General features: G+C 38.4%; 1 long non-coding RNA gene across 1 annotated transcript; it reads right to left on the reverse strand.

The window, feature by feature from the left end:
* Nucleotides 1–11,927: 11,927 nt before the first annotated feature.
* LOC127047868 (uncharacterized) lies at nucleotides 11,928–59,898 on the reverse strand. Its single transcript, XR_007773493.1, has 5 exons — nucleotides 59,821–59,898; nucleotides 26,273–26,356; nucleotides 23,896–23,996; nucleotides 22,498–22,612; nucleotides 11,928–14,934 (listed from the first exon to the last, which is right to left on the reverse strand). It is a non-coding gene; the product is annotated as an uncharacterized LOC127047868 (long non-coding RNA).
* Between the last annotated feature and the right edge of the window lie 12,191 nt (nucleotides 59,899–72,089).

Here is a 72,089-nt window from a genome sequence, read left to right on the forward strand (position 1 = left end):
ATGGTAATCACGTTTTACCAATAGAACCTTGATACATTAGTCAATAAGGAAGTACTATCTAATAAGGCAATTATATAATATACCAAAATTATAAATTTTATATTGATTCTCCTTTCCCATGAGTTAATGCAATAGGAAGTAAATTCATATTAAACCTTTAATCTTCAACCCCAATGAAAGAGAAAAAAGAGAAAAGGAGTTAACAAACATCAACTTGTTTAGAGCAACCATATCAGATTTCAGGGAGCAATATATACATTCCATTTGGTCAGATCATTACTGAGATGTCTTCTCTTCAGAGGGAGTAATTTGCATCTTTTGAAGTATTTTTCTGCTCCTGAGGGAACTTAAAGATACCATCTTCTCACCACTGTTAATATGGAGTGTTGCTGGGTATTTAATAAAATATTTAATGTCCATCTTCCTGGCCAATTGTTTTTCTTGATTAAACGTTGCCCTCAGGAACTTCACAACACTTTAGGTCAATTTCCTGGAGCTGGCTTGGGGGCAAGGACCTGGCGAGCCTGTACTGTATCAAAACAAAAATCTGCCAGCAAATCCAACAACTTAGTTAGCAGTTTAAGACAAATTCAGAAGGTTTACCTTTCTGTATGCCCACAATCCTGATGTTACATCAAAGTGAGCAGTTTTCTAATCAATTTGTTTGATTTTAAAGTCTTGATATCATTACAGTGCTTCATAACGTAATTTATTCTCTTTAAAATCATCTTTCACTTCAAAAATTCTGTGTTCTGCTTCACCCATCCATCTGGATAGGTGTTGTAGTACACTCTGAATCTCGGTCATAGTGGTCTGTAGGGTGGAATTTATTTAATATTTAATTTCACCAGTATCCTCAGCCACTTGTTGCAGTACAGCCATCAGCTGCATTACATCAGGCTCAGGAGGGGAGGAAGATCTCTGTTTTTACAGTACTTTTGGATTTGGAGAGGAAGATGCAGAGCTAGAGGGCGTTTCGGAGGTTTCAGTAGTCAGATGCAATATTTCTTGGTGTTTGATGGTGGGGTTTAAGAGACAATGTTTGGGGATTCCCCATGGGTTGCTTCAGAGCTCAAGCAACCTGTATCCACCTTGGTCTCAGCACCCTATGGTGTCCTTGATCTGGCTTCTTGATATTAAACAACTATATTTGTCTTTTCCTAGCACTTTATCATACATCAAGTACTTCAAGATGTATTACACACTAAGAAGATAATTAAAAAAGTAGCAACAATAAATGAGAAATTGCAGGTTCAGCTACACACGCAATAATGATTTATTCTGCTTCTCCTCCGAGTTGTTTCCTAAAGAGTGTATAGTATTTGTATGTAGATTGAGTCCTCTGTCTAAACCTATTTGTTTTATAGAATCATAGAAGTATAGGACTGGAAGGGACCTCAAGAGGTCATCTAAGCGAGGCCCCTACACTCAAGGCAGGACTAGGTGTTATCCAGACCATTCCTGACATGTGTGTGTCTAATCTGTTCTTAAAAACCTCCAATGACAGAGATTCCACAGCCTTCTTAGGCAAATTATTAATCATCCTGACAGCTAGGAAGTTTGTCCTAATATCCAACCAAAGCCTCTCTTGCTGCAATTTAAGCCCATTGCTTCTTGTCCCATCCTCAGAGGTTAAGAACAATTTTTCACCCTCCTCCTTGTAACAATCTTTTATGTACTTGAAAACTGTTACTATGTCTCCCCTCAGTCTTCTCTTTTATGAGCTAAATGAACCCATTTTTTTCAATCTTTCCTCAAGACATTTAATCATTTTTGTTGCTGTCCTCTGGACTTTCTCCAATTTGTACATATCTTTCCTGAAATGTGGTGCCCAGAACTGGACACATTACTCCAGCAGAGGCCTTTCCTCTTGTCAGAGGAAAAGGGGTAACTCAGTCTCCATCCCCGGCTGCTGTCTAACAATGTAGGCTGCAACACAAAGTGCCAATATGACATATCATTCAACAGCAAAAATTGTTCTTAAATTGCCATTTGACACAACATTTTTGGGATTTAAAATTTGTTTTAGTTAATAAAAATTAAAACAATTAACATGTTTAATCATATCCAAGATATATTTTATAATTGTTAGTTGGAGATAGAATCAAGTACTTCATGGATTTGATGGTATTTTGCTATTTGTTCACTTTTTTCATCAATTACTTCTTTCTAAATATCAATCTCCTTGTCAGTCAATTATTACTCTGAAGCAGAACTGCCCATTTTAGAAGTTATCACATGTTTAGTTTATTGTGTGATTGCTTTTCTAATTTGGCCAGAACATTTAATCCGGTGTGTCACTGTGTATCATTGGGCTCAGGGATTGATATCAAGAATTAAGCATTATATTTATTGATTTTTAGTAATAATGCATAACATACAAATAGGTCTTTAATGTTCAAAAGGGAAAATTGGATGTAGTAACTCTGCACTGTTTACAGTGGTTGCTCTTAATGAGCACCGCTGTTGAAGTACTGTATTCAGTAGTTTAAACAATAGCAATCCCATTTCAAGAGGTTGTCACTGGTGTGTGAGAACAACAGTGCTGGAAATGAGTGTTATAACAAATTCACATGCAGTGGTGATCAATAATCCAGCTCTGTTACGAGGAAGCGCAAGCTGCAAAGTAGCACAAGGTACATATCACAGTGAGAGTGCATTATGAACTCCAATACGTTTCTGGGCATTAAATAGATATTGGGATTCAACATGCATTCCTTGTGTTCCTAAAATAACCATCAATCCAACTGCCCTCCCCATCCCTGCAGTTTCACAAGAGAAGAGGCTTTGTCTGAGATAACAGCAGGGAACTAAAACCCTTGGACCCTGTAAGGTTTGCACGCACACACACACACACACACCCCTTGTTGGCACTCAGTCTCTTTGTAAGGTTGAAGAGGGGAGCTTTGTGGCTGAATGACTGGACAGAAGGGTGCAGCATAAGCCGCTCGGCTTCTACACACACTAAAGGGGGGCTTATAAGTCCTGCCCCCTGCCCAAACATTCTGTGCAGAGAAATTCAGCAGGGGAGGGGAGGGGAAATTTATATCAACATATAGAATATTATATGCAATTATATTATATTTTGCAAAGTCAGAGCAGGGGGCAGAGTGGGAGTTATAATGGATCATATAGCTATATGAAAAGTCAGAGGGCATACCAAAGTCTAGGGGGAAACTGCCTGACTTGCCCCATTACAAATGATGCCCCTGCTCCCCATTGCCCTCTCCTTACTATCCCCCTCAGAAGTAAAGCAGTATGGGTTCAGGGGTCTTGCTGTGGGCATCTTGTTAGTTGTGTTTTGGGGCATGGGGAGGAATTTTTTTTTTCTTTCACTGCTAGTTTGGCCAGGGTGGGACAGGTTTTTTCTCTGTCCTCTCAGAAGCCCAGGAACCTGGTGAGTAGGTTAGGTTGTAAAGCACATTTTGTCACAACTTGGCCAGTGAACCAGTGTTTCTTCACCCTTTATAAATATGTCAGCTCTTTCCAAGTGTTTGCCTCTCTAAAATGTCTCTCCTTTAGAGCTTCATTCTGGAATGCTATTTTTTTCTTTGTACTAGTAGGTGGTTTATTTTAATAGCAAATTTTTAGTGAGACTTGTGTGTAGTTTTTTTACATGAACTAGATACATAGCTTTGTGCTGAATGACCAAATAGAAAAGGCAGGAGGGGCTTTCAGCATAATTTTTAGTACTACGCCCTATCCTACAACAAGTAAAAAATGACTATTTTTAAGTTAGTATTAAAAAATGCAGAGTCCACTTCATTAAAACCAAAAATCCTCAAGCCCTGTCCACAACATTCAAAAGATTCAGGCAGGACAGCTCAACACATAGCTTTCACAAATACATGGGGGAATTTTTATGACACTTACCTACCTAAAAATAATCTCAATGTACAATAGCTTTAGCAATGCTAGCCCCACTGTAACTACCTCAGTGGAGTATTTTTTGGATAGATTTGCCGTCCTCTGAGAAACATCTGCTTCAGCTTCGTCAGTTAACACTCGGGCAATGAGTCAAGGGAGCATCGCTTGGTTCCTCATTCTGAAAGCCAATAATGCCCAACATCTGTCTTCAGAGGATGGAACATCTCCTGCACAATACTTCTAATCACTAGTTGCTCTTATAGAGAGTGGTAAATGGTGGGGAAAGAAAAAAAAGACATGGATAAGAAACAAACAAACTGCAATGAGCCAGTGATCTAGAATTCTTAATCAGGGAATATTTGGAGGAGAGAAAACAGACAAATTGAGACAGATGGATTTTCACTATATTTTTCAAAATAAATGTGTGAGGAGAGTACAAAAGGAAATAAAAGATGAAACATGAACAATTATTTGACTGAAATTGAAACATATTTGAAATAATAGAGAGAAAATTATTTCTCTGAAGCAGAACTGTCCATTTTAGAAGTTATCTAGTTTACTACTGTGGTCTAGTAGTAAAAGAACAGGACTGGGATTAGGACAACCGAATTCTATTCATTTCTCTGCCACTGATTTGCTCCATGATTTTGGGCAAGTCACTTAGTTTCTCTGTGCTGCAAGGTAAAGGTGTTATTAGCCTTAATATCTGTAACACTGTGAAAGGTACTACGTAAATACAACTGTTTGTTTTTGCATGCAATGTAGATGCTATATTGAAAAGAGAATACTTCAGTAATTCTGGACAAGAAAATTTTAAGATTATTTGATTTGCCATATCGATACTATTTGTATTTTACAATATAAATTAGAAATACTGTACTTATTTTCCAGTTTAATAAGCAAGTTGGACATTTCTAAGAATTTTGCTTCATGTTGTTAATACCACATTTCTACTTATGCTGCAGTCTATGTGATACAATTCTTCTGTTCCATGCTTAAATTAATTCTTTTTTTTTGCTCTTTTTGAATAAAAAGTTAAAATGCTTAACTGCAGCTTTTCTGAACTACCTGAAACTCTTAACTTTCTTTCTATATGATCATCTAGTAATCTCCTAGTTCTGTTCCCTTTGAATAGGTTTTGTTTTATTTAATATTGTCCCAAATTCCTCTGTGTGTTTTATGAGGCCCAATTCAGCAGCTCTAGTCCCATTATGAGGAAGGGATTAAACACACACAGTTTGCTTTTACAGCTAGCAGGAAATTTATCTGTCTCCCTGAAATGTTGAATACTACCCAGGGGGTTGCTTCCATTGTGGGTCATGGGTTGTCTCAAATGTCTTTTTATAAATCAATCAGCTCTGCCTTTGATTCTATTTAACTTTAACATCAGTATTGCAAATATAATAATCTAAACTTGTTTGCAAATACTGTATGTGAGCAAATATCCCTGGAAATTAGTATCACTCACCCCTGTTTGGCCTTTATTCCTTTGCCTCCATACATATACTCCAAATGTCCTTTTTTCCTTCTATTTCCCATACGTGGCAGGGCAGATCTCAACTGTCCTGTTTTCCATTCACATTACCGCAATTCTAGAGAGAGAACTCAATTTTCTTAAAAGGCAATTGCTATAGCATTCCCTTTTTTCCATGAGGGAAACCTTTTCCTTGCTAATTCTTGCACTGTTTCTACTTCTTTGTTGCTGGGCAACATGTGTTTTTATTTAATAACATGTAAGTGATATTTTTAAACATATAGGCTACTAAGCAGCTCAAGGGGACAGCAGAATGAGGGGATTGGAGCAAAAAGTCAGTTTTAAACTCTCCCTGTTCTGCCAAGGTGCCAGGCTCCAGGAGTAGCCCTCCAGACCTTTAACTCTCTTGCATTCTGGAAGCAGAGCTTTTCAGAAAAATTCACCAAAATTAGAGGAGGGGAATGTAGGATTCCTCCCTTCCTAATTATTTCTAATAGAAAGTAAGTTGGAAGTGACTGTTTTGTAACAAACTGCTTCTGAAAGAGAAGTCAGACTTGTAAAGAAATGAGGGGAGAGATGTCCAAATAATCTAGCAGATTCTTTAAACTGAGTGAAAAACCAAAACAATATAGATAAAATATTAAGGAATATTACATGCTTTTCTTCTCTTAGCCTTTTACTGAGTTCTACTTTCTGTAGGGGAAAGATATATTGAATATAACTTCTGAAGTATGGTTTTGTTTTTTAAAAAAACTTAAGATTAAAGAGCCACCCTCTAATAGCAATAAACTCCATTGGTCTGTTTATGAGGCTATGCCTACACAACAGGTGCTACAACGTCATATCTACAACACCATATTCATACCAGTATAATCCTGTGGGTGTAGAGGTTCACCTAGCTACATCTACACTGGAGATTAGGTCAGCACAGCTATGGCACTCAGAGGTGTGGATTTTCCACATCCCTGAGCACCAGAGTTGTATCAACCTAAATTTTAAGTGCAGATTATGCCTTAGTAAGACACTGGTAAACTTTGCTCTTTTGCCTTTCAGCATGCTTGATGCATGCACACATAGTCTACTAATGCACAATCTGCTGTGGCTTATTACTATGTTGTGGCCAGATTTTCAGGAGTATTCAATAGAAAGTCCCATTGTTCTCTGTGGGAAGTGAGCATTTTTGAAAATCTGGCCTCTTGTGACCACAGGCACAATACTTTACATGTGTTAGAGGGGCAGTGTGTTCTAAATATTTGAACAAGTGTTGCAAAGGAGGAAGTCCTACATTCTAATACCAAAATGGACCTGTCCTCTGCTCAGTATAAAGCCTTGAGCAAGTTGCTTCTTAATGCTTAAGTTTCCTCACCTGTAAAATGGGGATAGTATTTACCCTACAACGATATTTATTAATGCTATTAAAATGATACAGTACATAAAATTATTATTAGAGCTGTACAGAAAACAGTTTTCCCATCCTATCAAAAGGTTTAAGATTTTTTAAAAAATCCCATTCAACATAGGGATGGAACAGATTTTTTTAAAAAACAAACAAACAGAAAGTAAGAGAGGAGGGACATACATCTTGGAATAGCCAACAGCCTGGTGGTCAAGTTACTCACATGGGATATGGGAGACTAGGTTCAAGTCCCTGCTGTGTCTCCCATATCCCAGGTGAGTAATCTAACCACCAGCTATTCAGGGAACTCCCTCTCTAAATTCCATTCCAGACCTCAAAAAAACTTCCTGATCAAAGTTTCATTGTCACAAATAGTTTAAATTTTGACAAATCTGCATTTTCCAACAAAAAAAACCCTTGTCAAAAAATTCTGAATCTTTGGACAAATTCTGTCCTTCTGTGCATAAGTAAAGTCAAATGGGAGGTGCATGTGGGCAAAATCCACAAATCTTACTGTCCCATACTCTTATTTTCTACCTCTTGTTTTATTTGCGTACATCACTGTGACTGTACAGTGCAAGGGATGACAGGGATGATGAATCATAGGAAAAAAGTAGTAATTTACTAAACAATCACCTCCCAGGCTTTCTCATATAAAGTCTATGAAATGTACTTGCCTGACTGGAACATTTTTTCATGAATAAATATTAATCTCCCTTACAAGTGTAGTACATTCTAAACAGTCTAATTATGCATTTGTATTGCTCATGCAATTTTGAACTAATTGGACTGCATCTAGATTAATCTCTTTCATACTTAAACTTCAATAATTGTTCTTTTAACAATCAATACTCATTTAATTAATAGGAAAACAATTGGCCTATTAAATTAAAGTTACTTCCCCACGTTTTGCTGAATATATGCATTGTGTTGCCATTTCCCTTCCAGCAAAGAAGTTCAATTTAGAGATGACAGGATCTAATCCTGTAGGCCATTTTTCAGGCATTGAAGTCAATGTGAGTTCTCATGCATAGGAAATGCAAGACTGAGCCCCGTACAGCTGTTATACATCTGATACCCTTTCTTTAAACACATTATCAGATAAGTAAAGTTTTTGTAATAGATAATAGCAAATAAAGCATATACTATGGATCCAGTAGGACTCTGTAGATATTCTGTATGTGGAGCACATATTCTAAAACCAGTCACTTAAGTATTAACATCCACATTAAAGCTCCTACTTTAAACAAACATCTAGGACACTTTCCTCTGCAAACACTGGGAAAGTGGGAAATAAACAGTTCATGAGATGCCTTTAGCATTTGTTCCTCCATTCTCACTGAAAATACTGCCACTAGGAGCTCATGGATACATTGTTGCTATAGCCTTTGCTGCTTCGAGATACTAGTTAATACAGCAGAGAGTTCTGTGGCACCTTATAGACTAACAGATGCATTGAAGCAAGAGCTGGTATTCACCCACGAAAGCTCATGGTCCAATACATTAGTCTATAAGGTGCCACTGGACTCTTCGCTGCATTTACAGATGCAGACTAACATGGCTACTCCTCTGATACTAGTTAATACAGAAACTCTTTTGTCTACTGCTGATAGGAATGGAGTCATAACCATTCCAGAGTGTTGAAAGTGCAAAAGAAACACGCATGCAGTGCAAATGAAGGCAATTCTGTAATTTGGGTGTCAACTTCACTTGCATTGTAGGAAAATTGGACCAAAAGCCCCCACCTTTTTTTTTTATAATCCTTTAAGATGCATTCTATTTTTACCTTGTTGATATGCAGAACATCTCAAAATCTCTGTATCATTTAATTTTGCTTATATAGTGTATACAGTCAAATTAAGCCTTTTGCTAATGAATAGATAATGAACTGATTTTATGAATAAAATGATTTTATTAATTAGTAACAACTAACCAATCTGGTAGCCCCTTTAATGAGCTTAGCTGCAATACAAAGCTTCAGCATTTTGGAGGAATGAATAGGCAATTAGAGGAACACTACCAACTGACCTGGCTAGGTTATTAAAGAATTTCAGGCATAAACTAAACTAAATTCCAATTAACCTACCTTTGGACTGAGAAACTGCTTAGCAGATCTGTGAATCAGGCAGTGAAAAGTTAATTGGGGGAGAAAACTCAATGTGTAGAAGTTGTTAAAAATATTACAAATTCACAATTCTTATAACTTACTACTTCCATTAGGGTATACACATCTTTGAAGAAGACCCCTGTTCACAAATGAGTGAATGGAAAGATGACCTCAGTGCTTCATGGGAGTCTGTTCAAAATATGATTGTTCAACCAATACGTTTCCATCTGAATTTGAGTAACATTTTCAAAAGTGCCTAAGTAACATAAGATTCTAAGCCCTATTGACTTTCAACCAGACTTAGGCTTCTAAGTGCATAAATCACATTGGAATTGGGACTTGGGCATAGGTGTATTTTATGAGAATGGAATTGGGCTAGATGTTCAAGGGGCTAGATCTGCTGCGGCAAACCGGTGTAGTTCCATTAATTTCGGTGGAGCTATCCCAATTTACATCAGCTGTGGATCCAATGGAATTATTTTTAAAATAATGTCTACACCATAGCTTAACTGTCAAAACATATGCCTTAAAATGTACTAACATTTAAATTTGAACAGATGGACAGAGCTTCTTTTATCTGGAATAAAAGAAAAGCTTAAATTAAAATGTTCAAAACTGCAGGCATCAGTAAGTAAGCGACGTTTTAAGCTGTTGTCTAGATTTATCTCAAAAGGTATTCATGCTCCTGGATTCCAGAGGCAAATCATCTCATCTGGGTTTCAATGAAATAGCACCTTTCTATTTCACATAAGCATGGTGCTTATTTGGTGCTATCAGCTGAGGATTTTTAAAACCCAGTTATCCAGAACTGTAAGAACATTTGGTCTGTGGTTTTACAAGATTGAACCTGGAAGAAAAGCAAACAAAACAAAATCAGGGTACAGTACTAGGCAAGGATCTGCAGTAATTCATAGATTAGAACTGAAAGTGTCAGCAATAATTGCTAAACTTTTTTTCTTTCTTTACTTCAGTAGCTATCAAAAAGGAATTATATACATCTTGGCTCTCTATTTGCAGAGTTATTTTGACTCCCTGAAGTTCTTCAGGAGGCCAAATGCCTTTTAGGAGTTGACATCTAAGGATAGAACTGGCCTGCCTTGTGCATAGCATTTTTTTTAGAATGTGGTCTAAATATTAAGATAATGTTTACAAAGGGGAAGACCTCAAAAATGAGTTGCAGTTAAACTGTGAGGGTAGCAGGAATGACTTTCCATGATCTCCATTCACAAAATATACATAAGTCAAGCCATGAGTCTCCTCAGTCCTGAGTGTCGATGACCATTGGTTGGAGGACTTTGATCCCATGGACAACCAAGTCCATGGGCCTTTTCTTACAAGGGGCTGAACACACTTACACCAGTCTCAAAATGGACTTGATTCAGACAGGTTTTTTTTTTTTTTTTGTGGAGAGAATGGAAGGAGGTGGCAATGATCCAAACCAAACTATTGATTGCATCAAAAGGGAGGCAAGTAAAGCATGAGCACCTTTGTTCCCCCTGCTCCGGCTAAGGTATCCAAGATACTAAGGATAGTCATGGAAGATGGAAACCAAATACTACTCTTAAATTCCCCACTCCTTCGACACCTGCACATGCCCCCTTTCCCATTGTTGCTTTTTTTGTTTTCATAATTTGTCTTAAAGATTGAAAATAGGGATGGATCAGAATGGGCTGCAAGGCCATTAGAGAGAACTTCCAAGGTGTCAGCAGAATCTTTTCAGAAATCCACTTAAAATGATGGTCTATTCTGCTGTGGAGAACATAGTGTATCTACTAACAGATCATGTTCATCCAAAAGAAAATATTTTTTCTTTTGTTTGGCATTAGTAAGTTTTAATTATATTAATTAGGACATGAAGGTGGAAAAATAAAATTGCTCTAGTGGGAATTACCATTTTTCATTACATATGTAAAAACAGCACTTAAAATATCAGATTTCACTGTTATATCTCCATATGTCAAGACTTATATAAATTTCAAGTCATTATTAATTATTATAATTATTTGTGCTCGGGTTTAGATTTTAACAAAGAAAAAGACTAGTAATATGAAATACAGTGGAATTGATTGAACTCTGTGGTGCATACTTGGGTCTGCAAGGTCAGCTGCAAAGAGGGAAATTCAGCCACAGGATAGGCAAGTGTAAGTACTGACTCTGCCTTCTCCCTGGATTCCTCCAGTTAAGAGAAACTTAAGTTTATGACTTGGGCTCCATGGTAATGTGGAATGTGTTGTCTCACTCAAGAGTCAATTAGTGAACCAAAGGTACACCAGGTACAACTGAACAAGAAATGATAATATGAGATTTCAAAACAAATTCTCATCTGAAATCAGAATGAAAACTTTAATCTCAGTCATTTTACAAAAAAAGAATTCAGTTTGGGTCACTGAAATTAAACAGTTTGCTTTGATTTGATTTAATTATCTTAAACTCTAAACAAAGTATTTTTGAACCAGACAAGTAGATTTATTTTAAAAATAATTTTAAAACTTTGAAAAAAAGAATCAAGAAAAGTTTTGATTTAAGCAAATCAGATTTTTCTGATACAAAATGCTTTGTTAAAAATTCCTGACTAGTTCCAGTTGCAGTGATTTGTGCTGGGTTTCTCCAAGAAGTCTTTCCAGAACATAGCAGAACTGAATCCACTCCAATCTTCATTGTCCCTTTGACAAGTCCAAAATATATCCCTGTGACCAGGGTCCAGGTGGCCACACTGAGATTGCTCAAATCAGGGCAAACTGCAAAGAATGGGGCAGACAAACCCCCAAAATCATAGTTATTCTAATACTTAGATCCACCAAGCTAGCAACAAAACAGCTTCTCCAATACCTTACTGGTTACCCAGGAGCCAAAACACAGTTCCCTTAAAGCAACCCAGCCTGGCACTTCTACCCATTCAAATATGATGAGGATTACTGGAAACCATGTTCATTATATAAAATGGTTCTACCAGTCCCAAAGTACTGCACACATTACCTCACAGGTTAATGAATATTTCAGATCTTACTTAAATACATGCTTGCAGCCAATTTTTAATAACTAAACTAAAGTTTATTTACAAAGAAAAGAGAGAGAGAGAGTATTGTTTCAAAGATCACTATACATACAGCAATGAATACAGTTTTGAGGCCAGTATCATAGTAGAGGTGGTAAGCTTTAGTGTTGCAAAGAGTTCTTGGAACAGGCTTGAAGAGGTTTATGCCATCACTGGTTCAGTCTCTGGTTGCTCCCAAATGTTTGGAAGATCCTCAGTCCCTTGGTTAGAATGCTCCCACTAGTATAAATCCATAATCCAGAGATTAGAGCAGGAAAGAGGCAAAATGGAGATGTCTCCAGGGCCTTTCATAGCTTCTGCCCTGTGGAGGGAAACCCATTGTTCTAGTTTGTGGAAAATTAGAAATTACAAGATGGAGTTTGGAGTCACATGGACAAGTGTTGGCCACCGCTTCCCGTAGCTCCCATTGGCCAGCGCCAGTGAACTGCGGCCACTGGGAGCTGCAGGCGGTAGCTGTGGATGGTCAGTTTTCAATAAACTGTCTCGTGGCCTGCCAGCGCAGTACCCTGATGGGCCACAGGTTGCCCACCACTGCTTTAAGGGGCTTGCAAATGTCATAACAATCTCATCATGTGTCAATGAAAGTCTGTTGAGACCACACATTACAATGTCATGATGAAATGAAACAATGTCAATGCAAGTCTACAGAGTCCTACTCCTACTATATAACATTAATGTGACAAAATTAACTTTAATACAATTCTGTGGGAGCTACATTCAAAACACAATATACTGCTATTCCAAGACTGTCCAAACCATGTTAATATAAAAATTTGCAAACTTGCAATGATTATCACAAATTTTTTTAACTAGGCTATTATTCCTTTCTGTGTCATCACATACATTTGTCCTCCACTGAATTCTAGAAGATAAGACGTATTACATACAGACTGGAAAACTGTACTAATGATATTTTCTATGCTTTTGTATTTTAATATAATCTACTTGTAGAGAAACAGAAAATTTCATATTAGGATGATGTAGATATTTTCAGTATTTTCACTCAAAATTTATTTTCTGTACTCTTATAGTAAGGTCATTACTGTCAATTTTTACATTCATCATGCTTAGAAAGACAGTTGCATTGCTTTATTTGGACCCCACGCTGCAAATTTCAGATCCATGTTTGAATCCAAACTTCATTCATGTTTGCAACAGACTTTTCTCTTCTATATACTTTCATATCCTTCCACTGAAATTTCTTTCATGTTAATGGAGTTACAGGAAGAATGGTTTGGTGTATTGTTTCAAAGTCTGTAGCTTTTGAAAAGCTTTCCCTTTTCAAACTCATGACTTTTAAATTGACTTCAGTGCCATCCATGTGAAGGTCACATAAGCCTAATATTATAACAGGATGTGTGTCAGTGATCAGTCCTCTGAGTTCCCTACTGCTCAGCCTCTAGACTCACATATATCAGAAAGACCACTATACTGGACATTGAGCTCGGTGATATGGTCTCAGGGTCAATCAGTCAAGTGCGATTTGTACAAAGAAGTACTAGTCAACTGGGCAGGAGGCATTAGCAAATATTTGTTTTCTGTTTATTGTGACAAATCATAGGAATACAATTTAGAAAAAATATCTATCATAGTAAAGTAAATTAGCTATCAATACAAGCTTTAAATAAAAAAAGGGGGGAAAGAGTCCTTTCATTAGTGCATTATATATCAAATCCTAAAATCAACTCATCACAACTTAGTGGGTTAATTTTTTAATAAGAACAGACAAACATAAATCTTACAAAAATTATATGAAATATATCTGTGAATAGGATTACAAATGGAAGTCAGAGTGAGACTGTAAAATAAGAAATTGGGGTGAAATTCACCTACATGTAGAGAATTGTATGCTATTTAAACCCATTTAAAACTCTCAACAGGTGACTAAAGTGTTGTGTATGTCTTGTGCCAGACTCTTCAATAAGGATGAATTTCATTCTCATAGGTAAGGGGGGAATGCCATTATTTGAAATGATGGGTATAATAGGTTCTCTCTTATAGTTCTCATTCTACCCTGTTCTGCTCATTCCCTCTGAAGCCTCTGGCACTGGCCACTGTCAGAACAAAGAATACTGGGCTAGACAGACCATTGGTCTGACCTAGAATGGCTATTCTTATGCCATAAAAGCACTGGGTATGAAACTTCAAAATGGAAGGGGAAGAAAGGCAGATTAGAAAGACAGCATAAAGTCAGAGTGGGACAAACTCTGATACTCCTCAGGTTGTGTAGCACCTGATTCCACAACTGATCCCATTGACTTAAATGAGTGGCTCACCCACCACACCTATATAGTCCTCACTCAGGAAGGAGAATGGTAATGTTGACCTTGCTGTGTTCTCTTTACAGGATGCAGGAGTACATCTGAGCCCAGAGCCCTGGCTGGGAGGTTATGAATAGCCTTAATTAAAGAGCTACACCAGCAGGCTAGGAAGATGGTACACTTTGGCCTGGCAGAGTGATGAGCTGGGGACCCACTCTTTCCTAGCTCAATGAAGTCCCTGAGTGATGACTGAGAGCTCTCGAGCTCTCTCTCCCAGTACTCACAATACTGGGGCCTGCAACAGAGCACAGGGTTGGGAAAGCCCCTTCCACTTGGCCCACCTGAAAAGCAGCAGTGACAGCAGCAACCAGAGTTGTGACTGAAGACACACATACGGTAGGGTATTTGTCTGAGAGAGAAGGACAACATTAAACACGGTTTTATTTCTTACTATTTCTGTCAGAAGAGCAGAGCAAATGCACCCATTGGTGGGTGAGCTGGAATCTGTTCTGGTTTTCACACCACCAACAGAATTGTGAAACTTAGCTGTGACTGCAGTCTTTATTTCTGTTGAGAATACCTGATCCAGAAACAAAACACTTTCAGATCCCAGGTGAGTTTACAGGATTGACAGTTAGAACAAGGTTTTCATTGTCAAAGCAGATTTGGGAGTCACTGAGAAACAGTAAACATGGAACTTCATGACACACTTTTTCCAGAGTAGCTTTTCCAGAGTAGAACTTCATTAAATCGTCTAGTCCGCACTTCCACAGTCTGAAAGTATAAAGAAACAAGGGGTTGATGAAAACTAGACAATCATGTGAAGCTAAGACTAACAGGTAACAGAAAAGAGCTCCATGTAGTTCTAAAGCTTGTAATTTTCATTAACAGAAGTTGGTCCAATAAGCTATTATTACCTCAACTTCTTTGTCTCTCAGGGCTCAGGAACCCTGTGAAGTGGGAGGGTGCCAGAGCACGGGCTCCAGACTGAACCTGGAAGTTTCATAGCAAAGAAAAATCTGCAAGCTGGCCTGTGCCAGCAGGCTTGGGCTCGGGGGCTGTTTCATTGTTGTGTAGACTTCCAGGCCCAGTCTGGAGCCTGGCCTCTGGCACCCTCCCATCTCACAGGGCCCCCAAAACCAGAAATCTACACAGCAATGAAACAGCCCCACGAGCCCGCAGCCCCAACCCAAGTCAGCTAGCATAGGCCAGCCATGAGTTTTCCTTTGCTGTGTAGACAAATCTTGTCTACCCTTACCCAAATCTTGATACTGGTTTACTTTGTTTATTTGTCTATACCCAATTATTGCCTGGTTCTGCATTCATAATTACAGAATGTTTCAAAAAATGTTTCATGCAAATTGACTGTGGGGTTAGGTTTTACTCTCTAAATGCTGTGCACTGCAGCTATTTGCTGCTCACTTTTTAGTGTTCACACTTTAATCAACTGCAGTAGTAGGGACGAGTCTTGCACAGACACGAGTATTTTTTCCTTCTACTGAATTCAATGGGACTACTCATATGAGCAGAGTTAATCATGTCAGTGTTTCTATAATTGGTCTCTTATATTATATACAAGAGTAAATACTTTACAATCTGAGCATATTTTTAGGTGTTTTCTTCAAAGCTCAATAAAATGTCTAAAGAAAAAAAAAACTTAAATATCAAGTGTTCCCAAAATCTTGATTTCTATTAATTGCAAAGGTTATGGAAGTTGGCTTTAGAAGAATAAGGTAATTCTATTTGTAGAAAAGATTTACATCACTGTATTTTATCAGCAAGGTTTCCAAGCAGGTTTCTCCTGAGAAATATTGTGCATATTAAGCAGATTGTCTCTGTTATAAATAGATATTTGTTCTAGACATTGCTAGCTGAACTATAAATTATCATGTTAAATGTGCTCACATAGGTCAAAAATTTTAAGTGGTAATTGTGTTCATATTTAAATTGAAACATTGATGAGTTCAATTATTTTTCCCTAAGGAAGAAGGAATTAGCATCTAAGAATTACTGGAAGAGTACAAAGTCCGAGTGAAATAGATTTTTCAAAAGTCAGGGAACAAATTACAAGAATTTGAGTTGTTAGGATGAACAAAGACCTGCACACTTTATAACACAAACAATTACAGCTAACAGTAAAAGATTTCAGTGTGTTCAAATTAGTTGTCAGGATACACATTTCAGACAAAAATGACATTTGCAAAAACAATATATACAAAACATTAAAATCTACTGAAGTCTTTAGATTTGTACATTATTGAACCAATGCACTTAAAGAAGAGTTATTGTCTTGTAAAGAGACTATCACAATCCAGGATAGAAACAGAGCTCTACATTTTGAAGAAAATGAGTATGTTGATTACATTTCTAATGAATACTCATCTGTAAATATTCCTCCAGATAAAGATTCCTAGAAATCAAATAGATCTTAACTTGATGTTACATCAGGTTTAACCAATAATGAGCATATAGCCAGCTCTGCTTACTCTTGTTTCCAGAAAATTTCCTTTCATAGAATATCAGGGTTGGAAGGGACCTCAGGAGATCATCTAGTCCAACCCCCTGCTCAAAGCAGAACTTTCCTATAAGCTATGTCAGGTGCTCCTCTTTGTATTGTATCTCAAACAGCTAATCAATTAATAACAGTTAAAGCACTTTTGAAAGATATGAACCAAAGAAGTAGGCAACTATGGACCTTTATTAAGCTATAGAAAATTGGGAACTGGGTGCCCAAGCACATACAGGCAGCACACATAGCAATGCCTACAGTTAAGGCTGTCCAACTCTTTACATTATAAGATCCAGTTTTCAGTTCCTTATATTTTTGCTTAGAAATTTTCCAAGTCAGGTGTCTGCTACAGGATGGTGAAGTATTTATGTTTTTGTTTTAATTCTGTAAAAACAGTTCAGCTTCTCTCAGAAATGATGACTAAGTGCAAAGAAGTGGAGACACAGAAGTAGTCTTCGTACCTACTGGATGCTTTACTGACTGGATTTTACCCCCCATTTCTAGACTCGGGTAAGCTGTTCAGCCATTTAATGGTTCTAATATAATAATGACATAGATGAGCATTATCCATGTATTGGTGATAACGCAGGACATATCATTTCACTACTTCCCCATCAACTTTGCATACCTGTTGAACAGTAGAGGAGACACAGGAGAGCCCTGTGGTACCCTGCATGGCAAGGCCCTCACCACTACCCTTTGGATTCACCCCGCAATCATAATTGTCTCAATCCCAGTGAGGAACACTGCCATGACAGCAGTATGATCAACGTTATCCAGGCCAGCTAACAATTCTCAGGAAACCTGATTGTAACCTCTTGGGGGGCCAGGACTGTCTTCATTCCATGTTTGGCAAAGCACTGGCCACATTAACTAAAAAAAAAAAAAAAAAAAAAGACAATTTTTTTTCTCCGTCACTTGTGGTTACTGACTCAGAAAGCCAGTCCATGTTCTAAACCATAATATCTGATTGACCAGTGTTAATGAAATCAGGTATAGCCCAAGTGCCCCTGCCGGTTGAACAATCACTTCCTTAACTGAAGGTGGCATCTTGCCCTGCTATGGGGAGGCACTGGAAGATTAACTGTCTCTCCACGAGATTTTGCCAGCTAGGAGAGGTATGCCTTTAATTTGAGTACGGTAGCCTGAAGTTCACCCAGCATCTACAGAATTTCAGTGAGTGATACTGGATATAACTCAAGCAGAGAAAATCCCACATTTCCCATTTTTAAGAACTGGCTCTACTGCCAAAGAGATTGACTCTGCCTAATCTGCACTATAAGAAATTATTCATTCTGTCATCTTTTGATAGTTTTTTCTTTTATAAATATTATTTATTTTGCTTAGTTAAGTATTGATGGTGTGTTCTTCACTCTAGAAGGAAAAGAGCTGAGAATCTGATCAGAGACAAGACAAAATGGAAGACATAACCTAGAGTGTTAATTTGGACATTTTTTCCCTTATACTGTATTTTGTGAGTTAGAAGAGTGTTTGAGGGATATGGGTTAGAGTCTGTGTATCTTTCAGAGAAGTCAGTCTGTAGGTGATAGTAAATGAGAAAAGGATTGACATTAGGTGCACTAGTACTAAAATGGTCATTATCTGTATCAGGCCTGCACAACTCGTAAGGCCTGATATAGGAGCCACATTACTCTAAAGAAAACAGCTGAGGGCCGAAAGCTCCCGGCCCTGCAGAAACACCCCCCCGAGCACCTCCCAGCCCCGCAAAAACACCCCACTCCAGCGACGCCCAGCCCTGTGGAAACAAACCCTCCTTCCCCAGCACCGCCCCACCAAAACAGCTGTGGGCCAAAAAGAAAGGTTGGGGGTGGGGAGGTGATATTTTATTTTAAATCAGCCAGGGGTTCCCAGCTGAAGAGGTGGCTGGGAGCCCTCAGGGGCAAATTAAAGGGCTCAGGGCTCCGGCAGCTGGGGGAACTCGGCAGGGACGGCTCTAGGTTTTTGCTGCCCCAAGCAAAAAAAATTTGGCTGTCCCCCGTCCCAGCCCTAGGCTCCCCCCTGTACCTCCCTGCTGCCCCAGTCCTGGGCTCTCCCCCCACCCACCCACACACACCCCCTGCCGCACTAGCACTGGGCTTCCCCCTTTCCTCCCCACCAGTGCCCTCCCCCCACCCTGCTGCTGCCCCAGCCCTGGGCTCGCCCCCCCCCCCCCACACCTCCTGCTACCCCAGCCCTGGGTCACTGGTAACTCACTCCCAGGGCGGATCATTCAGCAGGAATTTTGGATGTGCACAAAACACAGACAGGATTGGTTCCCATATGGTTACAGAGTTGCAGTAAGGTGGATCAATTTTCAGCTTGTGTGATTGGAGGATATCTGGATGCATATTATCAAACTGTCCTCCATAAATGAGGAAAAGTTGAGGTGCATTTATTATTCTTTTGTTCCACTCTTTCTTTCTATGGGGAATTTGCCAATGCAATATCACTGTCTTCCTTTTAAACAAACAAAAAGGCAAGGGCCATGAAAATAGCAATTCCAGTCCTAATAAGCATTTCTTGCTCAATTTTATCCTACTTTTTCTACAGCAAGTTACAGTGGATCAATATATTTGATTTGGGAGAAATGAAGTAACAACTGCCCAAATTGAGCTTGAGCACTCCTGAATTTTGAGGTGTTCAAATCTGGAAGGCAGGTGCTGGGAAGGGGGCGGGACGTTGTGGGCTCAGCGGGGGAGCATGGCAGCAACATGTCTGGACCTGCATGGAGCCAGACACGCTGGTCTGAGTGGCATGGTAAGGGGGCTGGGGGTTGAAGAAGGGGTAGGGGGTTCCAGGGGGCGGTCAAGGGACAGGGAGCAGGGGGGGTTGGATGGGGCGGAGGTTCAGGGGGGCAGTCAGGGGACAGGCAGCAGTTTGATAGGCATGGGAGTCCCAGGGGTTTATCAGAGCACAGGTAGGGGGCAGCTGGGGACAAGGAGAAGGGAGGCTTAGATAGGGGCTGGGGGTTCCAAAAGGCAGTTATGGGCAGGAGTCTCGGGAGGGGGCAATCGGGGGACAAGAAGCAGCGGCATTTAGATAGGGGTGGGGGTCCTGGGGGGCAGTTGGGGCAGGGGTCCGGGGAGGGGGCAATCAGCGGCTGTGGGCTGGGATTTAAAGGGCTCTGGGCTCCCCGTTGCTGCAGGCAGCCCAGATCCCTTTGACTCCTGGCCGCGGCTGGGATTTAAAGGGCTCTGGGCTGCCCGCAGAATGCCATGTGCGGGGGATTTAGAATCCCCCCGCAGGCCGCACAGTGAGGCTCCATCTGTGTTGTGCAGGCCTGATCTACATAAATGCAGGAAAGAAAAAGGCAACTTTTTCATTTTTAATTAGGGTCTACTCCTGTACCATGGGTGTTAATGTGGTTTTTCCATTAACATTAATGGGAGTGTTAGAAAGCCCATGGAAAATGATCATTTCATAGGAACAATGTCTTTAGGCCAGAATATTTTCTTTGAAATAGTCCTTTTTAATTAATGCACATTCCACTCTAATTAAATGATAAAAAATTAATGTAACTTTTTGAATATTTGTTTATATTTTGACTATATTTCAGCAAAGTTTTCAGTTTATCATACATATAAATTATTTTGACCTCAGCAGAAACATAAAATCTCAATGCTCCAACCTTTAAATGCCTTCCAAATTTCAGTTTAAAGAACCAGAACCTAAAGCCAAGTGTTATGAAATTACAGTAATTTAAAACGACAGAAAGCCAACATATCTATTTTTGATGCTTTTTTAATACCTGCCTTTTCCTAGAAGTCAGTGCCAGCAGACCATCTATAAGTGTCTAGTCATAAGAATATTACTTATCTGTTCAAAATGATTATTTTACCATTCAGTTGCAAACATAACTATTCATTGTTTGTTTGTAGGATTTTTGCATTTTAATTGTAACAGACTTGTTTAGATCTTGTATACAGAGAACGTTTTTTTTTCCATATAAAATTCAACCTTACACTTTTCCCCACTTGTCCTATAATAATCTGAGTCTGAGGAATGTGAAATAATGGCATTCATACATCTTTAACTGAGAAAGACAAATGCCTGATGGAATTCTTTGCTTTCTTTGACTATAATGTAGCAGCTTGTTAAAATAATTCAGTGTTGTAGAATGATAGCATTCACTTGTTACAAATATAGGGTGGTCTAACGGGTTATTTTCCAGGCATCACTCATTTTAATGAGAAGGGATTGAATGAATAAACCCATTTATTTATTTATTTATTACTTTAGAGCCTGCAACTAAGAATCCTTTAGAAATATTCTGGGTGGATTTATTATTTTGTATTTGCATTTACCTGCACTCCATAGCATTGCCATAGCAAAACTAGAGCTTTCAATTATGAACAAAATATTACAGAGGGGGGGGAGTTATTGTTTGTATTTCATTCTTCCTCATGTTTTTGGTAGCAAAACAAAAACGAAGTGGGGGAGGGGAAAGTGAGTGGTTTCTAATAAAATAGATTTAGACTAAAACCATAAAGGGTCTAATTTATATTGATTTTTTGGAGGGGGAGGATTAACGTTTTGGAGATTGGAAACAAATGCAAGCTATTATGCAGAATTATGGTTATAGAGGACAATCAGGCAGAATCTAGTCTATTCAGTACTGTTCATATTAATGACAAATTCTGCACAAACATAAATTAAAATGCTGATGAATCAAGCCACTGAAAAAGAATACTACTATACTACCTAGATCAGTTTGCATCAGAGAAACAGATCAAAGTGAGAGACAAAGAAAACAAAGTGGAAACATATGGCTGTTTTTGTGTTGCTTTTTTTAAATCTGGCTATAACAGAGTACAATTTTCAAAATCAGCAACATATTATCTGTCCCAAATTCACAAATTCCTTGGATTACATTGCAAAGTTACTGGAATTAAATACAAATACTAACTAGTTGTCACAGACTACTTTTTTTTAATATTCCATGAGCCTTGATAATATTTTTATTTCTAAAATAATGAAAAACACAGAAACCAACACTAAAAGTATTTAAAGAAGGTATTTTTATCACCATCCAGGGCTTTTTTTTTTTTTTAAGCAAATAATCCCAAATTAACTAGTTGGATCCCAAGAAAGTAACCAGCCATATCCCCGCATATACGCTCGCATACACAAACATTGCAATAAAAAGTGTTTGCCATGGAGTAGTGTCACATGACTTGGACCAGAGTATGTCCAAAATTTAAAATTTACCAACCAAAAACACAACGCTTTCCCTCCTCAGCACAACTCATTGTATATATAACGTTTTTAGAAATACAAACCTGTGAACTGTGTGTCTGTGCCAGGAGGCCATAGGTAGAACAAAATCAAAAAGTGTGAAAAGTTGAAATAATGAAAAATACAAAGGAAAAAGAATCACTATTCAAAAGTCATACTCCCACTGAAATCCATAAGTGCTAAATCAGCCAGATATTTATTCTTCATTTCAGTAATTTAGTGTAGTAATTTATTAATAATAATCTCTCCTGAACCTATCAACATGTAGAGGGTAGATTTTTCTGACCCTCCAGTGGGTGCTGTTGTGTATTTAACACTTCCCAAAGTCAGGCTGCTTATATGCACCTAACTATGGATTTAGGAGTCTAACTTAAGACATCCACTTTGAAAAAAAAAAAAAAAACAGGCTTGATCTAGAGGACTGTGATGGTAGAGGTAATGTTACTGGGATCAATAAAGAGGTCACTGCATGAAAGTGAATGGTCTGTGCTATATAGATCAAACTAGGTGATCTAATGGGGCTTCTGGCCTTAAACTCTATGAAATACGTGAACCTGTATGAAATGACAAGAGCTAGGGTAATTTAAACTTACTTTCGCAGTAAGAAGATATCGGAGGTGTTATAGGGTACCATCTTTCCGGAACGGTCCATTTGTCACAGTAGGACCTAAGTGAGTGGCTGGCATACTGCTGGATTTTGCTGACCACCTTAAAAGAGAGAAAAAGAGGACAGAATATCTGTTATCTGGAGTACAATGTGATTTGGTCTATTGCTTTAGCCTTATAAAAAAATAATGGAACACTTGCTGATTAATGGCATGATCCTACAAGGAGCTGAGAACTCTGGCCTTAGTCTGACAAAGCACTTAATCGCACAATTCACTTAAAGCTTGTGAGTAGTTCCATTAGATATTATGCAGTTGCTTATAAGTCAGATTTTCAGAAGAATTTGGGGCCAGATATTCAAAAGTGCTCACACCTACAAAGGCCAGATATTTATAGGGTTCTGCAACTATCATCTCTCATTGTGACACTCATGACCAGATTTTCAAAAATCTTACCACCCAATGAGTTGATTTTTTTAAGTAACCACCTTAAGTCTTTAAATGACAATTGTGCACTTTTGAAAATCTTGTCAAGTATCAGAGGGGTAGACGTGTTAGTCTGGATCTGTAAAAGCAGAAAAGAATCTTGTGGCACCTTATAGATTAGACTAGACTGTCTGTTAGTCTATAAGGTGCCACAGGATTCTTTGCTGCTTTTTTTGAAAATCTTGTTCCACATGTTTTTTTGGATCGTGGACAGAGTATTCCTCTAACATTTGGATATAGCAAAAATGTAATTTTTACTATATGTTTGTATTCTTTTATTTTCCCCTTCATCTTTTACATAATTATGATCCCAGAACACTTTCAAGGACTGCTGTGCTTTATTTGTGTTGCATATTGATGTAAATAGCCAAATATACATAAGTAATTCACATTGCAACTAATCAGAAAAAGAACTAACTTGTTCCGATATATATGTGGGCAAAGTTAACCTCAGTGAGGTAGTTATGCTTCTATTGTAATGGATACTGTATATGATTCCTAAATAACAGAAGAACATACATAATTGTGCATTTCTCTATTAAGCTTGTTCATGACTGCATCTTTTCAATAGCACGACTACAGTTGTTTAAAAAGAAAACCTTGATTACATCGACTGTACTGCTTAATCTCAAATTATGTCTACCTTACAATGAACTAAAGTTAATACATTTAGCATTTTACGGAAGTTGAAACAGCATCAGATCAATTTTGTCCCCTCTGATTTCAATCTCTGACTGCAGAATTATTACAAACTGCCTTGAGACATAACTTTCTTTTTAATAACATGCAGAAAATGCAAACCTTCAACTGTAGTTATTGTTCAGTATTATGTAGTGGAAGAGAAGTGGCATATAGTTATTAAATTGTCAGAACGTTAAAAATGCATAAATCATAACGAACCTTGTAACACATTGTGCACCAGCCAAGGTTTATAATTTTTCAGGAGAAATTCCAGGAGACGGCAAAACAACTTGAGTGTGAAAGATGCAAATGACAACTGTCTGCACACACAAACATATACAAAGGAACAAAAATAAAGAAAACTAAACCAGAGATAATGTGATCTAATATTATTTGCAATACCAACCATAACTCATAGAGGAAGCAAAGTGGAGAAGGAGTTACTCTTATTCCTGGTGCAGTAAATAACATTTTCTTTACTTAATAAATGCATCTGAGCTCTTCAAGACACGGGCTGTTTTTTCAGTTGTCTTTGTGCAGTGCCTAGCATAATGGGGTCTTGATCATGTCTGGAGCAATTGGGCAATATTGAAATATAAACATTGTTAGTAAAAAAGAGAGCATGCTTATATAATAAGTATTTGAAAAAACTTAACTGCAAGCAAAACAATATTACAAGAAAAACTGAGCAGTCAAAGAAGACCTTGCACAATATATATGGAATATGTATATACTGTACATGTGTATATATATATATATATTTTTTTTACACAGAGGCAACACAGACAGTGAATAGAGCACTGGACTGGGGGTCAAGAAACTGGGTTTTGTTCTTGGCTTTACCACTAGCCTGTTATATGACTCTTGACAAATGTCCTCCCAATTTTTGCCTGTCTTGTCTATTTAGATCGTAAACTCCTTGGAAGAAGGTCCATCTTTTACTACACGCTTGTACAGTTCTTATCACAATGGGGTCCTGATTTCAGCTGAGACAGCTAGGTGCTACTGTCATATAAATATAGAAGAGAAATGCCTTATATTTAATCAGTTTTTGTATCAAACATGTCACACAAATAAGTTTTAAATGTGTATCTTTCAAAGAAACAGTTAATTACACAGACAGACACTCAAGGCACTGAAGAGACTTCAGATGTCCTATAGTAGTAATATATTTCTACATCATTTAAGAACTGTCAGTGCCCACTGATCCTTCAGTCAAATCTCTCATCCTACTCACATGGTACATGTATTTTTCTCTCTGTCGACTGTCTAACAGCTTCAGTCTCATAGTAGCTTTCTACCTTTTCTGTGCCCCTATCAATATGACACTTCTCCACAGCTGTTGATAGGTAGCAAGTATGATCCAGGCCAAGGAATTAAATGTCAATAGCTTCTTCTCACCATGAGACTGGTGCTGTTTGACAATTAGTCTGTCTTTTATGTACATTTGTTTTAATATCTAGGATAATTTCTGACAAGTTGTGCTTGCAAAATTGACAGAGAGTCAAAGTGAGATTCTGAAATGTGTTAATCTATGTGTGTATGGCTTACAACTGTTTTATGGGTGCAAATTCTGTTAAAATAGACAGCAGAATAAAGGCAAAATTTTATATTGCATGTCAAGATCAAATTCCAGGATAATGATATTAGAGAGTCAAGATGGGAGAGGTAATATATTTTATTGGACCAAGGCTACAACTGCACTGCATAGTTAAGGATAGATATTTAATATCAGCACTATTGAACATATAATGTGACCCAAAAAGGACAGATGGAAAGGTATCAGCAAGGAATGAGAATTATTTTCTGTGTTTTGTTTTCTTAGATCAATTATATTTAGCATCAAACTGTTCCATGGTTATTTGCTTGATAGAGACTTCTCTCTAGAAAATGAACTAACATCAGTTTTGTATTTACTTAGGAGCTAAAATCAATGTTGTCCCCAAAGTAATACCCTGGCTATCATTTCCTGAAAAATGCAATTTACTCAACCACAAAAACTTCAGTAACCCATCTTGTTTATGTAGGTGAAATGCAGATGTACTGGCAATGCATTTCTCCAGCTCTTAGGGAGAGTATGGAATGGCAGTTAAACCACTTCCTCCCTCCACCACTGCTGCTACTTTAGCCTATAGATTATAACAGTTGCCATGTTTTTCTTGGCAGCACTTATGCAAAGACTTCTGACTACTGGATCCACAAAATAACCACCTCTCACCCCAGCCTGATCCTAGTCGTATCCTTGCATCAGCCTACACGAAGCAGATACAATTAGTTTCAGAAACATTCAAAGGGTACGGAAGTTATTATCTGGGGTGGTTACACTACTATCCTCCTTTCCCTCATACAGAAACATACAGTCCTTCTGCATCAGAGTACAATTTACCCAATTGCACAGCAGTTTTAAAAGGTGGCATATTTTGCCATCATAGCTAGGTTTGGCAAAACCTTGCTATATGCTCTAAGCAGCAAAAACTGCTTTGTCTACTAAGGTTAGCATTTGATAGGCTGTAAACTAGAGATTCCTAGAGATCAAGGGGTAATATTAACTTTGTTCCATATGATTTTTTTTTAACCAGAATCATTTGTTGCTTACCTGATCACTGCATTTATGTCCTAATAATCATTTGATAGCGCAGGAAGAATTCATATTCATTGAGCACCACTAAAGTAGAGAGACCTTAGAAAAGGAAATAAGGTTAATAATAAAGCTATCAATAATAAAATGAAATAAATTATTCAAAGTAAAAGCATTTAAAGAAAAAAGTCCTGCTTTTGTTATCTAAAAAGTTACTGTGAAATATTTTGTTATGTTGTTGCAAAGGAATTTCAGCTACTTCAACATTGCTATATAACATTGTTGAAACCTGAGATTTCTTGAAGTATTCAATTAGAACAAGATTTTCACTCGTTTTGCCTCAGTGTAGAGTCCTTCACTGTCTCAGAGGAAAAAAACCTAGAATACATTTTAAAAGCTTCCTGCTTATTATTTTAATAAATATTAAGATGAATATTGGCATAATGTTGTCAAAAGGCATACATCACATTACAGCTTTACTGAGTTCAGTAATATCAGGCACTTTCTGAAGAAGGGGGAAAACAGTATACCAATTTTAAATATCTTAGAAATTAAACTTGCCTTTTATAGCTCTTCTAAATTAAAGAAAGTTTGAACTTATTACAGTAAAATATTGAACAAATTTGTATCATTAATTGATAGACATAAGCATACTCTACAATTTTTAACATTTAGTCAAGAAAGCAAGATAAAAAATTCAAACAATGAAGCTACTGGCATCAGCACTTGTAAGTATTTAATCATATTCAGGTTTGTGGCATTGTTTCATGCACTTTATAATTATTCATGATAGGTGAGTTTCAAAAGTTTCTGAAGGTTAGTTCACTTATTCTATTTAACCTTTATCCCTTTTCAGCCTCCCCAGAATCTCTTCCCCATTTCCTTCCCCAAAATGTTCCTGTTATAGTTGCTGTTGCCAGAAACTCCAGGGGACTCTGTAGTTCCCTTCCTTGATCTCCTTTGTCCCCTACACACACTCTAATAACATGAACAGTCTAAAAAGAAGCTTTATGAATCCTTCCAAAAGAAGGTCAGTTCAAGGGATGTTCTGTTTTCAAGGGATTCTCTGTCTGATGCACAGTGAACTACAAGTGCTTTTTTTTTTTTGTCTATACAGCAAAACATTCTGAGAAATGAACACTGAAGAATTAGAAAGTTAAAACAGGTAAAGTTTCATGAGGGGAATTTTTCTATTATGAAGCTGTCAGTAGAAAGAAAGAGAGAGATAGAAAAAGAAAAATAAATAAAGAAAGAAAGAACATAAGAAAATAACCCCTTTATGCATTCTTGATGCTGCACCATTAAATATATCATCACTCACTGTGAGGCTTCTGTTAGTCATGTCTCAAGGGAATGGCTCACAATTCTGAAGGAAGACTAAGAAAGAAGCTCCAAAGGTTATTTGAAGGGATCAGTGATATAAAGCAGTCACAAGACCCTTACCCCAAGACCCTTAACTAACCAACCAATCATGACTGTTGCTTTGTCTGAAGTTCACCCACTGAAAATAGCTATCAACAATAGTGCATAAGAAGTTATTGCACACATGAAGACTCTTTGAATATGGATAGAAGCTCACTGGGGATACAAAGTGAATCTTATCCATTCACTCTTTCCCTCAGTTAATAAAATAAATAAATGCAAATAAAATTATTTACTGGGACAAACAGGAGATAGGCATGCCCTGTCCTGCTCTTGGGTGGAGGATCAGAGAAGAGAAAAGAAAAGAGAATGTGAGCAACGGGAACTGAAGAAGGAGAGGACCGGGGGGACTGTAATGGGAAGCAAGGAAGGAGAAGAGGGATTGAGGGGACCATATGTGAAGGTGATCAGAAGGAGGGTATTTAGGGTTGAGATTATGAAGAAGTTAATTGTGAACGGGGTTATGCTTGATAGAAATTATTTTTCCCTCCCTGGGCAATTCAGTAATAGGAACATTGTTATGCTAGATCAAACCTGTCCAAACTCTCCAGTCTTACAGGGGCCTATACCAGATACTTCAGAAAAAGTACTATAGACAGTTCTATGGAATCAACCGCTCATAAAAAAAATCATTCAAAATCTGTTTGTTAATGGTTGGTTTATTCCCTGAAACATAAGGGTTTATATTCCCTAAATATTAAAAAAGCTATATAAAGTTCTCCTTACCAATATACATTTTAATCCTTTTAAAAAATCCTACAAACTCTCGATTTCTTATGGCAGTGAGCTCCACATGTTAAATAAGTACTTTCTTTTATTAATTTTTGACATTGTTGACTTTCAATGTCATTGGATGTTCCTTTGTTTCTGCATGATGAGAAAAGGTAAACATGAGCACCTGATTTACCTTTGCTGTACCTTTCATTAATTTGAACCTCTCTGACATAACTGGGTTGATTGCTGAACAGAGTGATTATTGCACAGTTCAATAATTTCACTTTAGGGAAGTTTCCCTGATGTGCATTCTAAATTTTCATGTACTTATTTTCATTCCATTTCCCCAAGTTTATATCCCCTTCCCCAGCTCATTTATAACACAAAATAAATCCTTTCTTCCTTATTCAAACATATGTAGACTCTTACATTTGTTGGCCTTGTCTAGACGGAGATTGTTATTGGAAGCTTTCAGAGCCTCCAAATTTTCTCAGGATCACCATCAAACACGGATGTTTTAGCATCATGTTTCTGATTCACAGACACAAAGACAAACAGTATGATAATTTTACTCAACTGACAAATAGTTTCCTTGGAGAAGAATTTTTATATGAGCTCTTACTTTTGCAACTGTCAATTTAAAGAAATAGAATGTTACCTTAATTAGACATAAACCAACTTTGAATGTCCTTTGTCATATATTACAAGTTTCTAGATGTAACAATATTAAAAACAACACTAAAAAGGTTTAGTGTGTACACAGGGACATTTCCCTCCCTTCCCCCTCAAACATATTTGCCAGTTACATAGTCCATACTACAATTCATCCAGGAAATAAGTGCCTTTGCATTGCACAGTGTCCATTGTTTATATTGGTGAGACTCAGATGAATACATATTTAAATGAGGAAATTTGCTAGGAGGATGGGATAACATTCTGTGTTTGCCAGTAAAGAACACCAGCAATAGCGGGAACTTATGGATATCTGTATTTGATGCAAAAGCAATTCTTATACTTTAGATTGTTGTAATTGCAAGAGCTGGTGACTGAAAAGCTTGTGTTTTGGGTGCAGTTTGCATCACCTGTATCTGCAGGATTACCTTGGCCCAATATTTGTATTTGAATACTGTAAATAGCTGGATCTGAGATGAAATAGAAAAGCTCATAACTCAAATATATAGTAATGACACCAAATTACCTATATTATATATAAGGTAGTGGATACTGAGTGCACGAGACTGTGACACTAACAGGCCAGCTGACATCAAAACCATAGACTAATTCACAATTGTGGGTGAATATCAAAAAATGTCAATGTTATTGTCTCCACTTACCTATAACCTGTTGTTCACTACCACATTCCATTATGTATACCTGGTAATTAGATAACAAAAAATTAAAGTGTGTGTTAGTGTTAAGATTTGAATATACTGAATGTGTAAACTTCATGAAAACTAATGAAGGATTTCTTCTGGCTATCACATTATGTTTACACTACATTAACCCATCATAGGAGATTGGAGCCTTGGAAATGTAAAAGATTGTTAACGTCAAAGCATGGGTCATTGTGTTCAACAATGGAAAATCATAGACTATGTTTATATTTAATCAACAAAGGAAGAGCCCATGCTGTGAATGAAAAACATTTGCCGAATTGCCTTCCGTGGAAAGATACTATAAGAATGGATCTAGGGAACGATCCTGTAGCTCTGAACTGTTTTGGATTCTACCAAGGTGGAATACTGAACAAGTGGATGGAGATCCCCAAAATTACTGGAGGAACGTTTTTGGAAATTTAGCAGATTTCTACAACTCTGTTAATATTTTGGACTTACAAAATTTGACTAATCTGTTAATGTATTTTACCTGCTTTACCCCCTCAATGACTCTCATTACTTTTTCTTAACTAATAAACCTTTAGTTAATTTACTAGAGAAATTGGCTGCCGGCATTGTCTTTGGTGAGAGATCAAAAGTATTAATTGATCAGGGTTAAATGACCGACCCTTTGGGGTTGGGAGTAATGTCATGTGATGTGGTATTTGATACAGTGGCCAGTATCACAAAATCCAGTTTGTCTAAGTGGCAAGTAGGCTGGAGAGCTTAAGGGGACTGTTTGTGACTTCATGGTAAGACCGGGAGTTCACATATGTTACTGGGTTGGTGAAATCTAATTACAGAATATGCCACCAGTTTGGGACGTCTGCCCTGTTTTCCGACAGTCTGATTTGAAATTGGCACTCTCAGTTGAGAGCAACTTCAGATACCATGACAGAGACTACTTCTCTCTGCACTCTGGTGAGTCCACTTCAGTCAGTAGTGGCACTTGAGCTGATTTAGCCCAGGATATACCTCAGAAGGTCAAGGGACAAAACATTCCCATCAAGTCATAGACCAAGCTGAGTGCCAGTCTTGCTATAGTTAGGGCATGGTACAGGATTACTCTCTTAATGGACACGTTTTCCTGACAGCTGTGTGGTCACCACACCACCATGTATAATTGCTCTGTTCTGGTAAGAGGTGCTGAGATAAGAGTGTGGGAGTACGTTTTCTGCAGTCATGTACATTAAACTTTAGGAAAATAATACCCAGTAACTATGGTGTGAGTGCTTTAAAAACGTGTAATAATAATAACATAATAAATACAGTACAGTGGACATATTGCAATTTGCATCATTATTTTGATGAGATGACTGATGCGTGTAACAGCCTCCGCCTCTGTCTGGTATTTCACAGCAGTGATGTGACCTTTGAAAGGAAGGCTGACAGCTTTATTGAGAGTGAATGTCTTACCACATATGTAATTTTTTCTTCCATATGGTGGTAAATACACCATCGTTCAGCACATTAAAATTAGAAAAGAATCCATGATTATCTTACTACGGCAGTCTTCCAACTTCAGGAAACTTAAGAAAAAATATTTAAGTAATTTACATTAAAATATATTAAAGGAAATAACAGTTTATAATATGAATTTGTAATATACTATTTAATCTGTAGAATAAAGAATGACAGTGCACAATTTGGGACGGTGCTTTGACATTTCAGTGCATCATCAATTTTATACTGAAAAGGGGGTGAGTGGAAGCAAAACCTACAGTATATTTCTTCTTCCCTTCCAGTGGCCATCACTGTTGTTCTTTAGGTTTAGGGTAGGGGGGTGTTTGTTTTGTGGTTTTTTAAGAAACAGATTGCAAGGGTCAAAGCAGGAGAATATCTGTAGTTGACAGAATTTGAAATATGTAATATCCAGTAGCAGTTTCTTTCTAAGTCACTATAATTATTGCTGTTCTGAGGACAGTAGGTATTTTATTTAATAATACTCTTCTTCCTCATAACTTATACATAATAAGCATGTGAATAACTCTCAGGTGAACCAAAACTGATGTTATGCTATACTGGAATCTCACAAATCTTTGCTTGCCTCAACCTTATCATCATGCCAGCATGCAACTGTACATTAAGCTTCTTTATAGGAAGAGTCCACACTAGGTCATGAATAAAGAAGTGGATGCAATGGGACAAACTGTGCAAATTGTTTGTTTTACTTATTTATTAGAAGTAGAACAGGTATGACTATTTCAACAGATAATAAGGGTTCCTTTCTACTGGTATTTTAAACTATTGAACAGTACACTTAAGTCAGTATAGACAGAAGAAAAGGTGTTGAGAAAGCTAAACATTAAAATATTCTTTATTGCACAGATTGATTATAAAAAAGATATTAGTAATAAGTCAACTGCCACAGAAAAAAATTAATTGCGTAAGTCCAGCTTCAAAACATTGGGTCAGACCAATGGTTCCCAAACTTGTTCCGCTGCTTGTGCAGGGAAAACCTGGTGGGCCGCACCGGTTTATTTACCTGCTGCGTCCACAGGTTCGGATGATCCTAGGTCCCAGTGGCCACGGTTCACTGCTCCAGGCCCATGGGAGCTTCTGGAAGCGGTGCAGGCCAAGGGACGTACTGGCCGCCGCTTTCAGCAGCTCCCATTGGCCTGGAGCAGCAAACAGCGGCCACTGGGAATTGGGATTGGCCGAACCTGTGGATGAGGCAGGTAAACAAACCATCCTGGCCTGACAGAGGCTTTCCCTGCAAATGTAGCAGAACAAGTTTGGGAACCACTGGGTTAGACAGACGAACTATAAATCCAAATTCTCTGTCCAAACATATTTTAAATACTACCTCCTCTACAGCAATTACCTTTCATAGAGTTCATATACCACTACCTTTAGGTATTATAACTTGTAATGTTATTTGGCATTTCTTGTGCATGCTTAACTGTGATGTCACGCTCCATATTCTTCATAGAAATATTGTTATGATATGAATATGGAATAACTAAGAAATGTTTTATGCAAGATAGGTCATGTGAGAGATCATTGGAAAGGTTATTTACTGAATGTGATTATTCAGTTTGTATGCATGTATCATTTCTGTATCTATAATTAGGAATATTGAGTATGTAACAATTACAAGTGTGTGTGTACTTGGGAAACACCCACCAGACAGCAGTCTATCAGCCTTGATGGGCCACTAGGAAGAAACAATAAGACTTTGAAGATACTAATCTCTCTCTTTGCTGAGAAGCTGGGACATTGCTTTGGCACTACAAAGTCACCTGGTACTAAACAACATCTTGGACTTCTAGTGATTTTCCACTAAAAGGAAGGAGAGGTCAAGATTGGGAAACAAAAAGTTCCTGCCTAATGTAAATTCTGTTTAAGGCTGGGGAGTAAGTTGATCTAGGTTCACTCTTCACTGAATCCCCACCCAGGATGGCAGCTGGAAAGATCTGAGAAATAAAGACACGGTGGGGGTAGAGGTGTGGTGGGGGAAGGGGTACAGGCTGGAAAAGGGATCTGGCCTGCGAATACGATGTCTGAAGATTTAAATTGCAAGCCGGGTAGCTAGCCTTCAAGAATTTCCACATCCTGCCCAAAGGCAACATTTAGGGTGAGAAATTACTTTTTGAAACACATTTCTTTAAGATTTTAAGCTTAGGGTATGTCTACACTACAGCATAATTTCAAATTAACTAAAACCAGTTTTATAATACCGATATTATAAAGTCGATTTTATGCATCCACACTAGGGCACATTAATTGGGTGGTGTGTGTCCATGGTCCTAGGCTAGCGTCGATTTCTGGAGCGGTACACTGTGGGTAGCTACTGTAAAAGAATGAGGCCAATAATGTCGATTTGCATCCACACTAACCCTAAATCGATATAGTAATATCGATTTTAGCGTTACTCCTCTAATTGGGGAGGAGTACAGAAATCGATTTTAAGAGCCCTTAAAATCGATTTAAAGTGCATTGTAGTGTGAACGGGTACAGCGTTAAATCGATTTAACTGCGTAGTGTGGACCAGGCCTGAGTATGCATTTTGTTTTATTTGCTTAGTAATCTGCTTTGTTCAATTTGCTATCCTTTCTAATCACTTAAAATCTGCCTTTTGTAGTTAAACTTGTTTTTGTTTATTATAAAACTCAGTTTGTGCAATCTATAACTGGGGGGGGGGGGTGGCAAGAAGTTGTGCATATCTTCCTCCACATTGAGGGAGGGGGCAAATTTATGAGCTTTTGTTGTATAGATTTCTCTATAGTGCAAGACAATATTATTTTGGGTGTACTTTCCAGAGGGGAGCTGAACTTGAGTGCTGGGAAATTCTGTAATTGAATTTTCCCATAGAGAGCTGTTTGCAGACTCTGAATCTACAGCTGGTGTGTCCCTGCCTGTATACGTGTGCGCCAGAAGCCAGAGAGCCTGATTCAGCAAAACAGGGAGCGGGAACCCAGGCTAGTGGAGCAGGCAGGCTCCGTGAAACCCTAGTACATCAGATGGCATCCCTGACAGGGGGTGGGGTCCAACCCATCACTTTCACATTTTTAGGATCTTCTAGTAATTGCTGTTTATTATTTAACTCCCCATTACCTTTTAAGAAGCATTTTTTCTTGGTTTCCTCTGCTTATCTTGGACCAGATTATGTCATACTTATTTATATTGAGTAGTATACTAAACTGTGAGCATTCTTAATGATTTATAGGCCTATTCATAGACTAAGAGGCTACGTAACATGACTGAGAGTGGCAAAATCTGGTTCTTTAGCATCTTTGACATAGTGTAATGCCTTACAGAAACAGCTTCTCATTTAAAAATAAATTAGAGATACTAGTCATGACTGTCATTTTAAAGGTTAGCTCCTTCATATTTTTATTTATAATCTTCCACTATATTTTTCATGGTTTCACTTAAACTTCTGCAGTTCAAATGATCTCTGGTTCCAACCATTTACTCTGATTCTAAACTTTCCTCACTGGTTTCTCTAAAATTCCAGATTGATTTGAAAGCTGACATACTTTAAATTTCTCAATAATAAAATACCCTCACTAATCATGTTCTATAATAGCTTTCTATTCACATTCACACAGTACAATCTTGCAATCTTTACTCAACCCCATCGGTGCTCAGGTAAGTCATCCATTGATTCAAATGAGACTTTTGCCTAAGTAAGGTCTGAATAAGTAATACGGGATGGGTCTTCAAAGTGAAGTCTGTGGACTGCTTTGTATGTTGGCAATATAATTTTAAAAACTATCAGAGCCAGAGCTCTCAGTAATTATACTTCAGAGCTTTGATATCAGCTTCAGTTGGAAATTTGTAAAGCTGAAAGTCTTTGCAGTGTAGCTGAAGTACAGTCAAGTGACTCTCTGAAAATGAACATTGCAGAATTACGATGGCTTTTCTAACTGCCAACCTCTCAAACTCAACTTGAGATCTGAACATTGAGTGCTATTCTTTTAGCCTGTTTTATCATTACCAGGATAGATTCTGAAGCCAGGAAGTTTTATTTTAATCTGATGACACAAGGGACAGAATACCCAACTCACTGTGCCACAGGTTCACTTGCTCTACCGTGCTATTATTAAAATTTTAGTTGTGTCCATAAAGAAGCAGATGAATTCAGAACACACAGTTTGAACAAGATGATATTTTACATAGTTGTTTTTATGGATATGGTCATGCTTTAAATCAAAATAAAAGAAGTACTTCTCTGTATATCATGCTGCTTGTAACTGGAGCACTCAAACTGTGAAGCATTATGAATATTATTTTGAAGCACTCTAAAATGCACTCAGTATAGAAGAGTTGCAGTATGCTACATGAGTAGTACAGTCTATTGGTCTGAACTGGAGTAGCTGAAATTCAGCAAAAAAAGCCCATTAAATGGCAGCATGCGTTGAAGAGCAGAACTTTGATTCTGTATTGTTATTTCAAGTTTCTCTCCTATGCCATCTTAATCTTGTTTCCAGATTCACAAATTAATGTGGAAATCTTGCTAGCATGTAGACTTCCAGCCACCAAAGATTTCACAGAAGAATGATTCAGATGCTGTATGATTAAGTTCACAAGGTTCATTGTCTTTGGAAATATTGGTGTTCACATGAAAAATGCCTCTGATTTGACAGCACCAAGATCTTATCAAAACTCCTCACCATACGAGGTCTCACAGACAATCCTCTCAATCAAAATCCATTGCCTGCCAAACCCTGGACTGGCTCCTCCGGCTGGACTTGGGCATAAGAAACACAAACTATCTGTTGTCCTGATCAAACAACTTTCTCCTTTATGGAAAAATCTAAACTCTCCACACTCCAAGTTTAGAACAAGCCATGACAATAGACCACTCCTGAAAACTCCTGGACCCTTTGAAATTCCAAAGCTTACTTAGAGAAAACTCTACTCTAGTCTACTCAATCAAGATGCCAATTAATGGAAGTATTCATGAGGCACTACAACCACTTCCCAACTATTGTTCCACTGCAATGCCTTTTCTACTACACTACCTCCATACATTGTCATTGTTCTTGGACAATTTGGAACAAAATAAAAGGAGAATGGAAGAAAATCCAAGCAAATAACCCAAACACTTGTTTGATTCAACACAAGGAACTTCTAGAAACCTATGCCTATTTCTTTGCAACAAAGAACAAGAAAAGTTACTTCATGTAGAACTTCTATAGGCTATACATTGTTTTTGTAATCCCAGAGTACCTCCACTCAACCTCTGAATTCAGTGTCTCATGCTGCAAAGAATGGGTATATAACATCATAGAGGAGCCCACTCATACTCTGGATGGCTTCATGAGCCACTAACAAATCAGTTACAGGAGCAGACAAACAATGCATTCCTTGCAATAATTCGGATGATTCTTACATAAAAAATACTGTTTAAAATGTGTATTAAAAGCAATGTTTAGACATGTAATTTCAATGTGTTCGCTCTTTGTATAAAACACAACTGAAGAGAAGGAGGAAGAAAGTGGGTCCCTACTCAAGTTCCTCCAACAAACCCGAAGTAGCTACACGTTTTTGCTAAAACAATCAGCAGTGAAATAGTTAATGAGAATAAAATGGTCATGCCTGAGTTTTCTGAGTTGGCAACCCATTAGATGAAAGGTGGTGTTCTGTACCTCTTTGGAGTTTTCATTTCAGGCAATGGATTTTATCCTGCAAACTTTTAATCGGAGTTCCATTGGAGTCACTGGGACTACTCACATGAATAAGGGCAATTAGCATCTTTGCAGGACTGGGGCATAGATTTTATTTATTTATGTGAGCTTACATTCTGAAATATTTATGCATTATTTCTTCCTTGCCCTAACTCCCATGGAATATCTTTTGAAAGCAGTCCACACAGCTTGGACACTCACATTTTTAGCATTATTTCCCCCTCTCCAAGTTAATTTATGCAGTGTGGTCCAGGATGTCATAAACCATCTCTAGGTCAGTGGCCAGCAAGACAGACCATGGAATTTAGCCCCAAATCCAAGGCCAGGTCTATAGGAGGAAATCAGCAAACACCCACCACTTGAAAAGTGCAATTCTGAGAAAACTATATGTGTGAATCTCTCTTGTATGAGATGCTCCTGTTTGTGCTACAATCTATTCCATGCATATTATAATAAAGTGGCAATAGCAAGTTTTATTCAATAAATATAAAACATGTTACACTCCAAAGGGAACAGAGAAGGTAGCAGAAATGACAATATATTCAGTATGTAATAGCCTTAATTGTCCCTAACTTTTCTTCTATATATTATTCTACCCCTTCACACATTATGGAAGATCTTGATGCTGCAACATGTTGCACACAGCTGTGTACATGATGGCCAGTGGAAGTCAGTGGAGATTCACATCTGCTACATGTAATAACACTAATAAATGTTCCCTTTGTGATTTATAATAGGTAGATATTTTGTTTATTAGTATGAAGAGAAGGACTTACAGTTTGTACTTTTAAATTTAGCTTGACAAAACAGAATCAGCTACCCTTCTTTGAATAAATAGATGAAGAATCTGAATTTAGATTTACTTTGTTAAAGAGCAAAATAAGAAAAACTAACACCCTTAGTCAATAATCTTTGGGTCAACATGTGAATTGTATTTCCCATGGTTGCTAATAAACATACTCATAACAGCCCAATATGTCCCTAGGTAGGCTATGCTGTCATTCTTAACTGCTAAGTAATATAAACTGCCTTATGGCAGCAAACTTTGCCTGACTCTATACCATTGAAGATTTGTTTCTCATCTGTCAGATATGAAGAGACTAACATTAGAACCATTTCATTTTAAAGATTAAAAACAAAGTAAAACTTGGTGGGTCAATTGGAAAGTATGGAGAACTACATGTATTAAAACCTTGGCAGATCTAGTTCATGAGGGATCATATGAATCTTTTCAAAACATCATGCAGCAATGCTCTGGGAAGAAATGAATTAAAATCAGTGAGACAGGATACTGTCATCAAATCTGACTTAAGCAGGATTAAAAATGGTTACGGTGTAAATGTTTACACTTCTTAATAAGATCCATATGGACTTTTCTGTAAAGGATTACTATAGTATGACAATTGTTGGAGATGCCATCCAAGAAGCAGGTATATTGGGCCAAAGTCAGATGTAGCATAAGCAGGCAGACATTCTAAATTAATCTTATTTTGCTCAGATATAGTTAGGTGGGACTAAAACAGATGGAAGCTTTGTTTTACCATGAATAGAGTATAGACAATTGGCAGCATTAACTTTTATTTTAAATCAAATCTGAACATAACTTCACAATGTCTCAGACCACATTGTGTACCTGGGCATGTGAGAATTAAATATGGAGGAGAGAAGCAGCTGAACCACACAATCTTTAAATGATGGGGTGAGATTTGGGAACAAAGACCACTTGCCTGGGAAGCCATCTGGAAAACACTGTGCACAACAGAGGCAGGAGAAATTGGAATGGATGGTGGTTCTAGGGTGAAACAAAGGAGGAAATTTGATAGGGGATTAGCAAGCCAAGGTTTGATAAGGGGCTGTTGTGAAGAGGCAGATTTCTAAGTCTCCTGAACTGAACTTGATCCCTGTGGTGTAAGTAACAATGTAATTTTTGTTTTCTCCCCTTTTGTTGTACTTCATCTTTAAACATCTAAACAGTGTACTGATCTGTACTGGAAAGCTGACATCTTGTAAAGCAGAGCGATGCAGCATGCTACAGAAGTGATACACATGCTTTCGCATGAAGAATTTATTGACTTCTTTTTCTGTTCACCTTAATCTGAAATAATAATTCATGATGAAAGTGTAGAGTTCCTTTTTCTGCAAGAAAATAACATAATACAACGATCCCGAACCTTAAAGAATGGCTTGTGTTCCTTCAGGAGAATAAATTAGATTCAGATATTATAATTGCTAGGTATAATTGACTTAAGCTAAATTATACACAACTTTGTATAGCTGTAAATAAACCCACCACGTGGTCCATTTTAATAATATCATCAGTAGTTAAAAGTTAAAAATGAAAAATAATTTCTTGCTGATTTTTTTTATAGTTGAGACACTGTAGGAAAGTTATCTAAAATATTGTTGGTTTCAAAAACTCAAACTATTTTATAAAAAAATTGACTAGTTTCATGTCTGTAGATTTTTTAGAGCCATGATTGTTCTCCATAAAGATAAGGCTCAAAATATCCATTAGTTTAAACCCATTAGAGTGTTACTATTCTGCTCTCTCCCTCTCACCTACTTGATGATAAAATTGATAAAAATCAGGCTGTGTAGCTAAAATACAGGCAATGTGCTTAATAAAAGTTCACTTTTATACAGACCAGTTCAGCTGAACTCCAAAAATGTCAGAGGAGGGCTTCTACTTTGAAATTGACTAATTTGGCACAAAATGACTTTTCCATGAAAAAAAAAATCAAGATTGTGTGCTTTTACATAAATGAATGGATATAGTAGGCTGTATAACATAGTCACATGTGAAAGCTCTGCACATTTGTACTCATTTAATTTCATATAATGTTCTTCCTATTTTTAGGAAGTTGAAACTTATGCACACATTGGTCATTGCTTCCTTCTCCTCTTCCCAGCATCTAACAATAAATCACTAAGGTGGACATAGAATCAAACTATAGGGCTGGAAGGGACCTTGAGAAGTCACCGAGTCCAACCTCCTGTACTGAGGCAGGAGTAAGTAAACATATACTATCCCTGACTAGTGTTTGTCTAACGTGTTCTTAAAAACCTCCAATGACGAGGATTCTACAACCTCCATCGGAAGCCTATTCCAGAGCCTAACTACTCTTATAATAACAAAGTTTTTCTCTAATAGCTAACCTAAATCTCTCTTGCTGCACATTAAGCCCATTACATCTTATTTCACATTCCATGGACATGGAGAACAACTGATCACAGTCCTCTTTAAAACAGACCTTAACATATTTGAAAATTGTTACCAAGTCCCTCTTCAGTCTTCTTTTCTCAAGACTAAACATTCCAGGTTTTTTTTTAAAAAAAACTTTCCTCATAGATTATGTTTTCTAAACCTTTTATCATTTTTGCTGTTCTCCTGTGGACTCCCTCCAGTTTGTCCACATCCTTCTGAAAGCATGGTACCCAAAACAGGACACAATACTCCTGCTACGTGTCAAACAAAATGAGACAATTACCTCCCCTTTCTTACATACAACACTCATGTTAATACCCCCAGAATTATAGCAGTCTTTTTTGCAACTGCATCACATTGTCGACTCGTATTCAATTTGTGATTCACTATAACCTCCAGGGGTTAAATTTCAGCAATATTACCACCTAGCCAGTTATTCCCCACTTTGTAGTTGGAGATTTGATTGTTCCTCCTTACTTGAAATATTTTGCACTTGTCTTTATTGAATTTCATCTTATTGAATTCAGACCGATTCTCCAATTGGTCAAGACTGTTTTGAATTTTAGTCCTGTCCTCCAAAGTGCTTCCTCACAGCTTGGTGTCATCTGCAAATTTTATGATTACACTCTTCATTCTATTAAGGTTATTAATGAAAATATTGAATAGTACTGGACCGAGGACTGACCACTGCAGGACCCCCAGATATGATCTCCCAGACTGACAATAAATCATTGATATCAAACCTCCGAGTATGATCTTTCAACCTGTTGTGCACTCACCTTATAGTAATTTCATCTAGATCATATTTTTCTAGTTTGCTTTTGACAGCATCAAAAGCCTTACTAAATTCAAGAAATATATCTGATGCTTCCCCCGCATCCACTAGGGCAGCAACCCTGTCAAAGAAAGAAATTAGGTTGGTTTGGCATGATTTTTTCTTGAGAAATCAATGCTGGCTATTCCTTACAATCTTTTATCTTCAGGTGCTTACAAATTGATTCTTTAATAATCTTTCCAGGAATCAAAATTAGGCTGACAGTCTCTAATTTTCCAGGTCCTGTTGGTTTCCCTTTTCATAGGTGCTATGTTTTCCTTTCTCCAATCCTCTGGGACCTCCTTGAGTTCTTGAAGATAATTGCTAATGGTTCCAAGACTGCTTCAGCTAGTTCCTTAAGTATTCTAGGATGAAATTCATCAGGCCCTGCCAATTTGAATCTAAGTCATCTAAATATTCTTTAACTTGTTCTTTCCCTATTTCAGCCTGTGTTCTTCCCCCTCATTCCTATTTTATATGCATTTTAATCACTATCACAAAAGGCACTCATATCATTACAACAGAAGGCCTGATGAATAATAATTAACCTTCCAATTGCCCTTAATAATCTCCCTCTTCCCTCTCCATATAAAAAAATAGAAACTATGCACTGTAATGTAAGAACATGTGGCTACTTAAACCCATGGGAAGTTGTGGTGAAAGGAGGGGAAACTGAGTTACTTTAAATATGGACAAAAAATGAAACTAAAGTCTGTTTGAAGCATTGAGCTTATTGCAGAGGACATGTCTATCTGTATCTCTTCCCCCTTCCCCTCGCACACTAAGTGGAAGAACAGTGGGGGACCTCTACACTTTTTGGCTTTGATGGTGAGTGGCAGATATCAAATCAACCCGCTGCACACCCTTTATAATTAACTGCATGTGTATCACTGCTAATCCATCTGCAGTATAGACCATATGTCAGCTACATTACTGCTTTACCAGTTCAACAGGGCAGTCACAGCACAATTAGGAAACTCACTATTTTACTTTCATCTCCTTTCCTGCCCAACCAGAAGATATTGCTTCTGCTGCAGATGCTGATAACAATCCAGAAATTCACAGTGATAGGTGTCACAAATTTCAGTAAAAAAGAGAACAAAATATGAACAGCTATTTTTATTTTCTTCCTGTCTTCTTTAGTTTAAGTTGGTGAAAGAAACAGGGCCACTTCATCACAACTAAATTGAGCCCTAACCATTGTGTAGCTTTTGACACATTATAGCACAAACATGATAGGCAGTAATAAATTTATATAGTGCAGTAATCAGGATAGCTTTATTTAGGCGAGCTGTTAAAGCAAGGGGAATGAAGTTCCCCATCTTTAAGAAAAGCACGAAAACTCTCTTCCTGTCCTTATCTAGGTATTTATGCGGCCTTCCTCACAATAATATTTGAGCATATCACAATCATTAATACAATTTATCCTTATAATACTGTTGTGAGGGGAAATACTATCCCCATTTTACAGACGGCAAACAGACCGAGGGTAAGTTACGTGACTTGTCCAAGGTCACATATAGTCTGAATCCTGGTCTCCCAAGTCCCAATCAAATGCTCTCGCTACTACACTATCCTTTCTTCACTTTCTTAGAGAAATGCTGCTCCTAGGCTGATGAGAACTTGCCCAGTAAGGAACTCTGAAGTGGGAGCATGAGGAATAGCTGGTGCCTGGCTAAAGGAGATTTTGGTGCTGCAGCTTTCCTGGCAGTAGGTGGAGGACATGCATCAACTATCAGAGATGGATACGTGCCTCCTCTAGGATTACCCATCCATATCTTCCCCTCTAAAGGAAATCTGTTCCATCCTTTGGCTTTTCCTTCATTGTTAGGGGAAAGGGAAAGAAGATCTTTCATCAGTCTCAAAATACCATCTTCTCTCAGATAGTTGTTGGCAGACAGAAGGTGGCAGATTAATAGAAAATTGATTTAAATAAGTCTGTCTTTTGATTTACCTGAAATGTCATCATTTCAGATACATGCATTTTAGAATTTTGAGAAAAAAACTGACACCTTCCTCTCTCCATCCCCAGTTTATCAATTCAGTTTTTATCTCCTGGTTAAATCTTAATGCATTTATAGAAATGGGGCTGGGAGCACCTAAGGGGATAGGAATCAATATACCTTTGGGATAGAAAGGGGTTGGATGCCTTATAATTTTCAAAGTCAAAATTACCAAAAGAAAATAATTTGCAAAATTGGTCATTGGGAGAAACAATAATTAGACAGAATTATTAATTGGTTCTCATATGACTACTCCAGAGAAATCAAACCTAGATGGAATTGTTGATTGTAGTTCATGGCACTACAAATTTACCAAGAATTCTTTTTCCTGTACACTAAGGGATACCTCAAAACAAACTGAAATAAAGAAAATGACAGCAAAATGATGAACATGACAAAAAAACCCAAACAATTAAATCTGATACACCAGATTAAAAGGAGTGATACAATGTAGCAACTCTTAAAACAGATGATCAACTAAACATGAAATTTTAAAATATTAAGTAAATTAAAACAAGGTTATCTATATTGAATGGACTCGTCTTATAAATCTGAATATAAAATTCAAAAGCTATGAACATTAGCCAGAATGATGCTCTCTTAATTACTTAGCATCAACAAGTTGTTTACCCTTATTAAGTTCAACTTATAGCTAAGCATTAGTAACATAATTCAACAGCTGAAGATAAAAGTATACTACCAGATAATCAAGGATAAACTCAATGAAGTAAATATAGTGCAATGATAATTCAACTCAATATTAAAACTCTTATGAACTAAAAATTAAGATGAATCTATGTAAGCTGGATAGGACACTATAATTAATTAATTTACATAACAGCTAGACCATTACTACTATGTTTACTTCTGACCTAAGATAATAGTATTTTGATGATAAGCATGATTTTTAGGCAACTTCACAATCACATAATCACTACAACTTGAAAATAATCAGTGTTTAGATACACAGAGCTAGCTGATAATGATTATAATACATAACAAAGCAAAGGTACCTGAATCAACCAATATAATTATTATTCCACAGTGCAGAGCAGATAGGATTAGCTCTGATTTGATGAGTTAACAGCCTAAGGTTGGGAACTGATGAAAGATAGTAATGCATCTTAAGCAAGTAGAATATAAGATTACAAGCTGAATTTCTAGGCAAGATGAACAGTTTAGAAGAGTTAAGTTAGATGTGAAGGAGGTACTTTTGTCTTTCAGTTAATTAGCATAATTTTAAACAGTTTGAAGGTTCATTATGAAATGTCTTATCTCCAACTGGTTAGAGTATTCTAGTTTATTTTAAGCATCGTCCTAGACATTTAAACCATTAGCAACACATTAGTTAATTCTTACTAATAAAATCTAATATAACTTCACAATTATGCTTAATTTTTATACAATGTTCTTAGATTTACTAAGAGCATACACAATGATTTTTTTATACCATTATTTTTTACTAACAAAACTTTAAAAAAAATCTTATATGTATGTGAATTTATCCAACTATATACATTTCCACAGAGATGTACTTTTCTACCAAAAAGTCTCTCTTTAAGCACCTTAGGTTTTAATAGAAATATCATAAAATGAAATTTGGCCTTACAGTTTAACTGTTCCCTGGATGGCTAAAACATTTGTTTAGTTTTCTTCATCTCGTGAATAAGAAAATGTTGTGAGATCACTTATGTTAGCAAGGTGCAAAGGAATAAGTTAACAGCATTAACGGTGTAGTAAGAGGAGGCCCTGAGATATAAACCTTGGTATCAGAGGCCTGGTATGAGGCCTAAGACCTGAACTAAAGTAATGGTCAAGACTTTGCTAACATAAAGCAAAGTTAAGCCGTGAGCCAAAGGCAGGCCCTGCTCACAGAAGCTGGCAAGAAAAGGGCTGATGCTGCAAAAAGAGACATACCTAAAAGGTACTGGACACCAAATATCAGAACATTCGCATACTTGTACACTCCACACACACAACAAGGAACAAGCTGACCCATCCCAATGACAGGGCCAAAAGGGTAATATGATGGATGGAGTTGTTTTGTTTGAACCAACATGTACAAGGTGAGAGGCAGCACCTTACTACGTGGAGGGGTTGCACCTCAATACGTCAGGGGTGATGTGTAACTTGTTTGTACCTGTGTATAAGAATGCATCTCTGGGGCAGTGTCTTTGTCCAGCCTAGAGGGCAGTGGAAAGTCCCACCACTGACTGAGCTGAGTCCATTGCCAGGGGGCACATATTCATATGTCCTTACAGTAAAGTCTAGAGGGAAATATCATTGTGCTTTGTTTGACAATAAACCTGGCCGAAGTGCCTTCCCACCTCAGTAGAGTGTGTGGGCATTAAAGGTTCTATCAGGGTCTGCTGTGTCAGCTATCTGCACGGAGCTGGGACAGCACGCAGAGGGAACACATGCACGCAGTTGATTGATATCAACATTGAACAGAGCAGAGCACCACACCGGTAGCGTCTGACAACAAATGGTAGTGATCGAACCATCTAGTTTGCACAAAGCTAAGAAATAAATATCTTCCAAACAATTTTGGAAATGTTGATTTTAGAAAGACAGATTTATGGTGCCCCATGGCTGGGACCTTGACTCTTTAGCAAGGAGCTATTGCCTGAACGGGCACAGAGAACATAGATTGTAACATCCAGATCTACTGTGCCAGTTTGATCTACTTTAACCACCTCTTTCGAGAATAGAACTTGGAGTAGACAAAACAGATATGAAGGCACAGTAGCCTGCAGAGATCAAATGAGTGGCAATAGGTGTTGCTTGTAAACCCACTCTACAACGAATAGGAAGTGTCAAGCACCAAAAACCTATGTTTGGTTAAGAGCTGAGCAAAATTCAAAATTTCCATCATACAGGAAATTCTGACATTTCAATATTTGATTTCATACTATATCAGGATAGAAAGTTGAAATGTTTGAATTCTGAAAAAAAAAATAATTTAGAGGTGTTAACACATTTTATTCCAACATTTTGGATCAAAACATTTTGACAAATCTCAAATTAAAATGTTTCGTTTCAAGGTAGTACAAGCTTGTACAACATTAAACTGTTTTCTGATTGTGGTGCATTGCCTCATGGAATTTGTAGGTCAAAAGCGATGCCCCAATTTCCCCCCAGCCCTGGCCAGAGTACCCTTCCCCTAATACCCCCAGAGTCATGTGACTCCATGATGCACAATGCAGCTTGGTCAGCAGGAGATTTACATTACATTATGGGAGATGTAGTTTTTAGGGGGGGCTAGTTCATAGAAGAGAATGGGGGCCCAAACTACATGCCCATAAGGCAATGTGCTGATAGGGATATGCAGTTTTATGTTTTGATGAATGGATTTAAAATAAAATACTTTGAGTCTATTCAGTAGAACAGAATATTCCAATTCACGCAAACCAACCTGAAGTGACATATATTTATTACAATTTTCTCAATGGAAAAATAAAAAAAAATTGGCAACTTAAAAATCGTTCAGTGGACAATTTTGATTTTACCAAAACTATTTTCCCATCAGAAAACCTTTTAACAGAAGCATCCTGACCAGCTCTAGTTTGGATCACATGTTCTGGAAAGAGCGGAGGTGCTCGCTTCCTCTCTCTTATGAGCAACTAGATTATGCATTATCCTGCATGGCATCACCAACCCAGGGTTATTGTTTTCTCCCCTTTGGCAATAACGTGTACAGTTCCACCTTGAAGTACAGGACAGCAACTCAGGAAAGGAAATATAGTCAGCTGTCTGATACTGGAACAAGTTAATGGGAAGACTCAAAGGTAGGCTAGTGGGTAGGAGTAATTGGTCAAAGTGATCTGTCAAGCAAAACACCAGGTTTTAAATATTACCCACTAAATCCTTTCAATGGTGTGGCACGGGACAGACACTATGAAATGGAACATCCAGTTTGAGAGAGAAAAGCAGTCTAACCTCCTCAAAAGGCAGAAAACTATGTAGTGACTGACAGTCTTACACTTATTCCCTGCTCCTAACAGGACAGAGGGATCTTGTAGTTAAAGAATGGGGTCTGAGTGTTAGGTCTCAGAGATTTAGCTCTTTCATCATAGAGGGTCTTCAAATCCACGCAATACAAGGCAGACACAGAAGTCCTAACTCTGAGTCCCCCTGCTCTAAGCACTATATAACAACCTCCAAGGTCTTAGATAGTATGGTAATGAGCACACTACAGAAACGGTTAGGGGTAGTTTGCATGTGATCATCTCAGCAGGCTTTAAAGAAACCTGGGTGTAGTGAAGCAGCGGAGCCTCCCTCAAAGACTAATGGGGAAGGACTACACCACCCTCCCTGGTGGATAGAGCCAAAGCAGTCATGTCCCCTACTCCCAGCCAGAAGCAGAGGGGTGGGACAGGATGCTTAAAAGGTGGGACCTACAGCTAAGTTGTGCAAGAGCCAGGGAAGAAAGCAGATGTCTCCCACCTGCTGCCAAGCTATGTGCCAAAGACTGAGTGCTACAGTGTCAAGGACCAAGAGGAGTTGCTGGGACTGCCAACTGACAAGCACCTGGAGGAATTACTAGTATTGCTACCGGTTGTACCCCAGGGAGATTGAGGAAATCTAGGAGACAAGAGGTACACTTGAAGTGGTAGCAGGAAGTGGCCCAGGGAAACCAGACAGTAGTCTGGTTATATTGCCAAGAAACAAGTCAGTGTGTTTTGGAAAGATCCCTGCTGATTTAGTGATGGGATCACCAACCACTGTAGAGCCCTGGGCTGGGACCTGGTAGAGTAGTGTGCGCCGGGTTCCCCCATCCCTGTGACCAACCCCATCCCTGCGATGGCCACCTACCCACCTTAGGCCCAGATGCCTGTGTTTGTCCACTATCTGCCAGAGCCAGGAGACAAAACAAAAGACTCTTACTTGCTCTGCCCCACCCAGGGGATCAGAACACTTTACAGAATGTTGATGTATTGTGTGTTTTAGCCAGGAGACCAAGCGGAAGACTAATTAGTTGCTCTGCCCAATCAGAGCTCCTTCCAGACTGTTTAGGTTGCTTCTGCCTGAGTCAGGATGCCAAAGACTAATTCCCTTGCTAAGCATTGTACTTATAATATAGGCAAAAATATAGTGAGGTAGCATGGCCTCCCTCCGAGACTGATGGGAAGAGAGGCCACATACCTGCTACACTAGGCAACAAAAGAAGCAGGAAGCCTTTGCTGCTTCCCTGACTCTGTTCACTGCAAAAATGAATAAAGCATAGGACATAGAATCATAGAATATTAAGGTTGGAAGAGACCTCAGGAGATCTAGTCCAATTCCCTGCTCAGAGCAGGACCAACACCAACCAATCATTCCAGCCAGGTCTTTGTCAAGCCAGGCCTTAAAAACCTCTAAGGATGGAGATTCTGCCCCCTCCCTAGGTAACCCATTCCAGTGCTTCACCACTCTCCTAGTGAAATAGTGTTTCTTAATATCCAGCCTAGACCTCCGCCACTGCAACTTGAGACCATTGCTTCTTGTTCTGTCATCTGCCACCACTGAGAACAGTCTAACTCCATCCTCTTTGGACCTCCCCTTCAGGTAGTTGAAGGCTGCTATCAAATCCCCCTTCACTCTTCTCTTCTGCAGACTAAATAAGATGAGTTTCCTCAGCCTCTCCTCATAAGTCATGTGCCCCAGCCCCCTAATCATTTTCATTGCCCACCGCTGGACCCTCTCCAATTTGTCCACATCCCTTCTGTAGTGGGGGCCAAAACTGGATGCAATACTCCAGGTGTGGCCTAACCAGTGCCGCACAGAGGGGAATAACCACTTCCCTCGATTTGCGGGCAATGCTCCTAATAATAAGCCAATATGCCGTTAGCCTCCTTGGCAAAGAGGGCACACTGCTGACTCATATCCAGCTTCTTGTCCACTGTAAGCCCCAGGTCCTTTTCTGCAGAACTGCTGCTTAGCAAGTCAGTCCCAGCCTATAGCGGTGCATGGGATTCTTCCTTCTTAAGTGCAGGACTCTCCATTTGTCCTCGTTGAACCTCAGATTTCTTTTGGCCCAATCCTTCAATTTGTCTAGTTTATTCTGGATCCTATCTCTACTCTCCAGTATATCTACCTCCCACTCCGCTTTAGTGTCATCTGTGAACTTGCTGAGGTTGCAATTAATCCCATCATCAAGATGACTGATACAGATGTTGAACAAAACTGGCCCCAGGACCAACCCCTGGGGCACTCTGCTTGACAAACTTGACCCTCCAAAGCTTCACTTGCTTCAATACACTTGAAGGTCCTTTGCTGTGCCCTTGTGTAACAGAACAAATGGAAGTTTTTAATTGCCTTTTATCTTACATTTTAAAAAAGGTTGGAGTCTTCAATATAACTGGGTAAGTTTTATAAATAGTTTTGGTTTTTGGTTTTTTTTAACAAGGCATTGTACAAATAAATAAATAGATACCATATATTTAAACAAGACATAAATATGCTGGATGATCTATAATTCCACAAGCACTGGTGTTTGGAAGGAATGGTTAGGACTAAGACACTTCTCTTTGCTTAATTCTCAGGAGCAAAACACTTAAGTAGGAATGGAGGTAATTTAACCTGGACACCTCTGTAATTGTCCATAAACAAGGTTACTTCACCACAGCATATATGTAATACTCAGACTGCATTTTCTAGACCTTATCTATACCATGTGCCACCCCTGATAATTTCCTTTAGTCAACAGAAATTTAAGACTTTCATGACCAAAGAGTAGAAACATTGTGTAAGCTAAATACTCCAGGCATTTAATCTAGGAGAGTGCTTAACACTTACATCAAGTGATGAATATGGGTTGTAATATTTAAGCCTCAACTAAATGAGAAGGAATACAGTGAGGAATAATACAGTAAATGTAGCAATTATTTTGGCACTCTTGACAGTGATACAAAAAAGAAAAATAATCATACATTAAAGTGTTCTCTTCTGCTATTTTAAACTGGATGCTCCTCTGTACCTCCATACTTCAAATAGCAAAATGGCCAATGAGGACTTACATGAATATTCAGATTTTTAGGAAAAAGTAGTAACAACTTTCATAAAACTTTGTAATTGTAACAGGATAACTCCTCAAGGCAAATTCTTCTAACACCAGTGAAAAGAAGGAAGCAGCACCCACCCCCCAGCTCTTTTTCTCACCCTGCTTTCCATGCTCAACTGTCCCAGGCTTATCCAACCCTCTGAAATCAAAGACTCTATCAGGGCTCAGACTATTCTAAAGGATGCATACCTATGCAGGCTACTGCATACAGAAACCTCTGAATATCCTAGATCGAGGCATCCCTGGTGATCAACCCACTTTCATGCAGACTTGGATGTTAGTTCTCAGTGAAGGGCATTATCCTTTATTCCCAACCTCTGTCACGTCATAAGAACCACCACCACCACTCTCAATAACTCCATACTTGCTCAAGAGAATTTAATCCTTGTCTTTAGAAATATCACCTCACTATCTGCTAACCAGTCATAACGTTCATGTGAAATGTCAGAAGTGGACCAGTGACACCACCTTCTGCCATTTGCAGAAAGACATCAAAGCACCACCCATGGCATGCAATCTACCATCTCTATACAATTAGTCCACTTTACTGTACACCAGATAGGTAACTTTACAGTCATGTTAAACATTTAATCAGAGAAATATAAAGGGAAAACTGAACTAGAGCTTCAATTGATGGATTTTTTTGTTATTATATGTACTGCTTGTTGAAAGCCAATGAGTTGGTGCTATGCATGTCATAAATATTGATAGTCCATGTTCTGAGTAAAGACAACAGGGCAGAGACGACAGCACACAGAGAGAAAAGATATAGGTTTTTAATATATTATTTAACCTTCCTTTTTTAATATCTTTTATAATGCTGAGGTGGAGAAGGATGTTGATGTGGGTTAGCATGGGCATTGGGAAAGAAATTACATTTTAGGAGAGATTTGAATGAGGAGAAGGTTTGAACCTGGCCCATCAAGATGAGGAGGTTCTTACATGGAGGTGGAGCAGCATAGCAGAAGGCACATATTTTTCATTGCTTTATCTCTAAGATGCGTAGAGCATGATTTGACACACTCATGAACCAGTTTTATGGTCATCATTACTCTGTTAACTTCAGTGATATCACACCAATGTAAAACTCATGTAATTGACTGGAGAATTAGGCTGGTCTTTGAGACAATATTTTTAGATTATGCCCATGGTTTCTAATTCAACTTTGTTCAATTTAGTTAAAAAATAGCTGCTAGACATTTAGTTTTGTAGGTTCCTTAAAAGTTATATTTTATACAGTTAGATATAAGCATATACAAAGAGAATATGAATACAGAAGGATGGAACAAAGGTCCTATTTGCATGAGTACATTACTCTGTCTGGTGAATCAACAAATGAGTTATTATGGTATTCACAAACAACAGCTGTGAGCAGGGGTGGCTCTAGGCACCAGCAAAGCAAGCAGCTGCTTGGGGCAGCCCATTTGCAGGGGCAGCAGTTGGCAAGGATCCAGCCTGGGAGCTGAGAACCAGCAGAGGGCCCTGGGAGCTGTAGTTCCTTGGTTAGCTCCCTGCCTATAGAGCCAGCCCTGGAGCAGGCCACTATTAAAAGGAAAGGGAGGGGGAGGGAGTATGGTAGCTGAAACCTCATGCTTGTGGCCATCGACTCATATTCAGTTTGTAATCCACTATAACCTCCAGATCCTTTACACCAGTGCTACTGCCTAGCCAGTTATTTCCCATTTTATAGGTGTGCATTTGTTTTATTTCTTCCTAAAAGTAATACTTTGCACTTGTCTTTATTGAATTTCATCTGGTTGAATTCAGATCAATTCTCAAATTTGTCAATTCTAACCCTGTCCTCCAAAGTACGTCCAACCTCTCCCAGTTTGATGTCATCTGCAAATTTTAAAAGCATACTCTTCACTCCAGTATTCAAGTGATTAATGAAAATATTGACTAGTACTGAACCCAGCAAAGACCCTTGTGGGACTCTACCAGATAGATCCCTCCAGTTTGACAGTAAACCATTGGGAACTACTTTTTGAGTATGGAATTTCAACCAATTTTGCAACCACCTTATAGTCCCTTTATGGAACAATCATAGCTTGGCCGCTCCATAGTGGAAAATCAAAGCCAGATTTGCATTATAAGTCTGATTTCTATACTTGCTAACCGACTCCAAAAATACTTACTAATTTTTGCAGAGGAATTTTTGGAAAAGTCTCTTTCTGATTTTTGCCCTAGTTTCCTCACATTTCTTACAGTGTCTCTTGTTGTGCCAGGGGAGCAAAGTCTCTCTAAATTGAGGCATCAGTGTTTGTAGGTCTTCTCTCAGTGCTGCTGTCCCATGAGTTGGACAATCCATCATCTATATAAACACTCCAGTCACATTTCAGTCCTGTGACGTTTGCAAAGAAACAAATATCATGTTTTAAACAAATACGAACAATGATCCCCCATTTACGACATATATACCATGAACAATCTCCATTATACTCCATGTCACCATACCTCCATTATACTTACCAATATAAAATCAGGAATAGAACAATGTAATTTATGAAAGACTAATTAAAATTGTATTAATCATCAAAACACAAACACATAAAACCAATAAACAAGGCTGAAGTTTCAGGGTGACTATTGGCTGTTCAGGAAGAGGTTGGTGATATGGGGCTATGAGTGGTAGAAGGGAAGAGTTGAAAGGGAATGAATGAGAGAAGGGTAGTGTGTTTGTGGAAGACATGCAGTCTAGCTAATTTTATTCAAGGTTAATGATTTTTTGTTTGAATTAATTATAAATCCCACACAGATTGGCAAAAAATAAAAGGTAATACACAATAGCAGAAGTGAAGGCTAAATGTAAAATTATAGGGTCCAGCTGCCTCTCCAACAGAAAAGAAATGGTGGTAGGAAGGCCCATGAGGTTTGTTGTATAAGCTACACAAAATTCCGTCCCAGATTTTCTGTGCAGTGTAAATATAGTTTGCCTTCATACACAAAAAGCAGAGATTTTGGCCACTCACAACCTCTTTATATCCCCAGGTTACCCGAAAAAGCAAAAGGCCATTTTGGGGTATCAGTTCTGTGGGGCTCCCTTCAGCTGTTCCTCTCTCATCAAAATTGTAGCTACAAGAAAACTTCATGCATGGGCCCACCTTAAAGGCAAGATTTAAGTAATCACCACCATAGTATTTTCTCTCTTTTAACCCATACATATATTACATACCAAAAAAATACATTGAAAGAACATGAAGGTTAGTAAGTTAAGCATGCAAAAAATCAGGAAATAAGGTCTACTTAAACATTGATGGATGAGGATTGAGTTCATTCAGTGAACACAATTTATCCTGCACGCAAAAAAAAAATAGTATATAATCACATAATTAAAGGCTGTATCATAATGCAAATTCACATGGGAGCATTTCACAGGCAACCATCATTCAGGCATTTCCTAGCTTATTATTGATGTAATATCTTAAGTCTTTAACAATTTTACCAAAAATAAAAACACAACAATCAAGCAGAACCAAACTGACCTCTCACATCAGCAAGGTTGGAATCTTTAGATCAACAGTGCATTCCTCTGTCACATGAGGTAACAAAGTATGGTGTAACAGCTGAAGATTCCTATCACCTAAATGTTGCTATCACTAGAGAGGTTGGAGACAGACATTTTGCAAGTGGGTTTCACAGTTATTTGCTAGATAGGACAGAAGCGTTGGGACTCAGGAATCCTGGATCCTATTCCACTTTTTGAGGTTTCACTAGAGAGACCATATTTCCCAAAGGGAAAATGGTACACTGTGTGGGGCTAGCCCAAGCTTTTGCCCCCACAAACATAGGGCTGGCCCGAGCCACTCGCCTGAGCCCCTCTTCCCACACAGGGCTGGCCAGAGCCCTGCTTGCTGTGCAGGGCTGGCGTAGCTAGTTGCCCGAGTCCTGCCTGTCCCCCACCCCCACACGAGGCTGGGACTAGCAGCGCTGCTCACTTGAGTCCTGCCTATCCCCCCACCAAAGCCCTGCCACCACACCTGTGTGAGGCTGCCATTGCTGCTCATCCTCCTGCACGTTCCTCTGCACCACATTGTTTTGCAAAAGGCGGGCATTTGTCCCGTTTGCTCTTGCTAACTGATCAAGTTGCCAAGTGCAAACGAAACAAATGCCCGCTTTTGTCAAAAAGTCAGGATGGCTGGGACAAGGCTTTAAAATGGGACTGTCCCTGCCAAAATGGGATACGTGGTCACCCTAGGCATTACAGAACCCTCTGCTCATACCCCATTCAAACCTGACTCCCATTCTGCCCCTAGGCCCTTCAGCCTGTCTTGTCCCAGACTCCTAATGCCTCACATGTTATTGAACTGTCTCTACTTATGATTAGCAGACAAACCAGATACCAGGGCTTTGGAGCGGTGCTCCGGCTCTGCTCCAGCTCCAGGCAAAAACCTGCAGCTCCACTGCCCTGGAACTGCTCTGCACTCCAGTTCTGGGCTCTGCTTCAAAGCCTTGCCAGATACATCACAAGTTGTTTGCCAACAGCTGGGATAGTGTTGTAGCACCCTAGTCCCAGCAGCAGCAGCAGCAGCACCACCACCCCTTCTACAGACTTTGAACTGGTTTAGTTCTCCTTCCCTAAATTCAGGGAATCCATGGCTGTAAATTAGTGGGCTCAAAAGGACAAACTTAGGTCACTCTGGTGTCAACCATAAATAATGCATGATCTTTACAAAAATCAACTAAAGATCAAAACCCGGTACTATAGCTTTCAAGATATTTTTGCAAGGAAAAAAAACTAGAAACTTTCCTATATATAAGTGAATGCAGAGATTAGCCTTGGAATTTCTTGGTCTCTAAAATCAGGAAGCCAATGGCACCATAGGCAGTCTCCAAAGGCCAATTCTATATGCAAACATAATATATTCACAAATTAACACTGAATATTTATTAATCTATATTGAATATATGTGCATAAATGGATAGATAAATATATAAAGAGCTGTACAGATACACAGACAGAGAGAATACTTCAGGCCTAGATTGCTGGTTTGAGAAGATTTAGACAAGGCTTCAACCATTTCTTTTTGTAAAGGCATCTGTGATTTTCTAGCAGTCCTACATATCCTTGCTAATCTTAGTATTCTGATTCCCCCTAGGACATTTAAGTCATCTTTTTTTTTCCTGCCTTTAGCAGGCTCTTCTGCTCTGCTGGGAGAGAAACTATTCCAAGTCACTGATCATTTTGATCTCTAGGAGGATTAATCAGTAGTCTAAAAGAAATTAGGTGACTATTGAGGACCATAGTATATAAAAAGATGTAGTGTTTCTATTGAATTTTTTTCCTCCTTTCTCCACCTCCAAGGACATTCTATACTTTAAGTATTCTATCAAGTAGTTCTTGCTATGGATATTAGCAATATTTTGTTAGAAATAAAGTTGCCAGTGAAGCATCTAGGATTTAGAAATGCCACCTTTGGTAATTGTTCCTGATCTCTCTCATATTTTAATTGCATTTAGATTTAGCTTCTGTTTTACACTATTCTCATTTAAAACTGTATGCAGGCAGTTATCCTATTAAACCTGTTTTAGGTCCCCTTTACTTGTATACATTGAGAGCACTTGATCCTCTGCACACAGCTTTCCTCTTTCTGCATGGAAGGGATCGGGGGCTCAGCCACCTGCATCAATGTGTACTCCCCTGCACTCCTGCTTGGAATCAGTGGATACTTTGGAGATCTATGCCAGTGCCTGTAGGTGGAATGGGTCAGAGGACAGTTTGATCCCCAGTGATAATGTAGAACTCAGGGAGGCTGAAGTTGTATTACATTTCCATGCCCTAAGAATTGCACAGTGGGATTCCCCCTATAAAAGAGGGTCAGTTACAATTGCAGATGACAAGAATGACTGTTGCAGCCTGGCTCCACTGAAACTGTGCTGCCAATGAATAAGGTCAGAACTGCAGTGGGAAGAGGGGCAGAGCTGAAACACATACAAAGAGCTGATGCCCAAAGATCTGTACGGATGTCCTTGACCACTTGTGGTTTGTTGCTTAGGAATCACACACTTCCTGCTAGAATGATTGTGAAGAAATTTCTGTAAGGAAAAAGCGTCTGGACATTTCTTTCCTTTTAACACTCATGTAGGTTCACACACAGGCATGAATGAGTGGCCTGACGTTCTTTTGCAAGCAAAATTTCACTGAATTCAGTTAAAAAATTTTTGTATAATAAATCAATAAAAACCAAGTACAGATGTTAGGATTTGGCCCTGTACAATAAATAGAGATTTTCTTGCCTTAAAGTATTTCAGAACAAAAAGTTATATGAAAATAGCCCTCCAAGCCAAAGACAAACTAACAAATGCAAGAAGATATGTAAGCAACATACCATTTTATTGTTGGCTCACTCCAGTCTGTGTGAATGTACATGTACACATATTACAGCATATATGATAAAAACAGCATACTGTTCTGACTATTGTAAGCCTGCAGTATCAGGGCTTGCAGACTTCATATACCCAGTTTCTCATAAATTAAAATTTATATGAACTGAATGTTTCTGGTTTTTATACTTGTGTAGTCTTTTAATAATTCAGTGAAATCAAATTTTTTTTTGCAATGGTACTTTCAGTTGAAATTAATGTGAGTCCTGACAAATGATTGAGAAATGGTGGACCTCAAATAATTTAGTAATTTCAGTTTTGAGAAACTGTGCTCACCAGAAGGCACTGATACTGGTAAAGTTAAAAGAATGAGTAATGCTATAACAGTGTTTGGGATAAAAAAACCATTTCTTGCTATAAATTCTAATACTTTTAAAAGCAGCAAAAAGTCCTGTGGCACCTTATAGACTAACAGAAGTTTTGGAGCATGAGCTTTCGTGGGTGAATACCCACTTTGTCAGATGCATGCATCCGACAAAGTGGGTATTCACCCACGAAAGCTCATGCTCCAAAATTTCTGTTAGTCTATAAGGTGCCACAGGACTTTTTGCTGCTTTTACAGATCCAGACTAACACTGCCACCCCTCTGATACTTAATACTTTTAAAGGAAAAGTTTTAAGGACTTATTAGCTCCGATGAAGCTATTAATTCATCATACAATTCTACTCCCAGCATTTTAGCCCTATAATCACTGGCACCAACACGACATGGAAATTGGCACGAATGGCGCTGATAGGGAGGCACAGTACATGCAAATAATTATGATTCCTGATTTAATCAATCACCATTAACATTTACACATTTATGCATGTTCACATTATTAGTGACTGTCAGGACATGACAGTATTTTTCATGTCATGCTCCTATCACACTACTGGAGATTTTTTTGATCTTCATGCATTTTTTTCTTCTTACATTGTTGGATTTTTCCTGGGGAAAAAAAGGATGGCCAGAATGCCACCCCTGGAAGTGTGCTGCCCCAAGCACGTGCTTGGTTTGCTGGTGCCTAGAACCGATCCTGATCGCAGCTTAAAATTATTGGACCGAAGTCTCAGAGCTGCATTTGCACATCCATGCTGCATTATGCAGACCTTCTGACAGGTCAGTGGCTGGAGTTGCATCCACATTGCAAAATGACAGGGCTCGGACACTTACACTTTGATCCATTCACCAGCAGGGTTCTATGACCCGGGTCCTGAGTGCTTGCTGACCAAGGTCAAACTGATTTTTGAGAGGATAGAAGGGGGGCTTGGGCTTAAATCTGGGTCAGAGCCTGAGTTTAGCGTGGAGGGTAGAGGTACATTACCTCATCTGAACACAAACAGGTAAATTAAGGAGGAAGAGGTACTTTTCACTTCAAGAACAGCCATCCAGTTATTCTCTAAGCAAAACTATTAAAGATTGTCAATGTTAATAAAACTGGCTTTATTTTACTATGTAAATATGAAGCCATGGTAGAGGGTTTCTAATGCTGTATATTTTTATGTATATATATTAAAACTATTGGAATATAAAGAGAGAGGAAGATAGAAAAAGTTTCATAGTATAAGTCATTGTGGGATACCCACCTGCAAAGCATGGGTTTTACAATCACAATAAGAACAATTCAGGTAATTTATGAACCCCTCCCTGTGTGTACAGCCATTTTAATTTACTTCAGTTCAAAGCAGTCATATGAAGGAGGGCAGAAAGTAGGCAGTGAACTGTGACAGCACAGGTTATTTGGCCAGCTTCCATATTAGTTATTTTCCCATTTTAAAAGATTCCAAAATCTGAGCTCTTTTTCCACTTTACATTTTAATATCATTATCTGATGGTTTAACAGATATGTAATATGATTTTTGCCAGCACAGATATACAGTACATTATAACCACACAAGTGTTTCTGTGCACTTTTTAAAAGTAGTCTATTGATTCTAAAATATTTGGCATATATACATGCATAACAAATAATTGTGAAAAGAATCATTACAACCACATTATGTATAGTAATAACTTTTTTGCAAAATTAAATTACTTGTTCCCGCATGTCCCCAATCTTGTGATTCTGTACAGCACAGCATCCATTAATAATGCATCATAAAATTATATATACACAGACTACACAGTTTAGCATTTTAGCACATTTAAGATATAGTATAACAAAAACCAAAACTACATTTTTAGACCAGGCAGTGGCAGATAATTTAACATTTCAAACAAATCAGTTTTATTACACTTGTTTTCTGACCAGTTATTCTTTCAAATGGCATTTTAACTAGATCATAGTATTTATTTTTCTTTGCTTCTAATAGTTCTATAATTGAAATCTTTATTAACAAGTAATAAACCAGTCAGCAAGCATCCACAGCATGACTGATTTATCTATATGTGGATGGATATGAAATTTGTAATAGGATTCAGGGCTCTAGTCTATCAGACAAAATGTCAATAAGTTAACAGGTGACCATTGTTCCTTTATGACTCTTGGATCTGTGGTTTGTCATAAATAAAAACACACATTGCCTATTCCTAGCATTATTTTTTATAGCATTTCCATTGCTTTCACAGAAATGATAGTGAAAAACCCAAACAATATACATTTATACTAGTGTGCGGCTGCCATTCTGACTTCTTTTGGCAGTCGACCTTCAAGGTGGCATTCGTTACTACTTGTTATTTGGACTGGAAGCTGAAGACACAAGCATCTAAAGACAGTCAGTTATTAAGAATCCAAGTGTTATTTTTCATGCTTTGGCCAGAAAAGGCCAGCATGCACTTGTTCTAGAAGAAGCTCACTTTCATTAAGTGTAAAATTCACTCCAGATAGTTCCTATTTTAACATTTGTTTGAAATTTTCAAATTTGTGTAACATTTACAAATTTGTAAGTGAAGAAGTTAAGAGTTCTGGCAAGTAAGATTTAACATTGGGCTGAATAATCCTAACCTATCCTTCAGATGTCACAACAAATTAGCTTGATCCATATTAGAGCTAAATAAAATACTTCTACATCATCATACACATCCTACCACAATAAGTCTTCAATCCTGTTTGTGTTTTCTGGGCACTGCCATAACATCACCACCATCTGACTTGGAGCTTCATTCAAAACTCAAATTGAACTCAGATTTTCAGCCACCACCCTATTTTCTCACATGTCTTTCCTGGTCTTGAAAAGTCCAGCAAAACATCATGAAAAAGGCTGTCTTTAAAAATAAGATAATATTTTCCTACCATGTCATACAAAATTAGGGGCAACTTAGCCCTTCCCCTCCTTGTGCAGTTGAGAATTTGTGTATGTTTTTGAACTTGTCACCTGCACTCTTACCAATTCACATATTCTCTCTGGTCTTTAGGCTCCCCTTCCCCCTACCCCACCCATGTTTGCTAGCTATACCCCTTATGTGATACACTTCAAGGGAAGGGAATATGTCTTTCTATGCCCTGTATAAACAGATCATGAGAGGCAGTTAGTCTCCAGAAATGACTTACCCTCCAGATCCTCTTTAGAGGCAGAAAAAATCTTGTCTCTCTGGGGTCATCTGTGTCAAGTTACCCACAAAACAGAAGTTTTCCTAAAATGTGATTGAAGATAGAGAAAATCCTAGCAAAACAAATTATTTGCATAATTTATCTAGCGTTACTCTTCTCAAACTAAATTAGACAGGCATTCTTGGCTTAGATATATATAGGGTAAGATTTTCTTTTCTTTCACATCTAGACATAAGTCCCATATGATCATTTCCTAATTAGCCCTGACACAGCCTCTTCCATGTGTGTCCAGAGGAATTCCTCATATCCTTCTCCTGACTGGTTTACCAAGTCTCATGTGTTAGATGTCGCCAAGTACAGAATTTCAAAGGCCATTTGGATCTCCACTTTCATAAATACTCCTACCCAATGAAGGTAACTGACTTCTAATTGTTTAATCCCATCTTCTTGATTTGTTGGATCACATCCTCATGCTGGATGTATCTAGTTTCCATCTTAGCTGTTTACTGAGGTAGTATTGATTTCCCATGCTTAAAATTTTTCTTTGCCATGAAATTTGGTGATATACCTTAGGCTCTCTCTCACAGAACTCTTGAAGAAGATTAATTTAATCCGAGTTAAAATAATCTAACTAAACCATTTAGCTGGCTATCCTTTCACCAACACAACTTTTTTAAATATACCATATTTTGTTTAGGAACATAAAAAATGTCTTACCATCTATTCCAATTCAGTTGTCTGCCTGATATATTGGCAGATCCCTCTCTCTTTGTTGCTATTAAACCAATGTAAAACTACGCCTGCTATTGATATGACAGAAATCTTCTTCAGATCAGAAGCATCTTCAGATATTATGAAATGCAACCATCTTAGACAAGGAATGTGATCACTATTGTGATAGTGATCATTATGAAAAAATCCAGCTACCTTAGGCTGTTTAGTTTTAATGGCATTTTGGTATTTCCACTTATAGCTACAACCAGAAAAGGCACAAGCATGAGGAAACAAGCAGTACACTCTGTGTGCATTCACTGTTAATTATTCTCTCATGCTGATGTGACTTCTTAATATTTTGATCCAAGTATTCTGAAGCTTTAAGAACAGGAAGTTGATATAATGGAAGGTATTATGTATTTGTCCATTTTTCTTTTTCAAATTCTATTCATGATAATACACATTTATTTTTAGCATTTAAATGTTGTAAACCTTTCTAAAGCATAGCTGTTTTGTAATCTGGTTTCTGCTGTCATGCCCTGACATATTGCACATTAACAAGCACCAATAAAGAATACAAAAAAATCTCTCTTAATATGCTGCATATTGTCTTGTAAACCTGCTATTATGGTGTGGGGAGGAGGAAGCAAATGACTGATTCCTTTTGTACACGTGCAATTACTTATTGTTTACCTGCTAAAAGAAATCAATTCAGTTTTCTTCATCATTGTTTGTTATTTTCTGAAATAAATGAGAGGCTTACCATTCTGACTGAGCGACCAGTAATGAATAAGGTCCATCCAGCACCAACAATTTTGTACAGGTCCTTATCTCACTCATTGGATACTGTAGTCTTTTCTTCTTTTGCCTTGCTGACTGAAATCCTGCTCTCAAGTCCATTCAAACTGCTGCCACCAGAACATTTTTTTTTTCTTATTGCTGATTGTCACTCCTCTTTCAGGCACACCACCAGCTCCACCTTCTTCATCACATCAGATAACACAATTATCCCGCTCAGTTTCAAAGCACTTCAGTACTGAGCCCCACCTAACTTAACATTAATTTGAATCTTTAATTGTTGCCCTTGTAATGCTAGTCTTTCCTGCCTCTGCTGCCTGTTAGTCCAGTTCACCCACAGTCATTTTCACACTTTCTCCCACCATGCTTCTTGTGCACAACAAACACTCAAATAAAAAAAAATGCATAAGACAGATCCCATTTCAAATTTCTTCTTAGAACTCTCTTCTACTGTCGTGTTTACATAACCGTACCATGATAACATCCAGTTAGGTAGAGAATTCTGTGTTGTGCATAGTTTGTCTACATGAAAATATACACTTATTTTTCCTACCACACCCATCCTCCCCACATCCATACCTGTCCATTTCATCCTCCTGATGTGTCTTGTCATTAACAGAGTGCAAATCCTTTAGGACAGGGACTCTCTTTACTATATGTCTATCATACCTAGCCCGGGTCCCTAACTGAAGCTTATAGTCTGTACAGTAATACACATATTAAATAATAAAAGCAGAAATGTAATAAGGATTGGTGGAGGGAGATGGGGGGATAAGGGAGAAAAAGGAGGGAGGGGACTTCAAAGGAGCTTATTTTAAAGCTAAAGGGAAAGGAGCCGAGAGAGACTGAGGAGATGAGACATGGAAGAAAACAAGAACAAAAAAGAATAGAGTAAAGAGTTAATTGTTGGGGGGAGAGGTCTTAGCATCTGAGTAAGGAGAATGGGAAGGGGTAAAATAGGAGTGGGTACGGGACAGCTCACATAGGGTGGCACTCCAGTCTAGTAAATTATTTTTATACAGAAAGAGTTTGCTCTTGATCCATTTTTAGGCAGAGAAAATATTTACACAGGGTTTAAGTTCACGAAAGGCATAGCTTACACTACAAATTATGTCAGATTGTGAAAATGTGGTTATGTTCAGAAAGACTCCTCAGAAATCACATCTGGTGTTCTGTGCCATCTATGTTCTACCTTAGTTACTTGACTATCTTATTTGCTCATCCCAAATAAAATGATCCTAACTAAAAGTCGTTCTGGTAGTGGAAAATAAAACTGGTTTTCTCTCATATCACCATCAGCCACAAGGTCCAACCGTGCCATCTTATTATGAATGCAAAATAGTATTTCATTCTGTGTCAAAGGACAGTCAGTCTTAAGTACGAGGTATTTAGTGAAGAAAAACAACCACCACCATCTATAGACGCTAACTGTTTTCCACACAGCTCAAGTTCCAGCTTTATCTCTTGGTGCTTACCAGGTACAATGCCATATCTGGAATTCTACACAGAGATATTTAGGCCCAGATTAAGCAAAGCACCTAACCACATGCTTAACTTTAAGCAGGTGCTTGACTGCTTTATTGAATAGGGATGAACTTAAGCACATGATTAAGTGGCTTGCTGAATAATATACTACAAGTAAAGACATTAGAGTCTGCAAGATATCCTAACCAGGTCTTTGACTATCTTTAGTGACCCCTCTCGGGGTCACAATGTACTTGTTGAAAATTTTATTACAATCTAAACAAAGAAAATCTCACTCTCTGCACATCCTTACTCTTTGTGACAGAGGCCCATCAGTGCTTTACTACTCTGTCTGCAACTTCTCAGGTTTGATATATTCACTACACTGCTGTCCTAATCTGTACCTAAAATGCATCATGTAAGCTATCCTATACAAACTGTTGACACAGTGGTCCCAAAAAATCATCATATGATGTATGTACAGGGTGTGTTCAAAAAGTCACAAATATTTGCCAGAAATATGTTTTTAAAATGTGTTTGGCAATCAATGCGTAAGCCCAGTCTGCCCTAGACAAAGAAATGTGTATTTGCTTGTCTGACCAGCCTGATCATCAGGAAGAGACACTGAAAGTACACTTTCATGAAAGTGAAACAAAACCATCACCCTAGCAAGTGTGGGAGATAGCATCTTACCTATATCAAGGTGGGGGAAAGGACTGCAAAATTTAACATGGTGTCAGCCTCCCTTGTGGGCACAACAAGCTGACCCCCCAGGAGGGCTCTCTGTCTCTTGAAGCAGAATCAATGAACTTTGGAAGATATAAGGAGAGAAAAAGCCATTTTGATATCCTTCACCTGGACAGAGAAAGGATCCGAGCACTTTGAGATCTGTGAAGGGTCCTGGCCAGAAAGTCTGGTCAGCCATGCCAGTGAGAAACGTTTCTTTGAACAAGAGTTTGCAATTTGGTAAATAATATTTTAGTCTTAATAACATACTTTTAACTTTTGTTTGCTTGTAACCCTAACTTTATTCCTCACACTTGATATCACTTAATCCTATGTCCTTGTCTTAAATAAAGTTGTTTTACTTTAAATAAATTCAGTGCACTGATTGAAGGGAAGTGTGTGTTAACCTCAGTTTAACTCTGCAGCCCATTAGATTAAGGAACAATATACAATATCTGTGAGTGTTCAGTGAAAGGGCTGGACACTGCAGGGAGATGTCTTTGGGATTTATTGTTTATTACACCAATTATATTAGACCAGTAAAAACCAGCAGGATCTTATTAAAGGGGACAAGGCAAAGATGCCACATTTATTATGATAACAATTTATGACTAATAACTAATATCTTAATTCTTATACACACACATTATACCTATTACCTATACACACACACACACACACACACACACACACACACACCAGGTGTTCTGCAGCTGCTGCATAGTTACCAGTCCTGAAGATAGCTTAAGTTCATAGCTTGGTTTTGTAGCTTGGGTTCGTAGCTTGTGGCGACTAACTGGCCAGAAAAGCCAGGCACAAGGACAAGCTGGATCTCTGCTGGGCAGGCACCGATGTCCTTCCATGTTGGCAGCAGAATGTTACCCAGAGTGTCTCATCTCACCCTTCTTTTTTATAGGCTTTTAGTTTGGATTCAAAGTCTATAGGTCTTGCTGTGTCACGCTGCCTCTGGGTTTAGATTGATCGCCCATCAATTGCAGGCGTGACTTTCAGCCTTGGACCTGGCTTTGATCTTCCTTCTGTTGTCCTTTTCTTTTTAGGGTGGATGCTTCTTACTTTGTTTAGGGCTGTTGTCTAGGTCTTCAGCCATTGGTATTTGAACTTTATCTCATCAGGACAGGCTGGGGCTGGAGGTTGATTCCATCATTCATACATACCTCATTCACATATCTAAACTAAACTAATAAGATTACAGCAGGGTTTGCAAAAATGAAGGTTGGAGGAAGCTTTTACAAAATGGAGTGAGTGTTTTAAAATGGGTTTTGAATTACAATATGGAACAGAAGTTACAGTATAGGCAAGTGTAGTGAATGGTGAACAGAAGTTACATTAATAAAGTGAATAATTGAAAACAATTTCATTTATCAGTTCTACAACTTGCAAGACAAGGCTTGGACTGGACGAGTCCTGAAGAGCTTGCCAGCAAGGCAGACATGCTGCTGTGTCAGAGTTATCATACAGTTTAACAGTAGCAAAACTCTCACAGGCTGCGGCTGAGAAAGATCACAGTAACTCTGAGTTCTGAGAACCTCAGCAGATTGCCACACACTTCAAGATCAATTATTCTCTGTCCACCTCTCAGAACACACACAAAAGTTACCTTAAACAATATTAAGAGATGCCAAAATATTTAACTTCAAGTACAAGGTCGCCAATCTGAAAAGATAGACAAATGCTGCCCTAACATATTGTATTTTATATGAACATAACTTGTTTGAGTTTGAGAAGAATTCAGCAGGGCAGCTTGATGGCAAATTTCAGTGAGGCTGCTTGTCACTAGTGTATATGGGCACTGAATTGTCATTTGTGAAAATGTGCATTTCTGCTCTGGCAGTAGAACAACCTAATGGATAAAGCACTGGACTAGAACTCAAGAGAGCTCAGTTCTATTCCCAGCTCTGTTACTAGCTTGTTGGAAGACCATGGGCAAGTCACTTTGCCTCTCTGTACCTCATTTCCCCAAGTGTAAAATGGGGATAACAACATTTATGTCCAGTGAAAAGCACCTTGAGATTAAAGAACAAATATCACCTTATAAGAGGCATGGGTGGGATTTTAAGAATAATAGATTTCTCTCAAGAGACACAAATTCCAAAAGTATGTGGACAAACAGGTTGCCATTTAATTTCCTGACCATTACCACAAATTATTACTCAGTACCACAAATCAGTCGGGTTTTTATTTTCTCCACTGACAGACTCAGCAACCTATATATTTCTTGCCACGTGAAAACAACATGGTTTTTAAGACAGGAATTGGCTTTTACTTACAAATGAAGATGAAAATAAAATAAAATATAGGAGTGTCTCAATGAGTTGAACTACTAAGTATCTTCAAAAATTATCTAACTAAACATCCATTTCAGTAGTCATTGCCATGACCCCAGTAAACAAAGTGGGCCCTTTTGTAAAAAATAGATTTAATTAGAATCTCTTTTGTCAAGATGATCATTAGATTTTAAGACTGTGTCCATCCATTATAGCTTTCTGTGTATCTAAATTAGATTTCTATAAAAGACTATTGACATATATTTCTCACAATTTAATCCTAACTGAAGGATAAGTTTAAACATAATATAGGTCTGATAAACATTTGTGCTTTTGAGATAGTTTTAGGCTAGAGAACTGGCTTGTTTCTCTTCTTTCAAGTCTCAGAGTCTTACTTTATCCTTAAAGATTGTCTTTCAGCAGTTAATTAGATTTCTCAGTCAACTGTCTCAAATTGGATTACCAAATCCTTTTTAAAAATCTCAGATCCTTCTGACTGAAATGGTGGGACAAAAGAGAGACTAACACCTTGAGGTTGGCGGTGGGCATTTAAATAGGGTAAAATGAGAACACTGAAAAGATTTGCAGGGTTTCTTTCAATGTGCGTATCCAAACAATATCAAAGGATTAAAGCTCTATCATTTGCTCTTTAATTTTAAGATTATATACTCTGGTATGCACAGAATATACTACTGAGAGATCATGTAACCATGGTTAAAATTTTTTTTCATTAGTTATATTAATAAGAAGGTTTCTCAGGAACTTGTAGAAATATTTGATAAGACCTAATAAACTGCTTTTGAAAGGGATGATTTTAGGGAGAATGGGTTGATCAAGTACCAAAAATGAGCATGGGTACATTAATTAGGCTAGTGTCATTAATTAAAAAGAAATCACTACATTAATTTAAAAGTAGAATTAGTGCAATTAGATTATAGCTGTTGAATCACATTTGTTGCCAACAGGAGCAATTTGTTCTTTTAAGTGATTTCCAGCCAGTTTATTTCTGATGTTTAAATAAAAATATGCCCTAGATTGTTTCTTGCAGTGGGTGCTTTTCTTACACATCTATCGAACTGATTTCCAGATGACATCCACTCATGAATCAAGATTACATTATGATGTAGGTTCAGATATATGTACTGCCATGTATATTTCATTGTATGTAAAATGAAGTCTGCAGCAATTACTGGTTTTTTATTCCATTTCCTTTCACAGAACAACTATATTTATGTTAATTGTCACCATTTGAGTCATATGCACTGCTTTTTTTTTTAAACAGTTTTCTTGAGAAGCAATATTTTACAGACATTCATTAAAGATTCGTTTCCCTACATTAAAGGAGTAATAAGAGTTTGTCTAATGTGACCTGCACATTTAAAAACACAAGGAATACTTTCTAAGTGAAATTCTCTGAATGCAATATTTTCAACCCTATGTAGGGCAGGTAACCGAGAGACAGGGACCCTGAGTTTCTCTGCCACTGATTTGTTATGTGACCTTAAGCAGGTCACTTAACCTCTGAGCCTCAGTTTAATCCACCAGTAAAACAAATGCTGTATTACAAGGATTCTTTGATTCAAAGGGACTTTGTGAGGCTTATAGTAATTAATATTTGAAAATCACTTTGATATTCTCAGATAAAAGGATCTAAGTGCAAAGTAGTATTAGTAGTTAAATATTCATGCAGTGCTGAAACTAAGGAAGACAGACAGACCAACAAACGGGGCATTGCAGGTTTTGCCGAACTTCACACTGAAAAAAAAATTTCTCTCCTTATATGAGTGCAGAGCAATTTTTATATATACAGTATCACTTTTCAAGCACAGAATTACCAGTTGACATGAAGTTATTTAATATTAATATCACTAACTTAAGGATTAGAGAAATAAGTATTGAGAAAGACCAGGTATACAAGTTTAAAACAGATTTTGTTCTTTGTTTAAAAACCAAAGCAACAAACCTATGCCTGACTCCAAATCACTGATAAAAATTGTACCTACTTTCAGATGTCTGAAAATAGCTGGAAAGTCAATGAAGCAGAAAGATGAAAAAGTAGAAAGATTGAAACAAATTGAGCTGCAGAGGAGAAGGTTCATTCCATTCACAGTTTTCTGATTGTATGTAAAGAGTGCAAATTTTCATTAGTTAGGACTTTCAAAAGCTTCAAGGTACCTACCATCCACTCGAGTTAGGTGCCTAAGTACTTTTGAAAATCCCACTACACATTCTTATATGCACTAGATAATGCAACCAGATAGTGGGTCAATTTATTTAGACATGATTAAAGATTACTTTAGTGTATATCAATCAGTTTGAAAATACTATAAGTCATATCACTACCTAATTGCAAGGCTGCCTCCAATGTTCTTCTGTATAGTTAATAGGAATTACAGTCTTCAAACCAGGTTCTGAAAAAATAAACTAGCTAGTGCTGTAAAGTCACTGACAGAATTACACATTCAAGCAATTGTACCTAAGGTCACGATGTCACACTGTAAAGGTTTATCACAGCCGTAGGAACCTGAGTTCTGGGAGGAGAGCCTTTCGTGGCGAAGATACCAGAGTTTTCTGACTGGCTTAGTTTACAATATAAAGGAACTTCACCGAACATTGCATTTTACCACAATAAAATCATCATTACTAATCAATTACGCTCTTTTGATTATTTTCCCCTCTCAACGTCTTTGTGCAGCTGATCAGAATATATTCCCATGTATGGGAAAAAAGTGATAGAATCATCTGGATACTGGTCTGTGGTAACAAGATTTTATGAAAGGAGAAAAAATAGATTTATGTGAAAACAAAATTATTGTAGGCCCTTTCCATGCTGTATTTTCCGCTCCATGAGAATGCTGCATCCATTTGAGTTTTTACTGATGAGAGAAAAGTCTGATTACTACACTATATGAATCTTTTCATTTAGTAGATTTAGGGGCAGATCCTTAACTGCTGTTGAAGCCAAGGGCTGGACCCTTAGCTGGCATAAATCAGCGTGGGTCCATTGAAGTCACTTTGATCATGACCCAGCAAAAGCAGTTAGGCACAGAAACATAGAAATTCAGGGCTGGAAGGGAACTCAAAAAGTCTAGTCCTCTGTGCTGGACCAAGTGTCGCTAGACCTTCCCTGGCAGGTATTTGTTTCATCTGTTCTTAAAAACCTCCAGTGACAGAGATTCCATAATAGTGTTTAACTAACCTTCCAGTTAGAAAAATTTTCCTAATATCCAACCTAAGTCTCCCTTGCTGCAGATGAAGCCAAATACTTCTTTTTCTACCTTCAAAGAACACGGAGAACAATTGATCACTGTCCTCTTGATAACAGTCTTTTAAATATATTAATGGCTATCAGGTCCCCTGTAATTATCCCTACTTACAGTCATAGCACCTCCTTGAATCAGGAGTTGGTGTTGCCCTGATCTGTGCCTCGAACACTCCCTTGGGTCACTTTCTCTACACTACACAAGCTTGTCCTTTGTCTTTGTGCTCTGTAATCTAGTTCTCTGGATAGGACACTTCTCCAGTCTCATCCTCTTCCAGAATATCAAAAGTTCATCATCATAAGCTTCTATCAACAATAACCAAAGTGGGTTCTCCTGCACCTTAACAGGGTGGCATTAAGATCCCCTAAATTTCCTTTCAGATCTTTTTACAAGAGTCTGCTTGTTTTGTTCAATGAGATTCTCTCCCTGCAAGAGAGTCCTGCCTCCTCAACCCTCAGGTTCCTTTTACTGAATAAGGTTTTTATTGAATTTTAGCTTGTTGATTTCAGACCAATTCCCTGACTTGCCAAGGTTGTTTTGAATTGTAATATAATGCATGTGCTTAACTTTAAGCAAGTGATTAATCCCATTGGCTTCAACTGAAATTGCACTGTGTTCAGTGAAAATTAGCCTTGTACTGTTTCACAGTAGAGAGGCTGAGAGGGAAGTCAGAGACATTCTGCCTTTAAGAGGTTTCTGCAGTCTGCATTTTAAGCACATAATCATGTGCTTGAGTGCTTTGCTGGACTGGAATGCTCAGCATCTTGCAAGATCAAGTCCCTAATGAGGCCAAGTACTGTATCTCTCTCTCCTTTGCAGCAAAGTGCATTCTTCAGCATTTGTCAGATTGTGATGGCTCCCTTCTTTGGTCAGTCTGATGTGCATAAATCACAGGAGACCACCCATGGAAGAACTCCTGTGATTGCTGTGCTGCTCATTCTGCTTAAAGACAGTCAAAGGAACCTGTGCATCCATCAACAGAAGCTGGCAGCGTGGAAGCAGCATGAGCAGCACTAACAGGGTACCTAGCAGGGTTGTCTGGGAAACATGTATTCACCCGGTTAGTGTCTGGATTTACCCTGCCCCCTGGGTAAGTGCATTTTTCAAGCCATCTGTAAAATGAATAATAGTCACATTGAACCCCTCCAAACCCAAAAATACACAATGAGTTTAGTCCAAAGGGAATTCATCTAGGCCTCCTTGTCTCATCTTTGTGGTATCTTAAAAAACAAGCCCCTATATCCCCAACAGCTTGTCATCTGCACATTGACATGTACTTTGTAAAACAGATTATTTGCCTCATTCTTCATATCAACACTGCCACTTGAGATATGAGCACTGTAACCAGCACCTTTCTGGTACAACTGCTGCTGTTTCTCTGTGTGCAGTGACTACTTCAGGGAAGCATGGGTGGGAGAGGACGGGGACCAAAGCTACATTTCTTCATACTGCGTCGGGCCCTGGCCTGACCTGCCAATTCCTCTCACTAATGCTTGATCTTTCCCTGATCTATCTCCCCATAGCGCATTCCTTTGCACTTTCACATTTCCATATTTTCACGTTCAAAAAGAAAAACTTTTTTTTAATTAAAAGAAGTTGAAGGGAGGTTGTGAAGAGAGGCAAATTTCATTCCTTGGTGAAGTTTTCCCAAAAACTTTTCCTTCTCCCTTGTTCTGGGACTCTAACAAAAACTTCTCTTGGCACTCCCGAGTGCTGCTAGTCATGTGATTAAGATTAGTTTTCTTCAGACATAACACAGAAAGCAGAATTTATCCTCTGACCTTCCTGTCTCCCTCACCAATGTGACACAGTACAAGCTCACTTAACAGCTTCACTGGCAAAGGAAGCAAAATTTGCCTTTAAGTAAAAAACATTTTATCATAGCACACACACTGCTATACTGAAGTTTTACCATAAAGGATATTTCACCGTACTCTAATAGTCTACCTGTGAATAAGACATGTAATCTACAAGAAAAGATGTTAGACAGCAAAGCAACTGGAAAGGGAATCTGATTGGTTGATAAGAACATTTGTTCAGTCCATAACCAAAGTAGGAGGTCTGTGGCAGGGTGAGACTCACTGGCGTGATGCCTCCTGCTGGTTGTCCAGGGAATTAGCTATTTTCCAGCTCCGGTGCGACCTCTGCCAGCTGATGCCTCGCCTGTTGCTGGCCCTGTGTCCCTCCCAGACCCCGGTGTCCTTTTCCCAGGGGTTCTGCCCACCACAGTACCCCATTGGTCTGGGCCTCCTCTCCCAGGGAATACCCAATACCCTATCCCCACCTTGCCTCAGTGGCTACTGCCAGTCTCCATTTAGCCCCCTCTCACTGAGGCAGACGGCAGCCTGTTAACCACTCATCATTGGCAAGGGGAGCTGACCTGCCTATTCCTGGGCTGCTCCTCTGCAGCCCTAGTACTCTTGTGGGCCCTTAACTTGTCCTGCAGCCTGGGGCTTAGCTTAGTTAAGCTGGACCTCCCCAGCTCCCTCTGCCCTTCCCCAGACCTGCTCCACACTAGGTACCCTCCTCAGCTTCCCTGGAAGCCAGGCCCCTCTCTCTCAAGAGGCTAGAGAGTCTGCTTTTCCTTCTGGCCAACCGCTCTCTTATAGGGGCCAGCTGGGCCCTGATTGCACCAGCTGCAGATGTGGCTGCTTTCCCAATCAGCCTAGTTTTTCCCCTGCCACAGCCCTCTTCCAGGGCTGTTTTAAGCCCTTCAGTGCAGGAGCAGCACCCCACTACACACCCTTCCCCTTAAGAAGGGATGGGGGATCCCCATCGCCCCAGTGTCTCTCGCAGCTGGGCCCACAGGGAATTCCTCTCCTGCTGCTGGGCCTCCACTATTCGGAGCCAACTGCTCCCCCTCACCATTGTCTGGGTCCCCACCGTAGCCCACTCAGCTCCCACGTGGGTTCCCCTCTCTACTCGGGTTCCCACTCTGCCCCCAACAATCCCCTTTTGAGGGCCCTGGTCTTCCCCATCCCCTCCTTTGGGGCAATTTCAGACCCAGCCTGATCCTCCT

This window comes from Gopherus flavomarginatus, chromosome 3 (assembly GCF_025201925.1).
Source record: "Gopherus flavomarginatus isolate rGopFla2 chromosome 3, rGopFla2.mat.asm, whole genome shotgun sequence".
Classification (NCBI taxonomy): Eukaryota; Metazoa; Chordata; order Testudines; family Testudinidae; genus Gopherus; species Gopherus flavomarginatus.